The following is a 71,732-nucleotide window of genomic DNA, read 5'->3' as shown; positions in this document are numbered from 1 at the left end:
ATGTAGTCTCTGATTCATGTGGCCCTTTCTGTCTCTTGTAATCACCTTGTGTCCTTGGTGTTCTTCATTCTCCTTTGATCCAGGTGGGTTGAGACCAATTGATGCATTTTAGATGGCTGCTTGCTAGCGTTTAAGACCCCAGAAGCCACTCTTCAAAGTAGGATGCAGAATGTTTTCTTAATAGATTTTATTATGCCAATTGACTTAGATGTCCCCTGAAACTATGGTCCCCAGACCCCTGCCCTGCTATGCTAGCCTTCGAAGCATTCAGTTTATTCAGGAAACTGCTTTTGGTTTAGTCCAATTGTGCTGACCTCCCCTGTATTGTGTGCTGTCTTTCCCTTCACCTAAAGTAGTTCTTATCTACTATCTAATTAGTGAGTACCCCTCTCCCACCCTCCCTCCCTCCCCCCTCTCGTAACCACCAAAGAATGTTTTCTTCTCTGTTTAAACTATTTCTCAATTTCTTATACTAGTGGTCTTATACAATATTTGTCCTTTTGCAACTGACTAATTTCATTCAGCATAATGCCTTCCAGGTTCCTCCATGTTATGAAATGTTTCACAGATTCGTCACTGTTCTTTATCGATGCATAGTATTCCATTGTGTGAATATACCACAATTTATTCATCCATTCATCCGTTGATAGGCACCTTGGTTGCTTCCATCTTTTTGCTATCGTAAACAGTGCTGCAGTAAACATGGGTGTGCATATATCTGTTTGTCTAAAGGCTCTTATTTCTCTAGGATATATTCCAAGGAGTGGGATTGCTGGATCATATGGTGGTTCTATTTCTAGCTTTTTAAGGAAGCACCAAATTGATTTCCAAAGTGGTTGTACCATTTGACATTCCCACCAGCAGTGTATAAGTGTTCCAATCTCTCCACAGCCTCTCCAACATTTATTGTTTTGTGTTTTTTTGGATTAATGCCAGCCTTGTAGGAGGGAGACGAAATCTCAATGTAGTTTTGATCTGCATTTCTCTAATGGCTAATGATCGTGAACATTTCCTCATATATCTGTTAGCTGCCTGAATATCTTCTTTTGTGAAGTGTCCATTCATATCTTCTGCCCATTTTTTAATTGGATTATTTGTCTTTTTGCAGTTGAGTTTTTGTAGTATCATGTAGATTTTAGAGATCAGGCGTTGATAGGAAATGTCATAGGTAAAAACTTTTTCCCAGTCTGTAGGTAGTCTTTTTACTCTTTTGGTGAAGTCTTTGGATGAGCATAGGTGTTTGATTTTTAGGAGCCCCCAGTTATCTAGTTTTTCTTCTACATTCTTTATAATGTTTTGTATACTGTTTATGCCAAGCGTTAGGGCTCCTAACGTTGTCCCTATTTTTTCTTCCATGATCTTTATCGCTTTAGATTTTATATTTAGGTCTTTGATCCATTTTAAGTTAGTTTTTGTGTATGGCATGAGGTATGGGTCTTGTTTCATTTTTTTGCAGATGGATATCTAGTTATGCCAGCACCATTTGTTAAAAAGGCTGTCTTTTCCCCATTTAACTGTTTTGGGGCCTTTGCCTAATATCAACTGCTCATATGTGGTTGGATTTATGCCTGGATTCTCAATTCTGTTCCATTGGTCCATGTATCTGTTGTTGTACCAGTACCAGGCTGTTTTAACTACTGTGGCAGCATAATAGGTTCTAAAATCAGGTAAAGTAAGGCCTCCCACTTTGTTCTTTTTCAGTAATGCCTTATTTATCCTGGGCCTCTTTCCCTTCCATATGAAATTGGTGATTTGTTTCTCCATCTCATTAAAGAATGTCCTTGGGATTTGGATCAGAATTGCATTAAATGTATAGATCACTTTTGGTAGAATAGACATTTTTATAATGTTAAGTCTTCCTATCCATGAGCAAGGTATGTTCTTTCACTTACGTAAGTCTCTTTTGTTTTTTTGCAAAAGTGTACTGTAGTTTTCTTTGTATAAGTCTTTTACATCTCTGGTAAGGTTTATTCCTAAGTATTTTTATCTTCTTGGGGGTTAATGTAAATGGCATTGATTTGGTGATTTCCTCTTCGGTGTTCTTTTTGTTGATGTAGAGGAATCCAAGTGATTTTTGTATGTTTATCTTATATCCTGAAACTCTGCTGAACTCTTCTATTAGTTTCAGTAGTTTTCTGGAGGATTCCTTAGGGTTTTCTGTGTATAAGATCATGTCATCTGCAAATAGAGATATTTTTACTTCTTCTTTGCCAATCTGGATGCCCTTTATTTCTTTATCTAGCCTAATTGCTCTGGCTAGGACTTCCAGCACAGTGTTGAATAAGAGTGGTGATTAAGGGCATCTTTGTCTGCTTCCTGGTCTCAGTGGGAATGTTTTCAGGCTCTCTCCATTTAGGGTGATGTTGGCTGTTGGCTTTGTATAAATGCCTTTTATTATATTGAGGAATTTTCCTTCTATTCCTATTTTGCTGAGAGTTTTTATCGAGAATGAGTGTTGGACTTTGTCAAATGCCTTTTCTGCATCAATTGATAAAATCATGTGATTCTTGTCTTTTGTTTTATTTATGTGGTGGATTACATTAATTGTTTTTCTAATGTTGAACCATCCCTGCATACCTGATATGAACCCCAGCTGGTCATGGTGAATTATTTTTTTGATATGTTGTTGAATTCTATTGGCTAGAATTTTATTGAGGATTTTTGCATCTACGTTCATGAGGGATACAGGTCTATAATTTTCTTATGGTGTCTTTACCTGGTTTTGGTATCAGGGATATGGTGGCTTCATAGAATGAGTTTGGTAGTATTCCGTCCTTTTCTATGCTCTGAAATCCCTTCAGTAGTAGTGGTGTTAACTCTTCTCTGAAAGTTTGGTAGAATTCTGCAGTGAAGCCATCCAGACCAGGGCTTTTTTTTTTTTGTTGAGGGTTTTTTTGATTACCTTTTCAACCTCTTCTCTTGTTATGGGTCTATTTAGTTGTTCTACCTCTGTTTGTGTTAGTTTAGGTAGGTAGTGTGTTTCTAAGAATTCATCCATTTCTTCTAGGTTTTCAAATTTGTTTGAGTATAGTTTTTCATGGTAATCTGATATGATTCTTTTAATTTCCGTTGGGTCTGTTGTAATATCGCCCCTCTCATTTCTTATTCGGGTTATTTGCTTCCTCTCCTATTTTTCTTTTCTCATTTTGGCCAGTGGTTTATCAATTTTGTTGATTTTTTCAAAAAACCAGCTTTTGGTCTTGTTAATTCTTTCAATTGTTTTTCTATTTCATTTAGTTCAGCTCTAATTTTTATTATTTGTTCTCTTCTGGTACCTGTGGGTTTCTTTTGTTGGTCTCTTTCTATTTGTTCAAGTTATAGGGATAATTCTTTGATTTTGGCCCTTTCTTCTTTTTGGATGTGTGCATTTATTGATATAAATTGGCCTCTGAGCACCGCTTTTGCTGTGTCCCAAAGGTTCTGATAGGAAGTGTTTTCATCCTCATTGGATTCTCTGAATTTCTTTATTCCATCCTTAATGTCTTCTATAATCCAGTCTTTTTTGAGCAGGGTATTGTTCAGTTCCCAAGTGTTTGATTTCTTTTCCCTGCTTTTCCTGTTACTGATTTCCACCTTCATGGTCTTATGTTCAGAGAAGATGCTTTGTAATATTTCAGTGTTTTGGATTCTGCTAAGGCTTGCTTTATGACCTAATATGTGGTCTATTCTACAGAATGTTCCATGTGCACTAGAAAAGGAAGTATACTTGGTTGCTGTTGGGTGGAGTGTTCTGCATATGTCTACAAGGTCAAGTTGGTTGATTGTGGCATTTAGATCTTCCTTGTCTTTATTGAGCTTCTTTCTGGATGTCCTGTCCTTCACCGAAAGTGGTGTGTTGAAGTCTCCTGCTATTATTGTGGAGCTATTTATCTCACTTTTCAATGCTGTTAGAGTTTGTTTTATGTCTCTTGCAGCCCTGTCATTGGGTGTATAAATCTATAATATCTTCTTGGTGTATTGTGCCTTTAATCATTATATAGTGTCCTTCCTTATCCTTTCTGATAGATTTAACTTTAAAGTCTATTTTGTCAGAAATCAATATTGCCACTCCTGCTCTGTTTTGATTGTTGTTTGCTTGATATATGTTTTTCCATCCTTTGAGTTTTAGTTTGTTTGTGTCTCTAAGTCTAAGGTGTGTCTCTTGTAGGCAGCATATAGATGGATCTTGTTTTTTAATCCATTCTGCCACTCTGTCTCTTTATTGGTGCATTTAGTCCATTTACATTCAGGGTAATTATGGATAGGTATGAATTTAGTGTTATCATTTTGATGTCTTTTTTTGTGTGTTGTTCACAGTTTATTTTTCCCACTTGATTTTATGTGCTGAGTAGATTTTCTTTATATTTTGTCCTTTCCTCGTATTTGTTGTTGTTGATTTTGTTTCTGCTGGGTCTTTATTTTTCCCTTGTATTTTATTTTGATGAGTAGGATAGTTTGTCTCCTTTGTGGTTACCTTATTATTTACCCAGATTTTTCTAAATTTAAAGCTTTTATTTCTTTGTATCGCCGTATCTTCCTCTCCATATGGAAGGTGTATGATTACATTTCTAAGTCTCTGTTATTTTAATGTTGTCTTCTTTTATATAATAACATCACTGTTACCCTGTTTTGGGCTTTTTTTAAAATTTTGCTTTTTTTTTTTTTTTGTATTTCTCTGTCTGGGTTGACTTCTGGTTACTCTGCCCAGTGTTCTAGTCTTGGATTGATACCCAATACTATTGATTTTCTAACCAAAGAACTCTTGTTAGTATTTCTTGTCGTTTTGGTTTTTACGATTTCCCTATACTTCTTTTTTATCTGGAAATGTCTTAATTTCACCTTCATATTTAAGAGACAGTTTTGCTGGATATATGATTCTTGGCAGGCAATTTTTTTCCTTCAGTTTTTTAAATATGTCATCCCATTGCCTTCTTGCCTGCGTGGTTTCTGCTGAGTAGTCCGAGTTTATTCTTATTGGCTCTCCTTTGTAGGAGACTTTTCGTTTATCCCTTGCTGCTCTTATAATTCTCTCTTTATCTTTGGTTTTGGCAAGTTTGATTACAATATGTCTTGGTGACTTTATTTTAAGATCTACCTTATGTGGAGTTCCATGAACATCTTGGATAGATATCTTCTCATCTTTCACGATATCAGGGAAGTTTTTTGCCAACAAATCGTCAACAATTTTCTCTGTATTTTCTGTTATCCCTCCCTGTTCTGGTACTCCAATCACTCGTAGGTTATTTCCCTTGATAGAGTCCCACATGATTCTTAAAGTTTCTTCATGTTTTTAAATTCTTTTATCTGATTTTTCTTCAGATATATTAGTGCCAAGTGATTTACCTTCGATTTCAGAAATTCTAGATTCTGCTCTCTCAATTCTGCTTCTCTGACTTTCTATTGAGCTGTCTACTTCTGTAATTTTATTGTCAATCTTCTGAATTTCTGATTGCTGTCTGTCTATGGATTTTTCCAGCTTATTAAACTTTTCATTATGTTCCTGAATAATCTTTCTAATTTCTTCAGTTGCTTTATCTGTGTTTTCCTTGGCTTGTTCTGCATATTGCTTCATTTCCTTCCTGATGTCTCGAAGGGTTCTGTATATTAAACTTTTGTATTCTGCATCTGGTAATTCCAGGAATGCACTTTCATCTAGAAGATCCCTGGATTCTTTGTTTTGAGATCCTGTTGAGGTGATCGAGGTCTGTTTCTTTATGTGACTTGATATTGACTGCTGTCTCCAAGACATCTATAATTTATCGTATTACTTTATGCTTGCTTACTGTGTCGTAGCTGCTTGCTTTGTTTGGTTTTGGTATTCCCCTATGGGTTGGTCGAGTGAGCTAGCTTGATTATTTTCACCTTTGGAGCTCTGGTGTCCTGTCCCCAGCTGGCTAGAGCTGTTATCAGGTATATCAGTCTAAGAGTCCATTTAGTTTTCTTGTATGACTTCAGCTCAGGTTTCCAGGTAGCTGATCATGAAGTGTGTGGTACAGGCTCTGTCCTACAGTCTTAGAGGGGCAGGGGTGATTGGCATATATACCAGTATCTGATTGCAGCAGGGGGTCATGCTCTGAACAAGGCAGGGGGCTGAGAACTGATCCCCAAGTGTCTCTGAGGAAAACGCGTCCCTGTTCCATACAGCATGCTGGCGGGTGGGCTCTGCAGAGGGACCATGGGCACCCAAAGTTTTTGGTTGTAAGGACTGGGAGGTACCAGTTATCTTCGGACCCCTGTCGCGGGTGGCTGGGTGATCTGAATGGAGCTACCAGTCTTTAGGTCCCTGATGTGGGTAGGTAAGGACCTTGTTTCATAGGCAAAGCAATGTCAAATGTCAAACACCCACCTCTCCACCACACAGCTGAAATGGTTGGAGTTTGCCAACAAGGGCCTATTCTCCTGAAATAGGCCCACACAGGTCCATGCAGAAGGGAAAGGTGCTCAAGGCCCATGGGCGGTTTATGCCTGGACAGGAACCGCTTCTGTCCTGAGCTACCCCGGTTAATGGAGTTAGCAAATTATCTTTTCCCCCCAATTGCAAATTTTTTCCTTCCCCAAGGCTGGGAGGATGGCTCTAGGTGCTCACCAGGGTCTATCTCAGGCCCAGGGATTTAGCCGCTAAAACCGGCTTGCACGCGGGGGTGGGGTGGGGGGGTGGTGCAGTAAAATATACGCGAGTACTTAGCTTTTGCCAAGAGCGCTGTTCTCCTCAGGTTCTGGAGCTGTGAGTAGGCTGTGTGGCTGGCTGTTTCTCCCTGAGGAAACTGCAGCTGAAGGCTAGTACCAGCCAACCGTAGCGGCCACTCCAGGAATGGTGCCTGAGGGCTCCCCGCAGTTCAGGTCTGGTATCTCCTCTCCACTTCTGAACTGTCTCTTCCTCCCCCTGCCCCTCAGTTCGTTGTCTAAGCTTGCCTTTGATGGTCAGGGCTCCCAGCTTGTCACAAATACACTTGTTTCACTTGTTTTTTCGGGTCTTTGTTGTAAAGAGCGCTAGCTAGAAGCATCTGTCTATTCCACTATCTTGGCTCCGCCTCCTGTCATTCAGTTTAGAGAGAGGTAAATTGAATCAAGGCTACATAATTGAGTCAAAAAGACCTAGGGCCTTGGAAGCTCAGACTGGTGGACCAGAGAGGGGCAGTGGGATCTGGATTGAGGTCAGATCAGAGTGTGCTACTAAATTTTGATGTGCAGTGGCATGGAAGTATCCTTGGTGTAGCTAAAGGTATATAATCCTGTATTAGGGAGTGATATTAATGAAACCTCGGATGCTCTTAGAACTTAGTATAGTGATTAAACGTTGCCCATTGAAAACCCTGGTGGTGAAGTGGTTAAGTGCTATGGTTGGCTAATCAAACGGTCAGCAGTTCAAATCTACCAGGCACTCCTTGGAAACCATATGGGGAGTTCTACTTTGTCCTATAGGGTCACTATGAATTGGGATCGACTCGGCACCAGATTTGGTTTGTTTTTTTTTAATTCTTTAAATCAAACACGTTTTTCCAGAGACCTCAGAGAAGCATGACTATCCTAGAAGGGAAGACTTGCTTCCAACTGATAACAAAACAATTTTGCTCTGGAACTTGAGTAAGAAGGATTGAGGCTTGATATCATTCTCAAATACCCCTTTCTCTTGTTCCCCTCCCCTCAAAGCTTCAGGAAATAAGAGCGATTGCTCTTTCTCATACCAGGATGGTACTGTCCTCTCTAGGTGATAACTTCTGGCCTATAATCATAAACCAAACCAAGCATGTTGCTGTTGAGTTGCTTCAACTCATAGCGACCGTATAGGACAGAGTAGAACTGCCCCATAGAGTTTCCAAGGCTCTAATATTTACTGAAGCAGACTGCCACATCTTTCTCCTGCAGAGCAGCTGGTGTGTTCGAATCATCAACCTCTTGGTTAGCAGTGGAGTGCTAATAATCATACCGAGTACCAATAGGAGAGCTGGGGTTGGTGTCTACCAATTAGGGGTGTGGTATTAGTTTGTATTGACTCTTTTCCTAATGAATATCTTTTCTGAAGTTTGAGAAAACTGTTTCCTTTTGGCGTACCAGAAGAAGAGGCCTGGCAAGTGTACTTTTTCCAAAGGGGAAGGAAAGAACTCTAATTAGTAAGTGTGTTCAGTGTATTGCTTAATGTGACTCTTCCAGCCACAGTCTTTGTAACTCCCACCAAATGACTGGCTGGGACTATGCAAACGAGATGCTTGTGGCCCAACAAGGGGATTGGATAGCTTGCTAATAATGTAAATAACGTAGATGGGGCCATGCAAATTAAGTATATGGAACCCTAAAGAGGGGATTTTTTGTCATGCTGCTAGGCTTAAAATGAGCCATACCAGAGGTGGGAAGGAGAGGATCTCACCACCAAAAAAGAAGAGCCAGGAATGGAACACATCCTTTGGACCTGGAATTCCTGCACTGAGAAGCACCTGGAACCAGGAGACTAAGACATAGAAAGAGAGAGGGAGAGACAGCTGTAATACCAAAGACGGTGAGAAGCGGCAGCAATGAAATGGTGGCACTAGAGGCAGGAGACCGGAAGGACATGGCGCGGTGGGTTTTCCAGCCCATGGAGCAAAAAAGCTGAATGCCTTCAGATAGGAGGCTTGCTGGTAGAGTAGGGTGCCTCTGGGCACTTGCTAGAGCTAGGTTTGCTGACCTAGGTTTGCTGACAGAACGGGGTTCCTTTGGGCACTTAACAGCAGAGCTAAAAGAGCTTTGTAACACTTGCCAGAGCAGGGCAGAGGCCAGGCCGAGGGGCCGGGGGCCAGAGAGAGGTGTATTGCGGGCACAGCTGAAAAGAGGCTGTCATGATCGAGGAACTGTATCCCAAGCATTTCCGAACCTGAATTGTAACCTGTTGCTTCCCTAGTAACCCCCATAATCACAAGTATTATCAATGAGTTTAGTGCGGCCATTGCAATGAGTTATCAAATCCAGCAGAGAACTAGAGTGCTGTGGGAGGGATGGTTGGTGTCGGAATTGGTAAAAACATGGGAGGGTGGAGGCATGTCTGACCTCTGCCTCATAGCAATCAGCCTTGGGTTGTTGATCTTGATTCTCCTTCCTCCTTGTGAAGTTACAGGAGGTCAGATGCCATTGCTCCCCATGCCATTTTTACAGTAAGTGCTGGTTATGGAAAAATGCCTTCCAGCTGGCCTTCTTCTCTGAGCTAGCTGAGCAACAGTGGGACATTTTTTTCTACCTCTCATTTTTCTTTATTCTTCTATCACTTATAGCCTATTTACATAGAAATATATACAAAAATGATGGTTTATGTATAAATGGAAATGTTTGCCTTTTTGCTGTAGCTTTTTAATATATTTTTTTGTATATTTCTTTTCCTTTGATTTCAGCCTCTCCCAAAGATTTGTAATTAGCCTCTGTTCTGATCATAGGGGTATCAATAAACATGATTGTTTGTTTGATTTGGTTCTTGTCTTTCTTTCATGATTATGCCGTTGTGAACAGCCAGCCTTTTTTTAAAACCTGGAGTCGGCTGACTTCAAATGTCAGACTTCATTTATTTTCCTCTTATTCTCAAAGCAAGCAACTCCTTAGCTCCTTTCTCTGATGGCTACCCCATCCTGTGGACACTGGCCTATGCAAACAGGAAGCATAGCCAGACCAAGAGAAAAAACACACAGGAGAAATCCTGCTCCATGTGGTTCTACCTCACTACCTGGCAATGCTTCCGTAGTGCAATGTCCCATGGAGATGCTGCAGGTCATGGTACTGTACCCTAATTTAAAGATTAAGAGAAGGTACAGCGAGATACTCTTGAATCTCAGCTGTGATTATGGAGATTAACTGCCCCCTGCTCTATAGAGGAGATATACAATGTGGTCAATCTTGGGGAAAAAGAAAACCTAAGAGCTCGGGCCTTAAAATTAAATAAACTTAGCTTTGAATACCAACTCTATTTCTTATTGCTTACTACTGTGCTCACTCCTCACTACTTCTTTTACTCTCCTGAAATCATATTTGTCCTTCAAAACTTGGCCCTAACCTACGTTTCCAGTTGTATCTCCTGTCACTCCATTTCTTATTATCTACTGCCCTTCCCTTGTATCTGTGTTTTAACCAGACAGAACTACCTGGTTAAGGAGCTACTGAATTAGAATCTGCACTTTCTGAAGATCCTCAGCTGATCCATATGCACATTAAAGTCTACAAGGAGCTGGTCTAAAAGGCTTCCTGGAACCTTGATCCTTGGAGGAAACTATGTCACAGTCCAGCCTGTGACTTCTTAGTATATGTGAATGTCCTCTGGAAAAGTGTAATATGCGTTGTATTTGAAGAATTCTTTGTGTTATTCTCAACTAAAAGTTACTCCAAGATGAAGAGTTACTAGAGCAGCTAGTCCTTACTTGGCTCCCCTTTATTTCCAACCTTTTGAAGTTCACTTTGCTCCTTTTCCTTGGTCTGGGAGTTTCCTTCTGAATCCACAGTGATTCCTCACAAAGGAAGCCGTTAAGGAGAATCAATCAAATACTGCTATGTATAATGAAGGATAGTGTTAGGTGCTGAATGGGACACAGAAGTTCAAAGACTATCTGGCTCTCATGGACCTATTTATTTAGTTGAAATGACAAGGTATAAACATTCAAAGTTTATCCCACGGACACCAACTGTCCCTCCCATGGCACTCTCTGCTTCTCTGCTGAGTTCAATAATTCATTGCAATGGCCACACAGAACTCAGAGACAATACTCATGATTATGGGGTTTATTAGAGAATAAATAGGTCACAATCAGGTTCAGGAATGTTCAGGACACAGGTCTTCGATCGTGACAGCCTCTTTTCAGCTGTGTCCACAGGCACTCCTCTCTCTGGCCCTCAGCCAGAAAAAAAAATGTATATGTATGCATATTTTCCCCGTACATTTGGATAGTCTTTGCTCATCTGCAAAGAGCCACCACTTCCTCTGAACCTTTGCAGTAATTCTCTGATATTGGTAAAAAAAAAAAAAAAGGATTATTAGCCTATTTTTTTTTTTTAGATGAAGTCAGATAATAAAGAATTTATTGATGTCATGTGCCTATTAATGAGCTAGGATATGTATCTGTGTCTTCCAGATCCAAGGCCAGTTTTTTTTTTTTTGTCTAGGACTTATCTGGTTGGGCAAAGGGAGCAGGCAATCCAAGAAGAGGGAATAGCAAAGGTAAAGGGATGGGCAGAAAAGAAAAACCTATGTTCCAAAAATAATGATTAGACCAGCATTCTTAGGCTATTTGGAATCTGGATTGTTCCAATCCAGCTGAATGATGCATCTAAACTTTCTAGGTACAGGAATTATTGTTTAGGATAGAGGGACCACAGCAGTTTCTGTTCTTTGTCTCATGTTCCTGCATAAAATCCAACATGGGAGAGTCAGGGAGACATGTCTGCAGATAACTAACTGATGAGACCTAACCTAAACTTGACAGTTTCTGGGCCGAGTTATGTCTTATAGACAAGCACATTTACTTTTTATAGGCATTGCCTTGCTTGTTTTACTATAGTTGGGAGTAGGGTCGCTATGAGTTGGGATCGACTGGAGGGCAACGGGTTTTGGTTTGTGGTTTCTCTCACCTTAGGGAATCGTGGGTAAGGCGGTATGCAAGGCCACAGAAAAACCGCAGACTTCACGAGGTCCAGGTCAGGATCAATAAGAATTTGTTGTTAGTTGCTGTGGCGTCTATTCCGATATACGGCAGTTTAAAACCCCAAACAAACCCATTGCTGTCAAGTCGATTCTGACTAATAGCAACCCTATAGGGCAGCGAAGATTTGCCCAATACGGCTTCCAAGGAGCATCTGGTGGATTTGAACTGCCGACCCTTTGGTCAGCAACCGTAGCACTTAACTACTACGCCACCAGGGTTTCCTATGGCAATTTGGTAGGGCTCAAAACCCTGGGGATTAAAAATGGCTGTGATTGTTAGGGACGCACAGGCGCTGAAAATCTCGATTGGTTTCGACCAAGAAGGAAGTGGCGTCTGATTGGTTATTAAAAATGAAAATGGCCCTTACCCGGGTGGGACCCGACAGCCCTTGTATTAAATCTTAGGACCTGAATATCTCGGCTGGGCCAGCCTTTGTGACGTAGCCCAGCCAGCCTTAGCCCAGATCATGCCTTGGCGGGCGAGGCCCAAAGTCAGCGGCCCCGCGGAGGCCGGAGCGGGGCCATGGCTGCGGCGGCCGAGCCCAGTGGCGAATCCCTTGGCGCTCAAGTTAAAACCCAGCCACCCGTGGAAAAAATGCTCGCGAGGCCGCCGAGGCGGGGCCAGCGCTCCGTGCTCAAAGTGTCCCAGCTGCTGCTCCGGGCCATCACCTCACACAAAGGGCTGACTCTGGCCGCTCTCAAGAAGGAGCTCGGCAGTGCTGGCTACGAAGTGCGCAGGAAGAGTGGCCGCCACTCGGGCGAAACGCCCAGGCCTGAGGTTAAGGGCACGAACCTCCGAGTCAGCGGCAGCGACGCCGCGGGCTACTTCAGGGTTTGGAAGGTTCCGAAGCCGAAGAAGAAGACCGTACGCCCGAGGTTGGAAGAGGGCTCCCGCTCTCCGAGGAGGGCCCCACCGGGGCCCCGGAGCCCACGGAGGCGCCGCACGCGTCGCAAGGCGGCCAAGAAGGCCAGGGAAGTATGGAGGCGGAGCAGGAAGGTCGACTTGAGGATGAGGAGACAGAGGCCAAGAGCCAAGGACCTGGTGCGTCCTAGGGCCAAGGAGGAAGCGAGACCCAAAGAGATGGAAGAGGGGAGACCAGGGACTACTAAGGAGCTGAGGCCAACAGTGCGAGAGGACAAGAGGCCAAGCTCAAAGCAAAGGGAAGCGAAGAAGCAGGACTCCGAGAAGTCGGTAAAACGGACCGTCCAGAAGCCAACCCCGGTTAAAACCGATCGGACTTCTAGTGGGCAGGCTAAGACTCAGGACGTAAAGGCGGCTCGCACCAAGACTTCTAAATCTGAAAGTCCTCAGACTGCAACTGGGAATCCCTAGTGTTGGGGCGGCTTCCCTCCCTCCAGGCATAGAGGCTCTTCCCCTGAGGCTCAAACAATAGCAGCTGTCACACTCATTGAAATGGACAAAAACTATTTACACGACCATTCCACCACATTGTGTCTGTTTCCTCTTTGATGCTCCTGGAAGAGAAAGCGTGGGTGTTAGGGTCAGACTTGTAGCAAGGGTATTTGGGGTGAACAGAGGAATGGGGCTGAGATTTTGTTCCTGGTGCAGGATCCAGGAAAGTGCTTTTCAGAAGAAAAGAAGAAAATCAGCAATTTAACCAGGTCAGAAAGAGTGTTGAATTAATGCTAGACAAAAAAAAAAAAAGACAATAGCTAATCTAAATTGAGTCTTGGGGAGGAGGGCATAAAAGGGAAAGGGGCATATAAGGGAAGGCATCATTGGGACAAACAAGTACAGTGGTCCCACTTTTTAAAAGTGTTCTCACCGAAAATTCCTTTTAGGAAACCCCTTCTTCCAAAGTTGATTCTAATGAGTTTTCAGTTTTCCCCTGAATTGATAATTTATTTTAACTTAAATGGGATAGTTTGTGAAGGCATCTAGCACAGGGCCTGGCACAGGTGCTCATCCGTGTGTGTTAAATACATGTATAAGGAACTTGTGATGGGGTGGTAATGTGGTATAGCAGAAAACTATACTAGATCAGTACTTGGGGAACCAGGATTCTAGTCAGAGCTCTGCCACTCTGACCATAACTGACTTATTATTTAACCTTTTATGGCCTTGGTTTCCTTCTCTGTGAAAAGTTGAGAACCAGCTAGGATCATTTTAGGTGATTTTAAGTGTCAGTAAAATGATAAGGGGTGGGGAACTTAAGCATTGTGACATATATATTTTGCTTGACAGAATTCAACAATAGGGGAAATATCAATTGGGAAAGTACTAACGCCTGAGAAAGGGAAGTATGAAAATTTACAGAGTGCATATCAGAAATATATAAGGGGATATAGAAAGCTAGATAATATCTAGGTGTTTTGCTTAAAAAAAAAAAGTATTGTATATACGGAGCATGGAGCAAATGTGTGATTTCTTTCAGTTCTTAGTGCAGAGGTTAGGGACAGTGTGGGAGCAAGTCCCATGCCATAGACTATGACAGGACACAGAGATGATTCCAAGGGAATCAGTGTATCAATTCGTAGAAACCACTAATTGTTTTCCAGCAGAAGCTAAAGGAGCAGGGAAAGGGAAAGTACCTGGGAAGTGCTTTTCATTCTGGAAAAGAGGTGAGAGTAAAGGCGGGAGGTGGGAAGGTGTTAGAATCACTCAGGGACTCTTTCCAGTGATATCTGACCAAGCTTTTCTCCCAGGAGAATCTGATGTCTTCTGAAAGGAACAGGTATGTATATTAAAAAAAAAAAAATTAAGTGATGCTAATATTTGCCCTCCCACACACTTAATTGAGAATCATTGCTTTAAGCCCACAAACAGCAAAATGCTTGCAGTGTATCTCATTTATACCTGAACTTTGAAATTTCCCCATGATGGAATTAAGTTTAGCTGTGCATTTGAATTGTCTGAGTGGTAGAGTGCAGCAAACAGAATCCTTCAGAATAGGGAGCCACCTGAAAAGAGGCAGTGAGAAAATCAAACATTGTCTATTGAACACAATTAGTACAAAATTAATCAAATGCCCTTATTATAGCCAGATATATTGCCCCTTTATAGTTTGGAAATGCTTTTACCTAAAGAACCAGGTGATCTAGAATTGAAAGCTCCTTTCCCCTAAAGTAGGAGGCGAAGGACACTGGCAGAGTCTTGCCAACTTGTCCTCTAAATTTCCTGGAGATCATCTTCCTTCTGCTGCATTCTGATGATTTCTTCATTGAAGCAAACTTCCATTCATTCCTTTGGCAGACCTAACAAGCTTATTGCATGCCTAGGGTGTACAGGACCAGTGGCAACACAGACCCAACCATATTCATTTCAGATTAATTTTCATTGATGAGCTTTATGGTGGCTGTACCCTAATGAAATAACAATAAATTACCATGACTCGTTGGCAAGCTATCTGGATTATCCAGATCATAATACTAGCTGGGTGGTTCTGGAAGGGAATTCCCAAGCACAGGTAATATCATCCCTAGTGCTCATTAACGATGAAGTGCCTGCAAGATTCTGGACCCTGTGCTGGGGATACCAAGATGTAAAATACAATCTTCACTTTCCAGCATTTACATTCTAGTGGAGTATTTGGTTATTTAACTTTAATCAGAGCAACTGGAGCATCTCTGACCTCAGTTCTTTGCTTTTTTACCTTTTGCCTCAACTGTTGATGAGATAATTGGACTTCAGAGTTGTAGTGAACCTTACATAACCCTCTAGCCACTGATCCACCATCAAATATTTGATGATTGTTTAAAAAACAGTTAACACAAATGGCCTTTGTTGTTGTTATTGTTAGGTGACTTATAGTCAGTTCTGACTCATAGGAACCTTATACTGCAACAGAAACACTGCCCAGCCATGCGCCGTCTTCACAATTGTTGCTATGTTTGAGCCCATTGTTGCAGTCACTTGTGTCAGTCCATCTCTTTGAGGGCCCTCTTCTTTTTCACTGACCCTCTACCTTACCAAGCATGATGTCCCTCTCCAGGGACTGGTCCCACCTGGTTACATGTCCAAAGGACATGAGACGAAGTCCCACCATCGTTGTTTCCAAGGAGCACTCTGGCTGTACTTCTTCCAAGACAGACTTATTCTTCTGGCAGTCCATGGTATATTCAGTATTCCTCGCCAACAGCACAATTCAAATTTATCAGTTCTTCTTTGGTCATTCTTATTTATAGTCCAGCTTTCCCATGTATGTGAGGGGATTGAGAATATGGCCTGGGTCAGGCGTACCTTAGTCCTCAAAGTGACATCTTTGCTTTTCATCACTTTAAAGAGATTTTTCTTTTCTTTTTTTTATTGTGCTTTAAGTGAAAGTTTACAAATCAAGTAGGTCTCATGCAAAAATCTGTATACACCGTGCTGGGTACTTCTAGTTGCTCTCACCCTAATGAGACAGCACACTTCTCTCCACCCTGCATTCCCGTGTCCATTCAGCCAGCTTCTGTCCCCCTCTGCCTTCTCATCTCACCTCCAGAAAGGAGCTGCCCACATAGTCTCATCTATCCACTTCAACCAAGAAGCTCGCTCCTCAGCAGTATTATTTTCTATTCCATAGCCTAGTCCAATATCTGTCTGAAGAGTTGGCTTTGGGAATGGTTCCAGTCTTGGGCCAACAGAAGGTCTGGGAACCATGACCTCTGGGGTCCCTCTAGTCTCAGTCAGACCATTAAGTCTGGTGTTTTTATGAGAATTTGAGGTCTGCATCCCACTGCTCTCCTGCTCCATCAGGGATTGTCTGTCGTGTTCCCTGTCAGTGCAGTCTTCAGTTGTACCTGGGCACCATGTAGTTCTTCTGGCCTCAGGCTAATGGAGTCTTTGATTTATGTGGCCCTTTCTGTCTCTTGGGCTCATAATTACCTGGTGTCTTTGGTGTTCTTCATTCTCCTTTGCTCCAGGTGGGTTGAGACCAATTGATGCCTCTTAGATGGCCACTTGCTAGCGTTTAAGACCCCAGATGCCACTCTCCCAAGTGGAATGCAGAATGTTTTCTTAATAGATTTTATTATGCCAATTGATCTAGCTGTTCCCTGAAACCATGGTTCCCAGACTTCCACTCCTGCTACTCTGGCCTTCAAAGTGTTTGGTTTATTCAGGAAACTGCTTTTGGTTTAGTCCAGTTGTGCTGACCTCTCCTGTATTGTGTGTTGTCTTTCCTTCACCTAAAATAGTTCTCGTCTATGACGTTATTAGCGAATACCCCTTTCCCTCCCTCCTTCCCTACCCTTGTAACCATCGAAGAATATTTTCTTCTTTGTTTAAACTCTTTCCTGAGTTCTTATAATAGTGGTTTCATACAATATTTGTCCTTTTGCAACTGACTGTTTTCACTCAGCATAATGCCTTCCAGATTCATCCATGTTATGAAATGTTTCATGGATTCATCATTGTTCTTTATTGACGCGTAGTGTTCCATTCTGTGAATATACCATAATTTATTCATTCATCCGTTCATGGGCACCTCATTGCTTCCATCATTTTGCTATCATAAACAGTGCTGCAATGAACATAGGTTTGCATATATCTGTTCGTGTAAAGGCTCTTATTTCTCTAGGATATGTTCCAAGGAGTGGGATTGCTGGATTGTATGGTAGTTCTATTTCCAGTGTTTTAAGGAAGCGCCAATCGATTTCCAAAGTGGTTGTACCATTTTACATTCCTACCAGTGTTCCAGTCTGTCCACAACCTCTCCAACATTTATTATTTTGTGTTTTTTGGATTAATGCTAGCCTTGTTGGAGTGGGATGTTTTATCACTGTAGTTTTGGTTTGCATTTCTTAAAGAGGTTTTTTGCAGCAGATTTGCCCAATGCAGTGCCTCCTTTGATTTCTTGACTGCTGCTTGCATGAGCATTGATTGTGGATCAAGTAAAATGAAATCCTTGACAACTTGAACATTTTCTCCATTTATCATGATGTTGCTTATTGGTCCAATTGTAAGGATTTTTTTTTTAATGTTGAAGTGTAATCCATGCTGAAGGCTATATAGTCTTTGATCTTCATCAGTAAGAACGTCAAGTCCTCTTTACTTTCAGCAAGCAAGGTTGTGTCATCTGCATTTTGCAGGTTGTAAGTCAGTCTTCCATCAATCCTGATGCTACGTTCTTCTTCATATAGTTCAACTTCTCAGATTATTTGCTCAATATACAGACTGAATAAGTATACAACTTATATGGTGAAAGGATACAACCATACCACACACCTTTCCTTATTTTAAACCACACGGTATCCCCTTTTCTGTTTGAATGACTGCCTCTTGGTCTATGTACAGGTTCCTCATGAGCACAATTAAGTGTTTTGGAATTCCCGTTCTTAGCAATGTTATCCATAATTTGTTATGATCCACACAGTCAAATGCCTTTGCATAGTCAATAAAACACAGGTAAACATCTTTCTGGTATTCTCTGCTCTCAGCCAAGATCCATCTGACGTAAACAATGATATCCTTCATTCCACGTCCTCTTCTGAATCCAGCTTGAATTTCTGGCAGTTCCCTGTTGATGTACTGCTTTAACTGGTTTTGAGTGATCTTCAGCAAAATTTTACTTGTGTGTGATATTAATGATTTTTTTTGATAATTTCCACATTTTGTTGGATCACCTTTCTTTGGAATGGGCAAAGAGATGGAAGCAAGAAGGTGCTCATCTCTTCCAGTCGGCTGGCCAGGTAGCAAATTTGTCTTCCAAATTTGCTGGCATAGATGAGTGAGCACATCCAGCGCTGCATCCATTTCTTTAAACATCTCAGTTGGTATTCTGTCAATTCTTGAAGCCTTGTTTTTTTGTCAGTGCCTTTGGTGCAGCTTGGACTTCTTTCTTCAGTACCATTGGTTCTTGAGTATATGCTACCTCCTGAAATGATTAATGTTGATCAATTCTTTTTGGTACAGTGATTCTGTGTATTCCCTCCATCTTGTTTTGATGCTTCCTGCATCATTCAATATTTTGTCCATAAAATTCTTCAATATTGCAACTTGAAGCTTGAATTTTTTCTTCAGTTCTTTCAGCTTGAGAAATGCTGAGCAAGTTCTTCCCTTTTGGTTTTCTATCTCAAGGTCTTTGCACATATCATTATAATACTTTGTCTTCTAGAACTGCTCTTTGAAATCTTCTGGCCTTTACAAATATGAAAAGGTACAATTTTACTCAGAGAAATGCACATTAAAAAAATAAAACAGCATTTTATCTTGTTAGGTGTCTTCAAATCGATTTTCAACTCATAGTGACCCCAGGTGACAGAGTAGAACTGCCTCACAGAGTTTTCTTGGTTGTAATCTTCAAGCAGATTGCCAGGTCTTTCTCCGGTGGAGCAGGGCTGAGTGGGTTCAAACCAACCTTTCAGTTAGCAACCAAGAGCTTAACTGTTGTGCTAATAGGGCACCTTTTAGATGGTCAAAAATCTAAATCTTGAGAATCTACTCTGTTGGAGAAACAGGCACTCACATACAATGCTACCGGGAGTGTAAATTGCTACAACCCCTAATGAAGGGAATCTGGCTATCAAAATTACAAATGCAAATACCCTGTGATCCAGCAGGATCACTTTTAGAGTTTATTCTTTAGATATTGATACCACGTGTGAAATGACTTATGTCCAAGGTATGTAATGTGCAGAGTTGCATTAACAACAACAAGAATAAAAATGGGAATAACCCAAATATCGCTGGATCGGTTAAACTGTGAAACTTCCATACAGTGAAATAGCATACAGCTGTGAAAAGGGGGAAGATTCCCTACGTATTGTTATGAAAGCCTCCCCAAGATACATAAAGTGAAAAACAAAGGTTCAAGACAGTATACTATTACGTAAAAAAGAGGGAAAATATGAATATCTGTTTGTAATTGCATGAAAAAATTTTGTAAGGATACACAACAAATCTATTATGAGAAGAAAGTAATGGGAACTGAAGGGGATAGGTAGAAATGACTCTTCACCCTATTGTATTTGTTTTCTGAATCATATAAATTGTAACTTGTTGAAAAGTAAGATAAAAATTTCCACTTAATTGGCAATTACGGCTCTTTCAATTAAAAGGTGGTTTGTACTCTTCCATGCGTTATTTCGTCTTACTGTCACTTCAGTCTCTAAGATAGATCTTAGGTGAAAAAAGCCAATGTTTAGAAAATACACATGACTTTTTCCTGCAAATCCATTGCTCTCTCCACTTCACTACAGTCATAGATGTTGACTAGGGCCTCCCAATCTATTCATGACTCCACAAGACATCTTTTTTATGTAGGCAAAGATTTCAATGCAAACATCACAATTTGTTAGTGGTCTGAAAGTGACAGATCTGTCCTGTTCCTACCCCTCTTCTAGGGAGTTCTAATAGGGCAAGACTATGGTTGAGCTGGCGATTACTCCAGTCGAAACCTGGGTGCCTAGGAGGGACAGGAAGATAGTTTTTTTTTTTTTTTTTTGGAAGTTAATATAGGGCACCATGGCAGGAAAGGGCTTTTCAAAAGCCAAAGAATTTGGAAGAGAGGAGCAGAACTGAAGACTGAGGGGGTGTCAACACTGAGGATTTAGATGAGGCTGGAAAAGGCATTGAAGGATACAGGGATTTCAATAGTACACTCTCGAGCTGGCTGAGTGAAGTGGTCCCCCAATGAGCAATCACAGCTGTCTTTCTCCATCTTTCCTTAACCCCCTCCCCGCTTTTTGGTTAAATATCAGACTTGTCAAAAGTGTATTACTCCAAGTGGCTGGGAGGAAGTAAGAGTGAATGCAAGAAAATAAACACAGGAAGTCTAGAGGCAACAAAACAGGTTGGCCGTGTAAGGAAAGCTGCACCAGCACCTGTGGATATTCCTCTAAGTAGTAAGTTGGTAGCTCTTTGAGGCAACGCCAAACCAGGAAGATGAGGTATTGGTGATTCAGTGGTAGAAGTTTTCCCCTCCATTTCAGAGTCCCAGTTCAATTCTGCCGATGCACCTAATGGGAAGCCACAACCCTCCTGTCAGTGGAGTCTTGCTTGTTGCTATGATGATGAACAGGTTCCAGCCAAGCTTCTAGACTAAGATGGACAACGGACTAGGAAGAAAGACTTCAAAAACCAGCCAATCAATGGTCATGGAACCTGGCAGCGTTCTGTTCTGTATGGGGTTGCCAAGAGCCTGGGTGACTGAATCTAAGCTAACGATAACATCCAAGAAAAGCCAAGCCTTTGGGATGCACTCAATGCCTGCAAGGTGGTTTCCTTTCCCAGCCACAGAGAAGCCCTGGGATCTGGAGGCCTTGTCAGTGGGTCAACGGCTCACTGTTTTTTTTCCCACAGCCATTTCCTGCACTATCCTGTCTATACTCTCCGTCAGACACCCATCCTCTTCACCCTCAGCGATGAATGGGTCTGGTGGACCAGGTGCCTGCCCAACTTCGTCTGGGCGATAGTGCGTGCCTTACATGGCTCAGAATCTCCAATTATTGTGAACCTGCCTGGGGGGCAGTTCTTAGTCACTGCACCACCCTGAAACCCAGACTTGGACTCAGCACTCTGAGGGGCTCACCAGAGCAGTGTTCATCCTGAGACTGAGTGCCTCCTTAAAGTTTGCGCCCTAGGCACCTCGCTCGCCTTAGCACTCTCCCACCACTGCACTCAGTGGGAACAGACAACCAGTGGCATCAGGCAGAGTCTTCAGGTTGGGTGTCCTACCTGGCTGAGGCTGGCAGGGGAGAGATGTCTGGCAGACAGCTCCTCTGACTCGGAGCCAACCCCAGGAGGGAGGGGTGTGGTTCAACCAGTGGTGTCACCAGGCAGGTATTTCGCCAGAGGCCGAGGCGTGGAGGAAGCTCACCCTTGGCCCTGTGACAGCCCCGGGAGCTGCTCGGCACCCACCACTCTGCTGCAGCCTTTTTGTTAGGGGAGAGGAGTGTGGAATGGAGGGAAACATGGAGGAGAGAATGGAGAGGGGAAGTCAGTGATACAGCCAGCACGTCTTTTATTCAACTGACAGAGACATAAGGAGCTTAGTATAGATTCCTAAGTAAGGTTCCTTGTTGGATAACCCATAGGAAGTTCACAGTAATTCGGAGGGAACGAGGTCAGACAATAGCTAGAAGTTCTGCAGGCACAGAGCAGTAACACGTTGGGCTGAATAGCAAGTGGGCACCACAGCTCAAAACCTCCTGGAGGAGGGCGCCTTGGCGCTCAGTGGCAAGAGACAAATGTAAGGAAAAGTGGTGGGTGGTGGGTGGTGGGAGGGCTTGGCTAAGGAACCCTCTGGAGCAGGGATCATATTCACACTGGATCCCCCCAGGCCTGGAATAGCCGACATTTGGCACGTAGTAGGCGTAGTGGTTAAGTGCTACGGCTGCTAACCAAGAGGTCGGCAGTTCGAATCCACCAGGCGCTCCTTGGAAACTCTATGGGGCAGTTCTACTCTGTCCTATAGGGTCGCTATGAGTTGGAATCGACTCGACGGCAGTGGGTAGGCACACAAAAGATTGCTTATAGAATTTTAGGCACACAAAAGATTGCTTATAGAATTGAGACATTCTCAGGAGCTACAAGAACCAGGAAGGGACAGAGTAAATAAAAACTGTGAAAAGTGGAAAGAGACTTTAGAAATTACATCAAGGGAAGAAGATCTGTAGTAATGAAGTAAAGGGCAGGGATTGGGCAGTACCATTCATAATATCGGCAACCTTCGCCAAGCCTGGATGTGGGGTGTGTATGTGAGAGGCAGGAAGATGCAGAGGGGGTGAGACAGCTGCTGCGCTGCTACAGCCACGCCAAGAATCACGGGGAAAAGAGTGGAAAGGTGAGAAATTGACCCCTGTTTAGCGGGCTTAGAGCTGATAGAAAAGAAACTGGACAGTAGGCAGAAGGGACAGGTGGTAGGCTCATGATGAATGGAACTAACCAGAAGCTTGAAGAGAGAGACTATGATGGGAGAAGAATGGGACTTGAGAAGAACAAATACACCCGGGAAGGGTGGCATTCCCGACGAAACAAAACAAAAACAAAACACCAAAGCCAACTGGCGTAGGAGCTAAGAGTGGAGGAAGAGTGCCGCTTATTGGGTAAATAGGGCAGTGACAGGAAAGAGTGAGAGCCTGAGGCTCTGCAACCAGCTTCTCATACACAGCCTGGGAGGGAAGGGGTTGATCATCCCCCACAAAGACACTTAAATCTGCCCTAACCTTTTGACCTTGGATAGCCTAAAATGGGTGTCAGGTTTTCAACTGTCAATTCAGCTCTGTCCCTACAGGGGCACCTGGGAGAGGAGCTGGAGGAGCAGAGTTCTTTTTTTTTTTTTGGCAGTCCATGGACGGCACTGGGTTTTTTTTTTTTTTTTATGGTATATTCAGTATTCTTTGCCAACACCACAATTCAAAGGTGTCAATTCTTTTGTCTTCCTTATTCATTGTCCAGCTTTCACATGCATATGAGGTGATTGAAAACACCATGGCTTGGGTCAGGCACACCTTAGTCCTCAAGGTGACATTTTTGCTTTTCAACACTTTAAAGAGGTCTTTTGCAGCAGATTTGCCCAATGCAATGTGTCTTTTGATTTCTTGACTGCTGCTTCCATGGGTGTCGATCGTGGATCAAGTAAAATGAAATCCTTGACAACTTCAGTGTCTTCTCCATTTATCATGATGTTGCTAATTGGTCCAATTGTGAGGATTCTGGTTTTCGTTATCTTGAGGTGTAATTCATACTGAAGGCTGTGGTCTTTGATCTTCATCAGTAAGTGCTTCCAGTCCTCTTCACTTTCAGCAAGCAAGGTTGTGTCATCTGCATAATGCAGGTTGTTAATGAGTCTTCCTTCAATCCTGATGCCCTGTTCTTCTTCATATAGTCCAGCTTCTCTGATTATTTGCTCGGCATACAGATTGAATTAACCAAAAAACCAAAGCCATTACTGTTGCTTCAATTCCAACTCATAGCGACCCTACAGGACAGAGTAGAACTGCTCTACAGATTGAATAGGTATGGCGAAAGGATGCAACCCTGATGCACACCTTTCCTGACTTTAAATCATGCAGTATCCCCTTGTTCTGTTCGAATGCTGCCTCTTGATCCACGTACAGATTCCTCATGAGCACAATGAAATGTTCCAGAATTCTCATTCTCTACAATGTTATTCATAATTTATGATCCACACAGTTGAATGCCTTTGCATAGTCAATAAAACACAGGTAAACATCTTTCTGGTATTCTCTCCTTTCAGCCAGGATCCATCTGGTATCAGCAATAATATCCCTGGTTCCACGTCCTCTTCTAAATCCAGCTTGAATTTCTGGCAGTTCCCTGTCAATATATTGCTGCAGCCGCTTTTGAATGATCTTCAGCAAAATTTTGTTTGCATGTGATATTAATGATATTGTTCAATAATTTCCACATTCAGTTGGCTCACTTTTCCTGGGAATTGGCATAAATATGGATCTCTTCCAGTCAGTTGGCCAGGCAGCTGTTTTCCAAATTTCTTGGCATGGGTGAGTAAGCACTTCCCAGCGCTGCATCTGTTTGTTAAAAAAACAAAACAAAACCCGTTGCCATCGAGTCGATTCCGACTCATAGTGACCCTATAGTTGAAACATCTCAATTGATATTCTGTCAATTCCTGGAGCCTTGTTTTTTGCCAATGTCTTCACTGCAGCTTGGACTTCTTCCTTCCGTACCATCGGTTCCTGATCATATCTTACCTTCTGAAATGGTTGAATGTCAACCAATTCTTTTTGGTAGAGTGACTCTATGTATTCCTTCCATCTTCTTTTGATGCTTCCTGTGTCGTTTAATATTTTCCCTGTAGAATACTTCAGTATTGCAACTTGAGGCTTGAATTTTTTTCTTTAGTTCTTTCACTTTGAGAAATGCTGAGCATGTTCTTCCGTTTTCTCCAGCTCTTTGCACATGTCATCATAATAGTTTACTCTGTCTTCTCGAGCTGCCCTGTAAATCTTCTGCTCACCTCTTTGACTTCATCATTTGTTCCTTTTGCTTTAGCTACTCGATGCTCAAGAGCAAGTTTCAGAGTCTCCTCTGACATCAATTTTGGTCTTTTCAATGACCTCTTGTTTTCTTCATGTATGATGTCTGTTATGTCATTCCACAACTTGTCTGGTCTTCGGTCATTAGTGTTCAATGTATCACATGTATTCTTGAGATAGTCTCTAAATTCAGGTGGGATATACTCAAGGTTGTACTTTGGCTCCTGTGGACTTATTCTAATTTTCTTGTTTCAACTTGATCTTGCATATGAGTAATTGATGGTCTGATCCACAAGATAGGCCAAATCATGGTTAGAAATCCCCTGCATGCTCTCATATTAGTCTCTAATCCAATTGTGAGGTTGGAAAACCTGGCCACAGCTAGCCTTTCTGCCTCTGTGCAGGGCACCTTATTAGAAGGCCCGGCAGAGGACTAGATAACTAGCAAAGAGGACCACTTCCTCAGATGCCAGCTTAACATTGCATTTCCCTTCTTTGGGGGCTCTGCTCCTTTCCGTCCTTTCAGATTTCTGGATCCAAGCATCCTCAGTACCCATTTTGGAAAACTCCAGCCCCAACCAACCAAGGAACTTGGTAGTTGACCCACCACAGTTTCTGAAATTGGTGACTGACCCGAGTCCTTTGACTGAAAAGTTGGGGAAGATCTTGAGGCTGGAAGGGGAACAGAACCGAGGAGTAACACGCCTAGCGTGGCTGCAGAAAATAAACCTGACAACAGGGATGTGAAGATTCCCTCCCCCTACTCATTTGAAGAGGGTGAGGGACACCACTTTTAATGGAATTTGAATTCCCTAGCCAGTCGTCCTCGAATTTTAGCATCCATCACATATCCTGGGGGTAACTGCTTGGCTCCACTCCCATAGTTTCTAATTCAGTAGGTCCGTGGTAGGGCCTGAGAATTTTCATTTCTAACACATTTCTAAGTGATGCTACTGGTGCTGGTCCCACTTTGAGAAAAGAAACACTGTTGCCTAACATAGCTTTCTGGGAAGTAGAGGGAAATTTTACCAGCTGAGGCTTTTTTAAGAGATCAAGGGGAATAGATTTCATTTTTGGTGTTATTTTCTCAGCCCTACCCCCATCCACTGCACCCATCTGGATAGAGATGGAAAGAACCTGCCTTCTGGACCCTCTGGAGCTGAGTCAGGACTGGCCGTACCCTTGATGGAAATAGACAACAGTGGTTTGACTGAAGGAGTGCTAGAAAGGAAGGGATATTATCCCAGGTTATCAGCCCTTTAGCTCTTTGAAAGGATCCCTGGTGGTGCAGTGGTTAAAGTGATCGATTGCTAAATGAAAGATCGGTGGTTTGAACCCACCCTTGGTTCTGCAGCAGAAAGATGTGGCAGAGTGCTTCCATAGAGATTCACAGCCTTCAAAACCCTATGGGGTTGTTATGAGTCGGAGTTCAGTTGATGACAGTGGGTTGGGTTGGTTGGGTTAGCTCTCTGAAGGCATGTTGTTTCTGTTAACTGCCCTCTAGTCACCTCTGACTCATGGTGACTCCATGCACAATGGGATCAGACCATTGTGATCCATAAGGTTCTCAATGGCTGTTTTTTTTCTGAAGTAGATTGCCAGGTCTTTCTTCCTAGTCCTTCTTAGTCTGGAAGCTCCAATGTATACCTGTTGAGCATTACAGCAACACACAAGCCTCCACTGACAGAAAGGTGGTGGCTGTGCATGAGGTGCCTGGCTAGGTCTCCAGCATGGAAGGTAAGAATTCTACCACTGAATCATTACTGCCCGCCCCCTTTGAGGGCACAGATTTGCTTTAATAAGGGGCAAGCTTTTTTTCCCCACAATTAGAGGTAAGGCTTAAAACGTAAATAGCCCTGGGAAAAGTCAACACTTTGGGCTATGTTCCCCTATACCAAGGATTTTTTGCAGCATACTTTGATGGGATGGAAAGGGGAGGATACTTGGGCCCTGAAGAGAGCAGAGGTACCAAGAGGGAAAAAGGAGACAGGTGTCTGAAGATGAACTTCTCTGTTATACATTTTTCCCAGAGTGAACACATTTAAAGGGGGTAGAGAGGATGCGTGGCAGAGGGAGTTGGGATGAAGATGAGAGTTTGAGGCTGATTCCGAGTGGGAAAAATCATTCAAATCTGTTCACCCATCTGATGTCTGTTGCTTTATTTTTTGTCCAAGGGGAGGTGGTGTTGGACTGAGGTAGAGAAGAGAATGGTACACGAGAAATGACCCAAAGGGTTGCCCCTTCTGCTGCAGGACCTTAGACTTCATGAGACCTTTCTGTTGGGTGTCATGACTGCACCTGTGCTTTGGGGGCTTCACTTTTTATCCTTATGATCACTAAAACAGATAAAAGGTGGAGGCTAACAAGTGGTGACTAAGAGGTAAGATGTCATGCCTCTGGTCCAGAAGAACCCAATATAGTGCTCTTCTGATAGTAAGGAATGTCATCTTCCACAAGTCCTTAAAACATGACTGGTGAAGAGCTGTATTTCTCTGCACATTAGATATTTTTAAAACATACAGTAGAATGTAAGCAATACCCTTCTAGTCATTGAAGACCAAACCCTATCCTCACCTTCTGGTATCTTAGTCCTTATAATATTTAGTGATCCTTCTCCTGTAATTCTTAACACAAATATGAAATGACCATATTCCTTCAGGGTAACTCCCCTTCTTTGGCCCCAGTTCAGCAATTCCATGGACAGGCTCTGGTTTTTATCAGATTTTTAAAAGGGTCTGTGATCCAAAACAGGTCTGAACCATTGCTTATATACAGCTGGTATGTATTAAAGACTGAGGCAAAGTGGGAGGGTAAAGGAAATGGCATAGTCTACTTTCACCACTGGAACCCAATACCTTATACTTCCTGGGGCATCCTAGTACTGATCCTAAAAATATTCCTGTCTCTGAGGACCTAGGGCAAGGCCTGCCATCTTGCTGGTCATTTTGCTCTGTTCCTAAGAACATAAGTAAAGAAGAGCATTCCAGGCAAAGAAGGGAGGATGCTCTGAGCAACATATGGGAGGTGGAGGCAGGGCTGCCCAAGTCACATCCATTCTAATAGGCCTAGTCAGCAAAATGACCCTATTTTCAGCTCCATTTGAGTTCAGGACTCTAAGGAATTGTGATTTACCCAGGTTTTTCTATGCAAATGGAACTGTCATTGAACAAGATGGTTGCAACTCACCTCCTCTTATCTCTCTGGTTAATTCCACCAATTGTGATTGAGAAGTGTCAGGGAAAAACCAGAATCTAAGCATCAAAGAGAAACCACCCCATTTTCATCCTCTTTGTTCCTCTCCCTCCCTAACCCCAAACTGCTCTACATACAAGATAAGTTATTTTTAAGATTGGTATTAACACAATCATCAATAGAGAAACAATGACCAACTCGTCAACTGACAGATGCTAGAATACTTATGTGAATCCTGGAGTTAAGAGTCTTGGTGTGAACACCTTTCTAGAACTGGGAGAAAAAGCAACCGGAGAGCTTATTACTCTGTATCAACTGAAAAGCTAAGCCACAGCCATTACCCCTAAAGTCTTGTTTCTGGGAGAATAAGATCCTCAAGAATGATTCTGCCCCTTTGACTAGGCAATCCAAGTCCAACAAGAGTCATGACAACTTGCAAGTACCATAATCCCTGCCCTGACTGCCCAACACTTACATAAAACAGCCCACTCAGCACAGAGCTTACTGGAAATCAACAGGAAACAACTCACTTCACTGAAGGTCTTTCTCTCTCCTCCCCTCCCAAAACAATCTGTGGTCCAGAGATTCAGACCCAGGCATATGTATCCACAGTTATGTCTTGATCTCAGTGATGGTGGGTAAAGGTTTATACTTCAATTCCCACAACTTAACCCATCACTTAGTCCTTTCCACTAGGGCTCCCATAGTCACTCGGATTATTTCCTATCTCAAACAGAAAAACCCCATACAGCCCCACTACACTCATCCCCACAACACAGCCCTCAGGAAACCTAGCTTGTACAATTTGTACGTAGCATGCTCTCTTCAAAGACCCTGCACACAGGTACACATAGACACATAAAAAGTCAAGAGGACGGGCGGGGGCGGGGTGGTCTGTTCAAGGGGATAAAGTTTTTTTTTTCTGTGTGGGCCTGGGTTACTTGGGGGTGTATAAGGTTCATCTCTAAGCATGTAGTGTGATTTTTCAGCTGGATATATGTATGAGCAGGATGAAGTGGGTAGGTATAAGGGGGTGGAAAGGCTATTCTATTTTTCAGCAGGGGGTAGTATGAGTGTGGAGGTCTGTATGGATGATGGGGTAAAGGTGACTGACCCACACTGCCATGACGTCTGGCCCCCTGCCTTTCATCTGGATAAATAAAGGGGGCTCTGGGCATCTGATCACTATCTCTTTCTTCTCCTGTTTCCTCATTACTCTCTAACCCACAGTGTTCACCACGGTGTGCTTCATAGAGTTACCAGTTCTGTGGGATGTGAAACAGAAAGGGTTCTGAGGTCAAATCAATTTAGGAAACACCACATTGAGAGGCTTAACAGATTGCTCTACTGCAGAAGTTTTCAGAGCCTTAATATGCTAATGCACGTACCACACTAATACGTGTGTGTGAAAGAGAGAGAGAAAATATACTATAGTATACAAGAGTGATACTCAAAAGTATTTAACAACTGGTATGGCATGGGCTCCAACCAATCAAAATGGACCTCAACCACAAAATGCTGGTACCACCGTACACTTGAAAATGGGCTCAGGCTAAATATCAGCCCATGAAGTATGTACTGTTTCCCAAAAATTTTTGTCCAAAGAGCCCTGTTTTTGTGTGGTGTCTCACAGAACTGGTGAGAAATGCTCTGCCCAATGCTGGAACCTCATTTTTCTAGAGATGCTGGCCATTGGGGTGCAGGAGAGGGGCAGCCCTGCTAGAGACTCCTGGTAGCACCGGCTGATGGGTTTGACCACAGCTGCAGAGAAACAAATTTCAAAAGACAGATGTCCCTCTGTCCCAGCTACTCCGGGGACTTTGTCCCTGGTGGGTCAGCAAGTGCCTGTCCAGGTGATGTTTGCGGCCAAAACTCTTCTCACAGCGAGGGCACTGGAAGGGCTTCTCCCCAGTGTGGGTCAGCCAGTGTCTCACCAGGTGGTGCCTTCGGCCAAAGCTCTTCCCACACTCGGTGCACACATGGCACTTTGGCACTGGTGGGGTGCGCTGCCGTTTCCTAGCACCAGTGCTCTCCCCAGCCTCTGGAGGCTTGCAGGATCTGCCTTCTGCATGCACTCTCTGGTGGCTGGCCAGATGAGAGTTGCACCGGAAATTCTTGCCACACTCAGAGCACCTGCTGGGCTTGTCATGTAGGTGGGTTTTCTGGTGCCGAATCAGGTGATGTCTTCGCCCAAAGCTCTTCTCACACTTGAGGCAGCTGTAGGGCCTCTCCCCAGTGTGGGTTTGCTGGTGCCTGGCAAGGTGGGAGCCCCACACAAACTGTTTCCCACACTGAGGGCATGTGTGGGGTCTCAAAAGGGAATCCATCTCTGTGTTACACAGAAGGTTGGAGAAACTATCTTCCTGAAGAAAAGGTGGGCCCAGGAGCATTCCTCTGGAGCTCCTGGGCATGGAATCCCAGCTTTCATCCTGTTCTGGATTCCAGAGAACAGTATCTTCAGACACACTGGATAACATTCTGGGAGGTTCTGCTTCTAGTTCAGGGGTGTCCCCCTCGTGCTCACTTCCATCTCCTGTGGAGAAGGGAAAATATCAACCCCAAGAGGGAAGTCACAAGACAGCACTCCAGGACCCAAATCACAGATGAGCCTATATGATGCCTGCCAAGGCCAAGCCACACCTAGAAGGGCTGAGACAACAGATTCGAATGTACAAGACAGTGCAACTGGTATAGAGGTTAAAAGCCTCAGCTTAGGAGGCAGACACCCAAGTGTGAATCTCAGCTTTCCTGCTTCTTTAAGCCTCCATTTCTTCTTTTGTAAAATGGGAAAAATAATAGTTCTCTTTCAAGGTTTTTATTAGGTAGCATAGATAGATAGCTTGCTGCCTAGTATCCACTTGGTGAATGGTATATGCTATTGTTATTTATTTATTACTATTAATCACCTGCCTGAGCCATGAAAAAGGTTAAGGAATGTGCTGTGATCATCATAGGCTGGGTGACCACCTGTCAACAATATGAGAGACATTGTAGAAGGAAATCCCACGCTGTGTGGGTGGCTGAACAACAATCACCACCACTAACATTTACTGAGAGCTTATTTTGTGCCTGGCACGGTGCTAGTGTTCTAATATGCTAACGTACTTAATTTGCACAATAATTTACATATGAAGAAATAAAGATGGTCAACATAAATGGCAACTATACACATGGACCTCCCACGTGAAGAAAGCAAGAGGTCATTAAAAAGACAGGAAAGAAAGAAAAGCCCAAAATGGATGTCAGAAGAGACTCTGAAACTAGATCTTGAACGTTGAATAGCTAAAGCAAAAGGAAGAAATGATGAAGTAAAAGAGCTGAACAGAAGGTTTCAAAGAGTGGCTTGAGAAGACAAAGTAAAGTATTATAATGACGTGCAAAGAACTGGAGATAGAAAATCAAAAGGGAAGAACACGCTCAGCATTTCTCAAGCTGAAAGAACTGAAGGAAAAATTCAAGCCTCGAATTGCAATAGTGAAGGATTCTACGGGGAAAATGTTAAATGATGCAGGAAGCATCAAAAGAAGATAAAAGGAATACACAGGGTCACTCTACCAAAAAGAAGTGGTCGACATTCAACCATTTCAAGAGGTAGCATATGAGCAGGAACTGCTAGTACTGAAGGGAGAAGTCCAAGCTACACTGAAGGCACTGGTGAAAGACAAGGCTCCAGGAATTGACGGGTATCAACTGAGACATTTCAACAAACAGATGCAGCGCTGGAAGTGCTCACTCATCTATACCAAGAACTTTGGAAGACAGTTACCTGGCCAGCCGACTGGAAGAGATCCATATTTATGCCTATTCCCAAGAAAGGTGATCCACCCAAACGTGGAAATTATCGAACATTAATATCACAAGCAAGTAAAATTTTGCTGAGGATCATCCAAAAGCGGCTGCAGCAGTATATCAACAGGGAACTGCCCGAAATTCAAGCCAGATTCAGAAGAGGGCATGGAACCAGGGATATCATTGCTGATGGATCCTGGCTGAAAGCAGAGAATACCAGAAGGATGTTTACCTGCGTTTTATTGACTTTGCAAAGGCATCTGACTGTGTGGATCATAACAAATTATGGACAACATTGCGAAGAATGGGAATTCCAGAGCACTTAATTGTGCTCATGAGGAACCTGTACACAGATCAAGAGGCAGTCATTTGAACAGAACAAGAGGATACTGCATGGCTCCAAGTCAGGAAAGGTGTGAGTCAGGGCTGTATCCTTTCACCATAGCTATTCAATCTGTATGCTTAGCAAATAATCCAAGAAGCTGGACTCTATGAAAAAGAATGGGGCATCAAGACTGGAGGAAGACTCATTAACAACCTGTATTATAGAGATGACACAATGTTGATTGCTGAAAGTGAAGAAGACTTGAAGCACTTACTGATGAAGATCAAAGACCACAGCCTTCAGTATGGATTGCACCTCAACATAAAGAAAACAAAAATCCTCACAACTGGACCAATGAGCAACATCACGATAAATGGAGAAAAGATGGAAGTTGTCAAGGATTTCATTTTACTTGGATCCACAATCAACAGCCATGGAAGCAGCAGTCAAGAAATCAAAAGACACATTGTGTTGGGCAAATTGGCTGCAAAAGACTTCTCTAAAGTGTTGAAAAAGCAAAGATGTCACCTTGAAGACTTAGGTGTGCCTGACCCAAGCCATGGTGTTTTCAATTGCCTCATATGCATGTGACAGCTGGACAAGGAATAAGGAAGACTGAAGAACTGATGCCTTTGAATTGTGGTGTTGGTGAAGAATACTGAACATACCATGGACTGCCAAAAGAATGAACAAATCTCTCTTGGAAGAAGTACAACCAGAATGCTCTTCAGAAGCAAGGATGGCAAGACTATGTCTCACATACTTTGGACAGGTTATCAAGTGGGATCAGTCCCTGGAGAAGGACATCATGCTTGGTAAAGTAGAGGGTCAGCAAAAAAGAGGAAGACCCTCAACAAGATAGACTGACACAGTGGCTGCAATGATGGGCTCCTGCATAACGATGATTGTGAGGATGGCACAGGACTGGGCAGTGTTTCCTCCTGTTGTACATAGGGTTACTATGAGTTGGAACTGACTCGATGGCACCTAACGACAACAACTGCTATGGTTCAGAATTCAAATCCAGAAAGTCTGGCACTAGACCCTGCCCTCTAAACCATTCTGCTACCCTGCCTTGTTTTTGAGGAAAAAATTCTCTAAACTTTTCAACTTTATAACTCTCTGAGGTTGCAGAGGGATTAGAGGGACACATATTGATGGCATCCTGAGAGGAGTGAGGGCAGTGGCTGGAAATTTATTCTAAGTCCTCACCTGTATATGTAACCCTTAGGATGTCCCTGTCCTCCAAGTCTTGGGGATCAGGGACCCACTGTTCTTCCCCGCCTTCTAGTTGAGAAAGCATGTCCAGTTTGGGAATTGGAAATCCTGTCCATAGAAAAGAAAAATACAGATGTCAATTAGTTCAACAGTAATTTTATATTTCTGAAAAATAGCTGTCTCCTAGATTATTCCTTGGAATTTTAGATAAAAGAGGATCAGATACAGGCTTTTTTTTTTTTTCCCCTCCCCTCTTCTCCACTGTCTCATTTCAGTTAAGTCCCTCTTTTTCTCCTACCCTAGAAATTCACATTTTCCTCCCCACTGAGTCTGACCTCAGATGTCCCTTTCCCTGCTTTGTAAGAACCTCCCAATTCCCAACCAAGAATAACCTAAAGTTCTTTCTCTACGATTCAGAATTATTTTGCTTTTTTTTTTTTTTTTTAAAGACACTTCACTTCCACTCTTTTTGGATTAGCTCCAATATTCTTTCTCTGATGGGAGCCTAGATATCCTGCCAAGGAAAAAACCCTAGACAGACACTATCCAACAGCCCTGGGGCAGATGACTCCATCCTCCCAGAGTACAATCTTTTAGTGGCTGGGGAAGGTCATGCTTACTCAGAGAGACCACTATCCCACAGTTTTCCTGCATGACATATTCTCCATAAAAGTCTGTCTGAGAGGGGTCCAGGCTCCGCCACTCCTCCTGAGAGAAGCACAGCGACACATCCTTAATGGTTACCAGGCCCTGAAACAAAATGTGGCATCTTCTGTCAGCAGCTGTTCCCTAAGGAAAATGTGACCTCAGGATAAAAGGCTGAGGTGGTAGAGGAGAGGGGGCAGGAGAGGACCTAGGAAAGGAACTAATCATCCAGAGGTCCCTGGGTAGGGCACATTGTTTGGGTAAAGGGGAAATGAAGAGGGGATGAGGTAGATCATCAGGGAATGAGTGAAGGTAATGTCTCTAGGGGAGTTTCCTGTGTGGAACCATGAGCAGTCAGAGGCACTGCTAACTCACAGCTGCCTCAATTTACCTATTATAGGTGTCTGCCCAGTCTCTTCTCACCTGCCTTATTCTTTTCACTGCAGAAATTCTGTACCGTCTCCTCCCTCCTCTACGTGACCTTTCCCTTTCTATCAGCACGAAATGATATAGATAAAATATTCTTTCTTGCATCACCTGCCATGCCGTATCCTTATCTTTTGAAACAGCATCCTCATCTTTCGAGGCAGCATAGTATAGTGTGTAGGAACCCAGATTCTGGAGCCAAATGACTCCTAGATCTGCCACTTACTAGGAGTATGACCTTACAAAAGTACCTTAATCTCTCCCTGCCCCAATGTTCTCATTTGTAAAATGGGGATAATCAGGTTGCTCTCAGGATTAAATAAATTTGTATATGTAAAAGTATTCAGAGAACAGCACACATGGTAAATACTCTGGGAGTGTCGCTATTATTATCATCTTCCCATGGCTCTCTTATTGCCTTCTGAATCTAAAGCCATTTTCCCTCTCTAGCTCTGCCCCTCTTCACCTCTGCTCCATCATCCACCCAATCCTGTCCACTCAATGTTCTTCCAAGCCTTTCTCAGGTCCTCTTTTCCTATTCTTTCTAGATTCATTTCTTAAAGGAATTAATTGTTCTGAAAATCCCCCTGAGGCTAGCACAGCCATCCATTAACAACCCCTTATCTCCAAGGAATTCCCCTCTTCTTGCTATGCCTCCATTCTTCTTTGCAAACGTATGTTGCCCAAGGCAGGGATAGAATCTGCTCAGTTTTTAGATGAGCACACCATTAGTGATCATGTGACATAAACAAATGGGGCGATTATAAAGGTATAGAAAGGCAGCAGTGATGAGGCCCTAGGAGAGGCCCAGGGAAGCACAGCCCACCTGTGATCCAGCTGCCAGCAGTGCAGCTGCCATCTCCCAGTCTCCAGTGCTTCCCTCCTGGGGAATGGCAGGAACCCAAGGAGCTGACTGAGCTGATGAGGGAGACAGGAACCATTAGAGAACCAGCACTCTTTCCCAGTGAGATCTGGGGGCCCGTTTTAGAGGAGTTTAAAGGTCCCATCTTCTCCTGTATCTTCGTCTGTAGTTAACATTGAAACATATAAATGTGGATGAAGAGGCCTTCACTCAAAACGTTCTGTAAGGGTATTGGGTGGCTTTTAGTAGTTTTTATGTCATCCATCTCTACTAGCCCAGTTATGATTTGAATTTATATTATTTGAATGTGATTTTCATCTAGTAAAGTACATCTTACTGGGTGAGTACCTCCAACCAGTGTTGCTGTCACTTCCTCATCTTCCACATTCACTACCCACTAACCTGAGTGCTTGGCTTATATGGAGGGAGGGATTGTGCTAGGAGCAGAGAAAAGTCCAGTCACATGGTTTACAGAATCCTGAAGCTCCTTCTGTTCCTGAGACCAGGAAGACCTGCTTGGTCCTGGTATTGCTTATATTGTTTGGTCCTTGGCAATTTGGAGATTCTTAACTCTACCTTTTGAACAGAGATTAAGGGATGACTCTGTACTGTGCTTCCCATAATACCCATGGGCTCTCACCCTTCTCCTGAAGAGACTGCTGCTCCTCTTCAAGGTCACAGCACAGGTGTTCCAGTGGCCCTGGAGATGTTCTCCATGGCCCCTCTTCCTGGCGTCTCCTTTCCACCTGGGGCTCTGCTCCATCTAGCTGGACATTCATGGACTCCCATCCGGCCCCCAGGGCTGCTGTCTGTTCTGAAAGCATTTTGGCTGCAAACCCAAATTGTGACCTGGAACAAAGTCATATCAGCTGTGGCCATGAAAATGGAATGGGATGATATTCCTAAGGCAGTTACGGAGAACAGCCCCAGAAATAAAAGATGAAACTGGATAGAAGGAGCCTGATGGAAGATGAACTTTAAAAGCTTGATGTGTCCTAATCAATTGAGCCTGACACCAGACTTCTTGGAGGAACTAAGAAATTGGCCAGGTGCTACATAGCGAAGTCACTAACTGTTATTTTGGGGACCTTGTGGTAGAAACTGAGTATTCCTTAAGGTTGGAAGAAGTTCATTAAAAAAAAAAAAAAAAGAACAATTCTGGAAATTAAAAAAGTTATCCATTTAATTTCTACTACTGAAAAAACAGGAATGCATACAGATCTGTACTAAACAAAGATGGATATAACTGCATATAAAATTCTCTGTCACAAATCACATTCTCATCAATTAGAATGAAATTATTACTCTAAGCAGAAGTCCCTGGCAAAGGGTTACATATGTAATGAGCATGCATCTCTTCGATGAGTCTGAATCCAGTGTGCCTCACGTAGGACAAGCCTTCACAGACACATCACCTGTTTCTGATGAGAACTGACAGTAAATATGGTAGAAAGACCAGTGTCTTCGAAGTGGGTATAATGCTCCGAAGCAACTCTAATAGATAAAAGAAATTACTGGTCAGTGAGGAGCTAATGTTCAGTAGGAAAAAGCAAAAATGAACAAAACGGTTTGGACCAGAGGTGGAAAAAGAGGAAGCAGTGGGGCTAACATGATCCCGGGGTGAATTAATGGCCCTGTGATCTGAGACTCAGGAATGAACCTGTTTGGCAGGCATGAGTCAGGGCTCAGTAGAAAACTATATTGGATTTTAAAGAAGGGTGTGGAGAAGCCAGAGTGTGTTTGGAGGAAGAAACAAAAGTGAAGAGAGAGGGATGGGAAACAGGGCCGTTGGGAAAAAGTTAAAAACGATGACAATTTTCTCTTGCCTAAAGAAGGCTGATGAATGACGCTATAAAAAGAGAGGTGTTTTCTATCTTTATGTGGATCAAACGGAAGAAACGGACTTGGATTGCAAGAGAAGAGATTTAGATCAGATTGAAAAACAATGTTTAACAATAATCCTGCAGTGGTCAGGACCAGGTTGTGAGCTCTTCCTTTCCCTGTCCTGTGAGAGCAGGACAGGTACCACTTGTGTTGTGATAGGGCCTCCCTGCCTTGTGGCAGAGAAATAGTCTATGGGACTGCACAGAATCCTTTCTTGCTTAGCAACATCGTATTTCTGTGATTCTCATTCAATACCCAAGCAGTCAGAGCCACTGAAAAGCTTCCAAGAACAGGTCAGAACCTTGGTAACTATTCTGGCCCACTCCTGAAAAGACATCTATCGAATAACGTTTTTAAGAACCCTGAAGGCCAGGGTAGGTAACAACAAATATCACAATCATTTATTTTCTTCCATATCTGTCCATGACAAAGGAAGGGGAAGAGAAGTGGGACCCCTAAGCCCATGCACAGGAAGAACAAATTCCCCTTTCATCTCAGAAGTCCAGAAACACATCGGGGCCTCATGGGAGCATCCTGGACTGACTCCCAGTTTAGGAGAAGTCTCCTTTTCAGACACTTCTCATGAGAAAATAAAAATTCTGATAAACCAAAAGAGAAATTTCCATTTTAGCTCTTTTTTAGCTCCTCTGGAAATCCTGGTGGCGTAGTGGTTAAGTGCTGCAGCTGCTAACCAAGAGGTCAGCAGTTCAAATCCGCCAGGCACTCCTTGGAAACTCTATGGGGCAGTTCTCTCTATCCCATAGGGTCGCTATGAGTTGGAATCGACGCGACGGCAGTGGGTTTTTTTTTTTTTTTTGGTTTAGCTCCTCTACAAGGGCTTTACTGAACTCCATCCCCTGTATTCTCTTCACTTTTACCACATAAGACAGTGATTTCCCCTCTTCCTCCAAGGTCTTCGTTGTTTCCTAGCTCCCTTGGCAAATCCTCTTCCAGGGCTTTACTTCTTGCTAAATTCTAGACACCAGTCTCAAACCCACTTCTCCATGTCCCCCAACAGCAAAGTCTCTTGATGAGATGCCTCTTAGAGCCCACTGGGCCAGCTGTGAGCCTTTGTTGACTGCTGACAGACAACCTGTAGATGTGATGGCAAAACCTCAGCAAAGCATGGGGAGGGTTCCTATCCTTGGACTGCATTTTTTAAGGTGTTCACTGTGTCAGAGCCAGCACCTGGGCAGCAAGCCCTAACCTGGTTTCTCCTGGTGCCATGATGATCTTATGCCTACTGGGGCTTGGGTTCTAGGACTTCCATCTCCCCCTTTTCCTCACATATCTGGGTGGCAAGGCACCTGCAGAAGGAAGCTTTTGCAGCGAGTGCTGCTGGACGGAGAAAGGGCCATGTCATCGAAGTGTGCAGCCCAAGGGCATGGGGACGTGTAGGGCTCAGGGATCTCTGGCCCCTGCCCAGGGTTGGGCGTGGGCAGGGCAGGAGCCAGCTCCAGGATAATGTTGCCTCTTCCCCCTTCTTGTCACAGTGCCCCTGGAGAGGATCAGATTTCAAGAATCCGAGTGCGTTAAACTGGAACAGGGGAAGTGAGGTCAGAAAACAGGTTTCCAGTGAACTGGGGCAATAACAAGTGGGGTAACCTGTGTGGGAATGACAGCAGGGGAACCCGCGGGCCTGACAGTGCTGATGGGGACCGGGTAGACAGGGCGAGGGTCGGGGATAGAATGTCATTGGGGCCGACCCCTGGAGAAAGACAGCGACCCGGAGGCCGCATCGATCCCCACCCCCCCACCCATAGGTGACCGGCCCCCACCCGCCGCCCTAGGAAGCCACGCGTCCCTCCCTCCAGCCGCGGCTCCCTGGGCCCGGCCCCACTCACCCCCGGTCGGCTTGGCCCGCGGCCCGGTGCCTCCCTCCCGGGTGCCGCCTGCCCCTCCCCTCCGCCCTTCGCTCGCGTTTCGGAGCCGACAGCCCGAGGAGCCAGCGACGGGCGGAGACAGCGGCGGGCCGGCGGGCGGGCGGGCGCGGGCGGGGCGGGCACAGGAAATCCCCGCCCGCTTCCGGGGCTCAGCGGCGGTGGCGGCGGCTGCGGCGGCGGCGGCGGGGGCGGCGGGGGTGGGAGGGGGAGGGGAGGGGAGGAGAGAGGGGGCCGCGGGGTCGAGTCCTGGGTCCGGCACCCCGGAGAGAGCCGAGCGCAGCCCGGGCCGGCCGAGCCCCGGGTCCCTGGCGTCTGCCGCCCCGGGGACCCTGCAGGCCGAAGCGTGCGGCGCGCTCTGCCACACGTGCCGAGGCGGATCGCGGCCTGGCGCCGCCGCTCTCCGGCTCCCCACCCGCCGCTCCACCTCCCGCCGCTGTTCATTAATTACTTCGACATGTAATAACCGCCGGCTTTATAGGTCGGACGGTAGCTGTGAGACGGATTTCACAAAACAGTCTGGAATTCCTCAAGGCGCTTACCTTCTAGTATGGAGATGAAACACTACAAACCATAATGCAAGGCTTCCAGATACCGAGGAAAGGGGCTTGAGATTGAGAAAATTCGTTAATTCTGAATGAGGTTGATTTCGCTGAAGCACCAATATCTGAAATAGACCTTGAAGCTGCCTTGTCCAATACGGGAGCCACTAGCCGTATATGGCTCCTGAGCTCTCGAAATGTAGCTAGACCGAATTGTGATTTGCTTTAAGTGTAAAATGCACACCAGATTTAGAAGATTTGATTTAAAAAATGTAAAATACCTCATTAGCAGTATTTTGGTTATATTAAGTAAAATGCATTATTGGAATTAATTTCACCCCTTTAATGTGGCTACTAAAATTTTTTAAATTACGTATGTGGCTTGTGTTTCTATTGGACAGAGCTACCTTGAAGCATTAAGATGAATTTGACTGGAAAAGATGAGTAAGGCCAGCCAAGCAAAGAATATACACATCACATCAAAATCTGTTTTTAATCTATAAATCTTTTTCACATTTATTATTTCATCAACACAACGTTTCTGTAAAATTTTATTTTATTGAGGAAACTAAGAGGATAACAAAAAAGTGACTCACTTAAAGTCAGTCATAGGTGACAATCATTCCTTTAATACATATTTATTGAGTTTCTTCTATGTGCCAGACACTGTACTGTTGTTAGGTGCCATCGAGTTGCTTCCAATTCATGTTGACTTTATGTATAACTATAAGGGAACAAAAGTTTGCTGGGTCCTGCTCCATCATCAAAATTGTTGCTATGCTTGAACCCATTGTTGCAACCATGTGTCAATCCATTTCATCCAGGGTATTCTTTTTTGCTGACCCTCTACCAAAGTAACATGCAAAGTAAGCCAGGCAAAGCCTCTCCATGCTCCCTTGGAAGGAGTACTCTGGCTGTACTCCTTCCAAGACAGACTTGTTCGTTCTTCTGGCAGTTCATGGTCTATTCAATATTTTTTGCCAACACTACAATTCAAATGCATCATTTTTTTGGTCTTCCTTTTTCATTGTCCAGCTTTTCAATGTATAAGAGGCAACTGAAAATACCATTGCTTGGGTAAGGTGCACCTTAATCACCAAAGTGACATCTTTGCTGTTTAACACTTTAAAGAGGTCTTTTACAGCAGATTTGCCAACATCAACAAACATTTGGAATAAAGTGTGATAAGATACTAAATTAGAGAGATACTCTCTGCACTGAAAGCAAAGAGAAGTTACCACGGTATGGGAGCGAGGTCAAAGAAAGCCTCACAGAAGCCTTGAGGTAGCTGGCAGATGTTACAGACAGCTCAGACTCTGCTACTGTTTGGGAAACCAATGTGAGATCGTCACCTAAAAAAAGAAAAAAGGAGGCAAAATAGGGTTTGGCCTAATGGCATGACAGTAGGTCATTAATATTTAATAAACCTCTACTTTATGCCAGAACATTGCTTTGAACACCACAGGGAAAAAAATGTAAAATACTTTTATATTATGTTTTGATATGCCATCTCTTCAGCTATCAATCAACAAACTCTGTGAGGTGTAGCTATTATCTTAGCATGTATCTTAGTTTCCTATGCTGGTATAACAAAAACACTATAAGTGGGTGGCTTTAAAGAACAGGAATTTATTGTCTCATACTTTTGGAGGTTAGGAGTCTAAACTCTGGATGTTGGCAGGGCTGGGCTCTCTGGGAAAATTCTCGTCTCTTTCAGCATCTGTAGCTCAGGGATTTTTTGGTGTTCTTAATGATTCTTACATGGTGTCTTAACCGCTGTGTGTTTGTCTCTTTGTGTCTGTACTCCCCTTATAAGACACCAGTCAGAAAGGATTAGGTTTATAGATGCCTGTCAATAGATGAATGGATAAACAAGCTGTGATACATACACACAATGGAGTATTACACAACAATAAAGAACAACGATGAATCTGTGAAGCATCTTAATATGGATGAATCTGGAGGGCATTATGCTGAGTGAAATAAGTCAATCACAAAAGGACAAATATTGTATGAGACCACTACTGTAAAAACTTATGAAAAGGTTTACACACAAAAAGAAACAATCTTTGATGGTTACGAGGGAGGGGAGCGGTAGGGATGGAAAAACACTAAATAGACAATATAAGTGAAAACTTTGGTGAAGGGTAAGATAGTACACAGGGAATCCTGGCGGTGTAGTGGTTAAGTGCTACAGCTGCTAACCAAAGGGTCGGCAGTTTGAATCTGCCAGGCACTCCTTGGAAACACTATGGGGCAGTTCTACTCTGTCCTATAGGGTCGCTATGAGTTGAAATTGACTCATCGGCACTGGGTTTGGTTTTTTTTTTGAAGACAGTACACAGTACTGGGGAAGCCAGCACAACATGTACAAGACAAGGTCATGGAAGCTCCATAGACACATCCAATCTCCCTGAGGAACTGAACTGCTGGGCTGAGGGCTGTGGGAACCATCGTCTCAGGGAACATCTAGCTCAACAAGCATAACATAGTTTATAAAGAAAATATTTTACATTCTACTTTGGTGAGTAGTGCCTGGGGTCTTAAAAGCTTGTGGGTGGCCATCTAAGATACTCTACTGGTCTCAACTCTTTGGGAGCAACGGAGAATGAAGAAAACTGAAGATACAAGGGAAAAATTAGTCCAAAGGACTAATAGACCACATCTACCATGGCCTCCAGCAGACTGGGTCCAGTACAACTAGATGGTGCCTGGCTACCACCACTGACTGCTCTGACAGGGATCACAATAGATGGTCCTGGACAGAGCTGGAGAAAAATGTAGACAAAATTCTAACTCACAAAAAAAGACCAGACTTACTGGCCTGACAGAGACTGGAGAAATCCTGAGAGTATGGCCCTCAGACACCCTTTTAACTCAGTAACAAAGTCATTCCCGAGGTTCACCCTTCAGCCAAAGATTAGACAGGCCTATAAAACAAAATAGACTAAAGGGGCACACCCGCCCAGGGGCAAGGACTAGAAGGCAGGAGGAGACAGGTAAGCTGGCAATAGCGAACCAAAATTTCAGAAGGGGGAGTGTTGACATGTTGTGGGGTTGTTAATTAATGTCATAAAACAAACGTGAGAAGCTAGTTTGTTCTGTAAGCCTTCATTTAGAATACAAAAAACAAAAAAAGCCAGACTCACTGATCTGACAGAGACTGGAGAAACCCTGACAGTACAGCCCCTGGATGCCTTTATAGCTAAGTAACGAAGCCACTCAGTAATGAAGCCACTCCTGAGGTTCACCCTTCAGCCAAAGATTAGACAGGCCCATAAAACAAACTGAGACTAAATGGGCACACCAGCTCAGGGGCAAAAAGGAGAAGACAGGAGGGGACAGGAAAGTTGGTAATGGGGAACCTAAGGTCCAGAAGGGAAGAGTGTTGACATGTCGTGGGGTTGGCAACCAAAGTCACAAAACAATATGTATATTAAATGTTTAATGAGAAACAAGTTTGCTCTGTAAACCTTTATCTAAAGTACAATTAAAACAATCAAATGAAAAAAACAAAGGCATCCTTTAAAACAAAAATGAGAATGTAAGGAGGCAGGGAAACTAGATCAATGGAACGGAATAACCAGAGCAAAAACAATGAGAATGTCACCCATTGTGAAGAATGTAACCAATGTCGCTGAACAAATTGTGCAGAAATTGTTGAATGGGAACCTAAACTGCTGTCTAAACCTTCACCAAAAGCACCATAAAATCTTATTTTTTTAAAAAAAAAGATAGAAAAAGAGGAAAAAGAGAACAAAGAACAGATGGGACAAACTGAAAAAGCAAGATGATAGATTTAAACCCAGCCATATCTATAATTATTTTAAATGTATATGGTCTAAATGTGTCAATTAAAATGCATATATTGCCAGAATGGGTAAAAATGAGAGACACAACTAGATGCTATCTGTAAGAAATCCACTTTAAATATAAAAACAAAGGTTAAAAATAAAAGGATGGAAAATAAAGCTTGCAATATACTATAAGAAAGTAGGGGTGCCTATATAAACATTAGGTAAAGTAGATTTCAGATCAAGCCATGGTAGTAGGGATAAAGAGGGACATTTCATAATAATAATTGGATCAATTTTCTAACAGTATGTAACAGAGCTTCAAAATACATGAAGTAAAAGGTGACAGAATTGAAAGAAGAAATAAATTCACAATTATACTTGGAATTTCAAGACTCCTTTCTCAGAATTGACAAAAAAGTAGACATGAAATCAGTAAGGACACAGAAGCCTTGAATATCACTATCAGCAAATTTTATCTAATAAACATTTATAGAACCCTCCACCCAACAACAGCTGAATATACATTCTTTCCAAGTCTGGATGGAATACTCTCAAGCTATACCCATGCTGGGCCTTTAAACAAATGGATCACAATGGAAATAAATTATAAATAATTGAAAAAAAAATTGAAGATATTATTTATTATTAATCCTAAAATAAACATCAAACAATACACTTTTAAATAGAAATTTAAATTTCAAAGACAAAATTATGAAGGAAGGAGGAAAAATTTTAAGCTGGATGAAAATCAAAACATCAACATTTGAGAGATACAGATAAATGAACGTGTAAACAGAAATTAAAGTCTTATATTAGGAACGAAGAATGGTCTAAAATCAATGGTCTGAGTTTCTACCTTAAAAATCTAAAAAGAGAAAATAGACTCAAAATAAGTAGAAAGAAGGCAATAATAAAAAGCAGGAGTTAATGAAATAGCAAACAGCATGCAACAGAGAAAACAAATTAAACCCAAAACTGGTTCAGTGAAAAAAATCAATAGAATCAATAACCTTCCCTGGACTGAGGAACAGAAAAAGTAAGAAGACACAAATTATTAGGATCAAGAATAAAAGGATGATGAAAAATTTTGAAAACAAGTAGTGGTGATGGTTGTACAACATGATACATGTAATTAATGTCACAGAATTGTACATGTAAAAAATGTTGAAAAGGCAAACTTTTTTGTATATACACTTGCCATAATTAAAAAAAAAAGAATAAAAGGGGACATCACTACAAATCCTTCACAAACTAAAAGGCTAATAGAATCTGATGAACAATTTTATATCAATGAATTTGATAATTTAGAGAAGGTAGACAAATTCTTTGAAAGACACCTGTTACCTAATTTTAAGAAAATGTAGAAAACCTGAATAGCATTGCATCAACTAAAGAAATTCAGTTTGTAATTCTAAACCTTCCCTCAAAGGAAATTCCATATGCCGTTTAGATTTACTTATTGTGCTTTAAGTGAAAGTTTACAAATCAAGCCAGTCTCTCATACAAAAACTTACACACGTTGCTATGTACTCCTAGCTGCTCTCCCCTTAGTGGGACAGCTCACTCTTCCTCTCCACCCTGAATTCCCCGTATCCATTCAGCCAGCTCCCGTCCTACTCTGCCTTCTCATCTCACCTCCAAACGGGAGATGCCCACATAGTCTCATGTGTCTACTTGAGCCAAGAAGCTCACTCCTCACCAGTATCATTTTCTGTTTTATTTAGAGTTTCCCAGGAGTGCCTGGCGGATTCGAACTGCTGACCCTTTGGTAAGCAGCCATAGCAATTTAACCACTATGCCACCAGGGTTTCCTTCTGTTTTATAGTCTCCTCCAATCCCTGTCTGAAGAGTTGCCTTTGGGAATGGTACAAGTCTTGGGCTAACAGAAGGTCTGAGGACCATGACCTCCGGGGCCCTTCTAGTCTCAGTCAGACCATTAAGTCTGGTGTTTACGAGAATTTGATGTCTGCTCCATCAGTGATTCTCTGTTGTGTTCCCTGTCAGGGCAGTCTTTGGTTGTAGCCAGGCACCATATGGCTCTTCTGGTCTCAGGCTGATGTAGTCTCTGGTTTATGTGGCCCTTTCTGTCTCTTGGGCTCATAGTTACTTGTGTCTTTGGTGTCCTTCATTCTCCTTTGCTCCAGGTGGGTTGAGACCAATTGATATATCTTAGATGGCCACTTACTATAGTTTAAGACCCCAGACACCACTTGTCAAAGTGTTTGCAGAATATTTTCTTAATACATTTTGTTATGCCAATTGACCTAGATGTCCCCTGAAGCCATGGTCCCCAGACACCTGCCCCTGCTACTCTGGCCTTCTAAGCATTCGGCTGTATTCAGGAAATTTCTTTGCTTTTGGTTTAGTCCAGCTGTGCCGACCTTTCCTGTATTGTGTGTTGTCTTCCTCTTCGCCTAAAATAATTCTTGTCTACTTTCTAGTGAATACCCCTCTTCCTCCCTCCCCGCCCTAGTAACCATCAAAGAATATTTTCTTCAGTGTTTAAGCTTTTTCTTGAGTTCTTAGAATAGTGATCTCATACAATATTTGTCCTTTTGCAACTGACTAATTTCACTGAGCATAATGTCATCCAGATTCCTCCATGTTACAAGATGTTTCACGGATTCATCGTTGTTCTTAAACGTTGTGTAGCACTCCATTGTGTGAATATACCATAATTTATTTATCCATTCATCCGTTCTCAGGCACCTTGTTTCCTTCCATCTTTTTGCTGTCGTAAACAGTGCTGCAATGAACAGGGGCGTGCATGTATCTGTTCGTGTGAAGGCTCTTATTTCTCTAGGATGTATTCCAAGGAGTGGGATTGCTGGATGGTATGGTAGTTCTATTTCTAGCTTTTTAAGAAAGCACCAAATCGATTTCCAAAGTGGTTGTACCATTTTACATTCCTACCAGCAGTGTGTGAGTGTTCCAGTCTCTCCACAACCTCTCCAACATTTATTATTTTGTGTTTTTTGGATTAATGCCAGCCTTGTTGGGGTGAGATGGTAGTTTTCTCATTGTAGTTTTGATTTGCATTTCCTCATGTATCTGTTAGCTGCCTGAATGTCTTCTTTGGTGAAGTGCTTGTTCATATCTTTTGCTCATTTTTTAATTTGGTTATTCATCTTTTTGTTGTTGAGTCTTTGCAGTATCATGTAGATTTTAGAGATCAGACACTGATCAGAATTGACGTAGCCAAAAACTGTTTCCCAGTCTGTAGGTAATCTTTTTACTCTTTTGGTGAAGTCTTTGGATGAGCATTGTTGTTGTTGCTAGGTGCTGTTGAGTTGGTTCCGACTCATAGCGACCCTATGCACAACAGAACGAAACACTGCCTGGTCCTGCACCATCCTTACAATTGTTGTTATGCTTGAGCTCATTGTTGCAGCCACTGTGTCAATCCACCTTGTTGAGGGTCTTCCTCTTTTTTGCTAACCCTGTACTTTGCCAAGCATGATGTGCTTCTCCAAGGACTGATCCCTCCTGACAACATGCCCAAAGTATATGAGACACAGTCTCGCCATCCTTGCTTCTAAGGAGCATTCTGGTTGCACTTCTTCCAAGACAGATTTGTTTGTTCTTTTGGCAGTCCATGGTATATTCAATATTCTTCACCAATACCACAATTCAAAGCCGTCAATTCTTTTTTAGACTTCTTTATTCATTGTCCAGCTTTCACATGCATATGATGAGATTGAGAATACCATGGCTTGGGTCAGGCGCACCTTAATCTTCAAGATGACATCTTTACTTTTCAACACTTTAAAGAGGTCCTTTGCAGCAGATTTACCCAATGCAATGCATCATTTGATTTCTTGATTGCTGCTTCCATAGCTGTTGATTATGGATCCATGTAAAATGAAATCCTTGACAACTTCAATCTTTTCTCCATCTATCATGATGTTGCTTATTGGTCCAGTTGTGATGATTTTTGTTTTCTTTATATTGAGGTGCAATCCATACTGAAGGCTGTGGTCTTTGATCTTCATCAGTAAGTGTTTCAAGCCCTCCTCACTTTCAGCAAGCAAGGTTGTGTCATCTGCACAATGCAGGTTGTTAATGAGTCTTCCTCCAACTCTGATGTCCTGTTCTTCTTCATGTAATCCAGGTTCTTGGAGTATTTGCTCAGCATACAGATTGAATAGGCATGGTGAAATGATACAACCCTGAATCAAACCTTTACTGACTTTAAACCAATCAGTATCCCCTCGTTCTGCCCGAACAACTGCCTCTTGATCTATGTAAAGATTCCTCATAAGCACGATTAAGTGTTCTGGGATTCCCACTCTTTGCAATGTTATCCATAATTTGTTATGATCCACACAGTCGAATGGCTTTGCATAGTCAATAAAACACAGGTAAACATCCGCTGGTAGTCTCTGCTTTCAGCAAGAGCATAGGTATTTGATTTTTAGGAGCTCCCAGTTATCTAGTTTCTCTTCTAGTGTTTGTGCATTGTTAGTAATGTTTTGTATACTGTTTATGCCATGTATTAGGGCTCCTAGCATTGTCTCTATTTTTTTTTTTCATGATCTTTATTGTTTTAGATTTTATATTTAGGTCTTTGATCCATTTTGAGATAGTTTCGTGCATCGTATGAGGTATGGGTCTTGTTTCATTTTTTTGCAGTTGGATATCCAGTTACGCCAGCACCATTTGTTCAAGAGTACATTTTCCCATTTAATAGACTTTGGGCTTCTATCAAATATCAGCTGCTTATATGTAGATGGATTTATGTCTGGATTCTCAATTCTGTTCCATTGGTCTATGTATCTGTTGTTGTACAGTACCAGGCCATTTTGACTACTGTAGTGATATAATATGTTCTACAATCAGGTAGTGTGAGGCCTTCCACTTTGTTTTGCTTTTTCAGTAGTGCCTTACTTATCTGAGGTCTCTTTCCCTTCCATATGAAGTTGGTGATTTGCTTCTCCGTCTCATTAAAAAATGTCATTGGTGTTTGGATCAGGATTGCATTGTACCTATAGATCGCTTTTAGTAGAATAGACATTTTTACAATGTTGAGTCTTCCTATCCATGAGCAAGGTATGTTTTTCCACTTATGTAGGTCTCTTTTGATTTCTTGCAGTAGTGTCTAGTTTTCTTTGTATGTCTCTGGTTAGGTTTATTCCTAAGTATTTTATCCTCTTGCGGGCTATTGTAAATGGTGTTGATTTGATGATTTCCTCTTCGATGTTTTCTTTGTTGGTGTATAGGAATCCAACTGATTTTTGTTTGTGTATCTTGTGTCTTGATACTCTGCTGAACTCTTCTCTTAGTTTCAGTAGTTTTCTTGAGGATTCTTTAGGGTTTTCTGTGTATAAGATCATGTCATTTGGAAATAGAGATACTTGTACTTCTTCTTTGCCAATTTGGATACGCTTTATTTCTTTATCTAGCCTAATTGCTCCGGCTAGGACTTCCAGCACAATGTTGAATAAGAGTGGTGATAAAGGACATCCTTGTCTGGTTCCCATTCTCAAGGGGAATGCTTTCAGACTGTTTCCATTTAGGATGATGTTGGCTGTTGGCTTTGTATAAGTGCCCTTTATTATTTATTCTTATTTCGCTGAGAGTTTTTATCATGAATGGTTGTTGGACTTTGTCAAATGCCTTTTCTGCATCAAATGATAAGATCATGTGGTTCTTGTGTTTTGTTTTATTTATGAGATGGTTTACATTGGTTGTTTTCCTAATGTTGAACCAGCCCTGCATACCTGGTATGAATCCCACTTGGTCATGGTGAACTATTTTTTTTGATATGTCATTGAATTCTATTGGCTAGAATTTTGTTGAGGATTTATTTTTACGTCTAATTTCATGAGGGATATTGGTCTGTGATTTTCTTTTTTTCTTGTGTCCTTACCTGATTTTGGTAAAGCTGACTTGATAAAATGAGTTTGGGAGTAGTCTCTCTTTTTCTATGCTCTGAAATGCCTTTAGTAGTAGTGGTGTTAATTCTTCTCTGGAAGTTTGGTAGAATTCTCCAGTGAAGCCATCAGGACCAGGGCTTTTTTTTTTGTTGTTGGGAGTTTTTAAATTACCTTTTCAATCTCTTCTTTTGCTATGGGTTTATTTAGTTGTTTTACCTCTGTTTGTGTTAGTTTAGGTAGGTAATGTGTTTCTAGAAATTCATCCATTCCTTCTAGGCTTTCAAATTTGTTAGAGTGCAATTTTTCATAGTAATCCAATGTGATTCTTTTAATTTCAGTTGGTTCTGTTGTGATATTGCCCATCTCATTTCTTATTTGGGATATTTGCTTCCTCTCCTGGTTTTCTTTTGTCAGTTTGGCCAATGGTTTATTGATTTTGTTAATCTTTTCAAAGAACCAGCTTTTAGTCTTATTAACTCTTTCAATTGTTTTTTTGTTTCATATATTTTGCTTTAATTTTTATTTTTTGCTTTCTTCTGGTTCCTGGAGGTTTCTTTTGTTGCTTTCTATTTGTTCAAGTTGTAGCGATAATTCTTTGATTTTGGCCTTTTCTTCTTTTTGTATATGTGCATTTATTGATATAAATTGACCTCTGAGCACTGCTTTTGCTGTGTCCCAAAGGTTCTGATAGGAAGTGTTTTCATTCTCATTGGATTCTATGAATTTCTTTATTCTGTCCTTAATTTCTTCTATAATCCAGTCTTTTTTGAGCAAGGTGTTGTTCAGTTTCTGTATGTTTGATTTCTTTTCCCTGCTTTTTCTGTTATTGATTTCTACTTTTATGGCTTTGTGGTAGAGAATATGCTTTGTAATATTTTGATGTTTTGGGTTCTGTTAAGGCTTGCTTCATGACCTAATATGTGGTCTAGTCTAGAGAATGTTCCATGTGCATTGGAAAAGAAATTATGCTTGCCTGCTGTTGGGTGGAGTGTTCTGTATATGTCTATGAGGTCAAGTTGTTTGATTGTGGCATTTAGATCTTATGTGTCTTTATTGAACTTCTTTCTGGATGTTTTGTCCTTTACCAAAAGTGGTGTATTGAAGTCTCCTACTATTATTGTGGAGCTATCTCCTTTTTCAATGCTGTTAGGGTTTGTTTTATGTATCTTGAAGCCCTGTCATTGGGTGCAAAAATATTTAATACGGTAGTATCCCCCTGGTATATTGTCCCTTTAATCATTATATAGTGTCCTTATCCTTTGTGGTGGATTTAACTTTAAAGTCTTTTTTGTTAGAAATTAGTATTTTCACTCCTGCTATTTTTTGATTGCTGTTTGGTTGATATATGTTTTTCCATACTTTGAGTTTTAGTTAGTTTGTGTCCTTAAGTCTAAGATGTGTCTCTTGTAGACAGCATACAGATGGGTCTTGTTTTTTAATCCATTCTGCTACTCTCTGTCTCCTTATTGGTGCATTTAGTCCATTTACATTCAGGCTAATTATGGATAGGTATGAATTTAGTGCTGTCATTTTGATGTTTTTTTGTGTGTGTTGTTGACAGTTTCTTTTTTCCACTTAATTTTTGTGCTGAGTAGTTTTTCATTATAAATTTTCTTTCCTTCTTTTTCATTGTTGTTAATTTTGTTTTTGCTGAGTATGTTTTTCTTCTATTTTATTTTTATATGTAGGGTTGTTAGTCTCTTTTGTGGTTACTTTAATATTTACCCCTATTTTGCTAAGTTTACACCAAACTTTTATCCCTTTGTTTCATCTTGACTTCTTCTCCATATGAAAAATTAATGACTACATTTTTCAGTCCCTCTTTATTGTTTTAATTTTGTCATCTTTTACATAATGACATCTCTGTTTCCCAGTTTTGGGTGTCTTTTAATCTTGATTTATTTTTGTAATTTGCCTATCTGGGTTGATATCTGGTTTCGCTGTCCTGTGTTCTAGCCTTGGTTCTGTTATCTGATGTTATTGATTTTCTGACCAGAGGACTCCCGTTAGTATTTCTTGTAGTTTTGGTTTGGTTTTTGCAAATTCCCTAAACTTCTGTCTATCTGGAAATGTCCTAATTTCACCTTCATATTTGAGAGACAGTTTTGCTAGATATGTGATTCTTAGCTGGCAATTTTTTTTCCTTCAAGGCTTTATCCATGTCATCCCATTGCCTTCTTGCCTGCATGGTTTCTGCTGAGTAGTCTGAGCTTATTCTTATTGACTCTCCTTTGTAAGTGATTTTCTTTTATCTCTTGCTGCTCTTAAAATTCTCTTTTATCTTTGGTTTTGGCAAGTTTGATTATAATATGTCTTGGTGACTTTTTTGGGGGATCTACCTTGTGTGGTGTTTGATGAGCATCTTGGACAGATATCATCTCATCTTTCACAATATCAGGGAAATTTTATGCCAATAAATCTTCTACAGTTCTCTCTGTATTTTCTGTTATCTCTCCCTGTTCTGGTATTCTAATCACTAGTAGGTTATTCCTCTTGATAGAGCTCCACATAATTTCTTAGGGTCTCTTCATTTTTTAAAATTCTTTCATCTGGATTTTCCTCAAATATGTTGGTGCCAAGTGCTTTATCTTCAGTTTCACTAATTCTGACTTCCATTGTCTCAATTCTGCTCCTCTAACTTTCTACTGAGTTGTCTAATTCTGAAATTTTATTATTAATCTTCTGAATTTCCAATTGCTGTCTCTCTATGGATTCTTGCAGCCTATTAAATTTCTCTTTATGTTCTTGAATAACCTTCTTAATTTCCTTGACTGCTTTTTCTGTGAGTTCCTTGGCTTTTTCTGCATTTTGCCTGATCTCTTTCCTGATCTCTTGGAGTTCTGTATATTGATCTTTTGTATTCTACCTCTGGTAATTCCAGGAAAACATCTTCATCCAGAAGATTCCTTGATTCTTTGTTTTGGGAGCTTGTTGAAATGATCATGGTTGGCTTCTTTATGTGATTTGATATAGACTGTTGTCTCTGAGCCATCTACAAGTTATTGTATTAATTTGTTTTATATTTGCTTACTGTGTCCTAGCTTCCTGCTTTGTTTTGTTTTGATATACCCAAATAGGCTGCTCGAGTGAGGTAGCTTGATTATTTTAGCCTTTGAAGCTCTAATGTCCTGTCACCAGATGGCTAGACCTGTTACCAGGCATATGAGCCTAGAAGTCTATTTGCTTTTCTTGTATGGATTCAGCTCAGGTGTCCAGGTACAAGTACATGGTGCAGGCTCTCACCAATGGTCTTAGAGGAGCCATGGTAATTGGTATATGCACAGGTTTCTGGTTGCAGCAGGGGGTCACACTCTGAGCAAGGCAGGGGGCTGACAACTGTCCCCTGTCTGTGAGGAAGGCGCATACTTCTCTAGAGTGCACAGGTGGATGTGCTCTGCAGCTGTACCATAGGCACCCAATGCTTTTAACTGTAAGGACTAGGAGGCACTACTTATCCTTGGACCCCTGTTGTGGGTGGCTAGGTGGCCTGGGTGGAGCCACAAGTCCTCAGGCCTCTGATGTGGGCAGGTGAAGCCCCTGCTTAATAGGTAGAGTGGTGTCAAACATAAAAAACCCATCTCTCCACCACAAAGCTGAAACAGTTGAAGTCAGACCTCAGGCACATACACCCTTGCACTGCAACAACAAGGGCCTAGGTGCTGAAATGGGACCACATGTGTCCATGCAGGAGTGAAAGGGATTTGAAGTCCATGGATCACTTGTGCCTGGACAGGAGCTGCTTCTGCCCTATGTTCCCAGCTTTGGGAGCCAGCAGGTTATTTTTTCTCCATTTGTTAATTTGTTCCTTCTCCAAGGCCGGGATAATAGCTCAGTGTGTGCGGCAAGACATATCTCAGGTCCAGGGAAAATGACTGTCACTAAAGCTGGCTCAGGGCCTAGGGCAGAGGGATCAGATAAATGGGAGGGAGCTCTTCTGAAAGGGGAGCTATTTGATCTGTGCTGTAAATTAGATGCAATCATTTATGCTGAGAGTGCTGTTCTTCTCTGGTTCTGGAGGTGTGAATAGACTCTGTGCTGCTAGCTCTCTGTGGCTAGGGAAACTGTGTCCTTAACGCTACCACCAGTTTGGCTGCAGTCATGCCAGGGGACTGGGCCAGAGGGGCACTGGTTCTCACCGAGTCAGGTCTGGCAACTCCTTGCTGCTTCTGAACCGTCTCTCCTTCCTCTGGCTGCTCGGTCCAATTTCTTAACTTTGCCTTTGATGTTCAGGGCTCCTAACTTGTCATATATATAACTAATTCGCTTGTTTTTTGGGGTCTTTGTTGTAAGACAGATCACCAGGAGCGTCTGACTATTCCACCATCTGGCCCTGCCTCCCCATATGCCATTTAATTTAACACATAAAGGATTTATTATTATTTTTAAATGAATTGATAAATATTTTTTAAATTTCTCGAGTTTAATTTCTAATAGAGTAAATATCAATAGATATAACCCATATTAAAAACAACAACAACAAACCTCTTTGAGGTCCCCAAGAATTCTTAAAAATATATAAGAGGTCTTGATACCAAATGTTTGAGAAATGCTACTGTAGAACATTACCTCACTCCCACAAAGTGTTGTCACTCAGCTGCCATGATAACAGATTTCAAAAGGCCATTCCAATGTTCTATTAGGGCAGCTGCTTCAGGGTGATGGGGAACATAGTAAGACCAGTAAATTGCATCATCCTGAGCCCATTGCTCACAAATTTTTGTTGTAAAATGAACTTCCTGGTTAGAAACAATCCTGTGTAGAATACCATGGTGGGAATGCAGCAATCCTGAAGACCATAGGTGATAGTTTTGGGATCTCTCCTTGCCTGGGGACCTTCCTCAGACCCAGATGAGACTTACTGTTTGTGTCACTATGGCTTCATTCTTTCACATTTTATAAAACTGATAATTTTATTACTGAGAACACTTTCTATTTTTCCTCATCCTTGAATAATCCCTACTTAAATTTGCTTTACTAGGCATTTCTTAATAGTATAATAAAAGAAAAAATGGGTTTTCATCAAGGTGCATTGGCAATATGAAAAAACACATTAATCAGAACAGACTGTAGCACACGCGTTTGATTATAAACTCATTTGGCATACTACACAGGAGAGAAAAAAGGGAGATAGATGGCAAGATATTTGAGGGAATGACTGTGTTTTATTCAGTCTTTTGTCCTCAGAACCTAGCACTATTAAATACTCACTACATCTTTTTTTTTTTTTTGACAGACCCACTGAATGTTGAATGAGGTTTCTTGAAAGTAAAAATCTTCCTGAGACATGTATAAATCATGCTGTTCCTTATTCCCTGTTCCTGATTTAACACAGTAGACGCTGGAAGTTTGCTAGACACCTGTAATTAGAATGAGAAACAAGCATAAAATCTGAATTTGAAATAGATTCTACTGTATCATTAATTAATGACTGAATTATACAATATTCATTTTCTTTAAATAAATATATGGTAAATATAACAGTTATTCTTTTGGGGGGTAGTTCATCTTTTTATTTTTGTTTTCAGCTACCCCCAAATTCTATTTATTACAATTCATCATAACAATATGAACAGGAATTTTTAAAATAAAAAGATTGTCTAGAATTCCACCTTCTAACTAATAAGTATTTTGGAATGATCAGGGCTTTGGATAGTTAACGTAGATGAAAATGTGATAAAATAAGGAAAAAACACAGGTATTGAGATCAAAATACAAGAATTTGGACACAGTCCTTGTTCTACTATACAGGAATAAGCTATTACATAATCTGTCTAGCTATCCAGGCTAGCTCAAGTCTTTCTTTGCTGGCTCCTTCTAACCCTTCCAGGGTTCCAAGTGTTCTTAAGGTCTCAGGCTTCCGGATCTCATTACCTCTGTTTAGCGAAAGCTTGTGATACAATCACCCAAGGTTGGTTTTCCATGTTTGCTTCATCTAAAAATGGTATTTACATTTCTAGCAAAATACAAAAGAACTTCAGCTTGTAACAAGTAAAGGGATACACAAGCATCCTAAGTTGAATGCATGGCTTGGAGCTGTAGGGTCTTGGAGAAGAAGAAAGGACTAGAGGTTAAGTAAATGAATCACAGTTTGGGTTGTTGTAGGTGCCATTACATTCGGTCGCATACAGGACTAGGAGGACTAATTCTGTATTGTCATTTGATGTCCTGCATAGGCACACGAGTTTCAGGACAGGGAAGGAGTCTCATTGTCTCTGAGCAAGAAGAAGGCTGTAGAGTCCAGCTCACTGACTGCCTTGGGAAAAGGGGAGTTAAAAGGGAGCTGAGCCCTTGGAAGTAGGGCTCTCACTGGCACAACAAATGCACCAGGAGGAAGTAAAGAATGTGGCCTGCTAAGAAACTCTGATCTTGGCGAGTGGGGGGAAGGCCAAGGGCATCTTCAAAAGGGCTCAGAGCTGGAAGTCAGGATGAAGAGAAAAGTTAAGAAGACCTGTCCTAGTCACTTAAGGAGGCTTCTAGGAGGACCACTAAAGGAAATAGTGGCTTACTAGGCAGGCTGAGAAAAACAGAAGTTCAAAATGATCACTGAGAAAAATCAGAGAAAAATGTCACAGAAATTAGCCTTGAAGCTGAGAAAAGCTAATTAAAGGCCACAAGGCTGTCCTTTAATAATTTATGGATATGATTGTCTGATTTCGAGACTGACATGCCAAACGACTCACACACTAAAAGAGCAGTGCTGTTTTCTTTTGTGTGGTCACTGAGTTTTAGGTCCTTTTTCAAGGACAGGTTAATAAGTTGGGTTAAATGGGAAAAATGATGTTGCAGAGAAAATTTAAATGTCCTTTCCCAGGCTAAAGGTGACCCAAGCTAATTCAGTTGGGCCCTTTCACCCAGGAATTTGAATCAACAAAGGCTGTGGTTGTCCAACAGAGGTGATTTAAAGAGATTATTCATTAGTTTCCATGACATAGATTTCCACAGCCTCTCTAGTTCCTACTTTCACAAAACCTGCATCTTCAGATTTCTCTTTGATTTGTCAGACTCTCAATGTCTTTCAAGTTGATTTTATTATTATTATTATTTTAATTTATTTTTTGCTTAGGATGGCTATGTGGTATGTCTCTCCATTTATTCAGATCTTGTTTTTATGTCATTCAATACAGTTTTCTTCATGTAAGTTCTGTATCTATGTTTGTTAATTTTATTTTATGGTTTTTGCTGCTGTGAATGGAATTTTTTTTTCATTTCCTTTTCAAACCTGGTTATTGATAGGATAGTGAAATGTTATTTTTGTGTGTTTATTTTGTATCTTGCCCACTTAACAAACTCTCCTTAATTATGATAGCTTTTCCCGTATAGAATCTCTTGAGTTTTCTAGAATATAATCATACTGTCACATAAAAAATAAAGAATTTGGTCTTTTCTAGTTCTTCTAAGTATTTCATTTTTATGCCTTATTACCTTAGTTAGACTCTGCAAAATAATGTTAGAAAATAGTGTTGGAGGCAGACATCTCTGCCCAACTTCTGCTTTTAGTAGAAGCTGCTTCAGTGTTTCATCATTTAGTTTAACGTTCAGTTTTTTTAAAAATAAAATATGACATATACACTGAAAAGTATATATAACATGTATGTATTATTTAACAAATAATTATAAAGCAAAGTTTTACTTGATCAGTATATACAATTTTTTTTTTTTTTACAAAGATTAAGTAATAGTATATTATCAGCACCAGGAAAGTCTCAGTGCACCCCTCTGCTATCAGAACTCTATCCCTTCCCCCTTAATGATAACCCAGGCAGCCTAACATTCTTATTGTAATTTCCTTGCATTATTGATGGTTTTAGCACCTATGCATGCATCCCTAAACAATACAGTCATGTTTACCTTTTTTGAACTTTAGTGAATGGAATAATGGTATATGTCCATTTTTATATCTGAGATTCACCCACGGTATTTCATGTGATTGTAGTTTGTTTGTTTTCATTGGTGTATATAATCCACTGGGCGAAGTTATCACAACTTTTTTTTTGGTTCCTACTGTAGATGAACATTTGAACTGCCTAGGGTTTTGGCTATTATATATAGTGCTACCATGACTATTCTTGCACTTTTTTTTGGGTACAATGTGTATGAATTTTTCTAGGATAAATACCTAGTAGTGGAATTCTGGGATGAAAATATGCGTATCTTTAACTTTACAACATAATGCCAAAACTGTTTCCAAAATGAGAGTACCCATTACTCTGCACTCTTGTCAATACTTTGTTTTATTGAACTTCTTAATTTTTGCCAATCTGATGTATGTTTAATGATATTTTTCATTGTGATTTTAATCTGCATAATTTCTGTTGAGACTGAGAACCTTAGACATTGGAGTTCCTCTTTTGTGAAATTCCTATTCTTTTCTTTTGCCCATTTTCCTATCAAGTTGATTTTTTTTTTCTTTTTGATAATGTAGAATACTAGGCTTTGCTGTTTATATGTGTGGCAAATACCTTTTCACACTCCATAGTTTGTCTTTTCATTCTCTTTTAAGGTCTTTCATTGAATCAAAGCTCTTAATTTTAATGCAATTTTACTTATCAATTTTTTTTTTTTTTTCATAGCTAGTGCTTTTTGTGTCTTGATTTCAAAAATTCTTCCTGGTGAGGCTTCATCTTGCTTACTTTGGACACATCATCTAGAAAGACCAATCATTAGAGAAGGACATCATGTTTGTTAGAGAGTCAGCAAAAAGGAGGGAAACACTCAATGAGATGGATTGATACAATAGCTGCAACAATGGGCTCAAATATATCCAAGATCATGAAGATGGCACAGGACTGGGTAATGTTTTGTTCTGTTATACCTAAGGTCGCCATGGCAACAAACAACCACCACCACCACCTCAATACATTGTCTTACACTATTTTTAAAAGATTTATAGTTTTGCCTTTCACATTTAATACTTCAATCCAATCAGAATTGATTTTTGCATATGACGGGTGTTGATAGTATTTTGTTTATTTTCTATACGGAGGGCTAATTTTTCCAGCACCATTTATTTAAAAGTCCACCCTGATCTAATTGATTTGCTTTGCCACTTAGTCATATATCAAGGGTCCACTTATGTATTTGGGGTTCATTTCTAGGTTCTCTTTCCTTTTCCATTGGCAAATTTGTCTTTGTGTCAATAACAAATAGTATTAATTAGTTTTAAATTATAATATGTGTTGATATTATTACAGTCTTCTACCTTGTTTTTCTTTTTAAGAGTAGCTTGACATTTATTTTTATATAAATTTTATAATCAACTTTTCAAATTCAGAAGAAATAACCTGGAATTTTGATTGATGTTCTACCAAATATACAAATAAATTTGAGAACAATTGACATCTTTACAATAGTCTGTCAATTCATGAAAATGATATTGCTTTACATTTATTTAGATCTTTTTTTTTATGTTTCTCAGTAGGTTATTACATATTTTTGTTTATTAATTGAGTAAATACCATATTGATCTTTTAATTCACTTCTGTGATTTTCATGTTACCTCCCCTTGCCACATACATATTCCGTATACTGGTATAAAGTATATACCTAGAACAAATGCAAATACTATATTTTTTAATGGAAGGGCCCAGGTAAGAGAGCTTTGAAAAAAAATACAATAGGTGTGATATAGTGATTTCCAAAATGATAATCTACTAATTTTTTAAAACTTTTCCTGCCTATGTATATAGGCCATTTGATACCAGTTGGTATCACCAGGTCAGGTGAATGGAGGCTCTGACTGTATTCATTATGGAATATTATTAGTATCTGGCTCCCCCTTTGTCATAGGTTTCTTTCTTTATTGTGCACCTTTGTGGAAACCCTAAGAAAAGATTAGCAATTTGGCCAACCTACTTCACCTCTCTCAGCCCTGATGGAGCCAAGATCCTTCAGATGGAGCCAGAATCCTCATCTCGGATTACTTTACAAAGTACAGCTGGGTAGGAGTCCCTTCATCAAACTCCTGCCCTCCGGCCTCAGCTTTTGTGGAAGTTTATTTACTTTGAAGAAAAAAGACAGATACTTGAATTTAATTGAAATGCAATATCCCCAAGTTCTCTCTGCCTGTAAAAATCTTTCCCCTTTACAGATGATTTCTCTATTTCCTGAGCAGAATCACACAGCTTTTTCTTACCTGGAGGAAAACATTTGCTGCCTGAGCATCCTTTGCAGTGCTACCTTTACCTCCTTGTTCTTGAGGCTGTAGTTGATGAGGTTCAGCAAGGATGTGATCACACTGTACTGAATGGAGACCACTTGCTCCAACATGAAGCCCAAAGTGGGGCTTAGGTACTAGAAAAGTGTTGTCCCATAGAATAAGAACACCACAGTGAGGTGCAAGGAGCAGGTGGAGAAGGCTTTGCCTTGACCCTTACGAGAGTGAATGCTCAGTATAGCAGAGATGATTCTGGAGTAAGAGAAGAGGATCAGGGGAAGTGTCAGCAGCCCCATGAATGCACATAACATAGCTAGAAGAATCTCATTGGCAGTAGGATCAGTGCAGGACAGCAGGAAGAGTGGAGGCAGCTCATAACTGAAGTGAGGGATAATGTTGGGCCCACAAAAAATGTAAGTTGTGGATGAAGAGACTGTTTATAAAGGAGATCAGAAACCCCACTGCCCAAATTGTGCTCACAATTACACTGCAGAAAGGCCTGTTCATGACCATAGTGTAGACCAGAGGGTAGCAGATGGCAGCATAGTAGTCATAGGCCATGGCAGACAGCAGACAGGCTTCGGTTCCCCCAGAGAGAGTGAAAAAGAAACTCTGGGTAATGCAGCCCCACACTGAGATGTTTTTCTTCTGAGACAAGAAGTTCTGCAGCATCTTGGGCACGGTGACTGAGGAGAAGCTGAGATCCAGGAAGGACAAATGTCCAAGGAAGGAGTACATTGGGGTGTGGAGGTGAGAATCAACCCTGATCACAAGGATCATTACCACGTTCCCCAACAAGGTCAGGAGGTAAATCACCAGGAACATCATGAAGAGGAGAGTCTGCACCTGGGAGTCACTGGACAATCCCAGGAGGACAAACTCAGTAATAGTGCTGACATTTTTCATTGTTGCTTAAAGATTCAGTACGTCAAGAGAAATGCATAGTTCTCCACTTGGTGGGATTTGATCTGAGTCAGTTTCAGTGAACAGGAGTTCTATACTCACGGACAGTACGTATACTTCCTTACCTATAGACTAAAATGGGAAACTCTGGATAAGAAAGTGTCTTCTCAGCTACAATCTCTTCACTTGCCCTTTTCTACCTTCTGGCACTGTTCTGTCATGATCTCTATCCTTCATCCTATTTCATGACCCTTTAGTAATTGTACTCAATGCATACAAATCAGGTAGGCCCTGGAGTCAAAAGAAGGGGAATCACCCCAGTAGCAAAGCCTGGAAAACCCTCAATGGGTAAGGGCTGGGAGGTCATGGGAAAGCCCATGGGAAAGTGATAGTAATGTTATTGTGAGGATATTCTCATAATGGACTTCCACCCCTTCATTTTACAAATGAAGAGAATGCATCACCTAAGGTCTCATAGCTGAGTGGGGCCAAGGGTGGGACTACAACCAGACTTTCTAACTAATCAGATATGTTTTGAATTGATTGTTAGGGCTAAGTCTTGTATAATTTGGCAGTCATCTGCGACTTCACTAGTAGGGAGCTCACTCCAATTATACCCAAATATCTCTTGGCTCTGAAACTTAGAGAGTGGTCTCTGTGGTTCTGTGTTAGCTGCTCTTGAAGAATAAAGAGTACAGGTCTTACAGTCAGAACCTTAGTTTCCATTCTGGCCCACATATTCTAGCTGTATCGTCCAGGAGGAGCTACTTACTTTCTTTAAGCCTGACCTCATTCATTTGTAAAATCAGGCAGATGAAATGGACAGCTTTGTCAACCATATAAGCCATGACATGTTCTGCAAAAATCAAATTTATGTATGTATAAACAAAGATTGACATAGACTATTAAACAATGGAAATGACTTCTCCCTGGGTAGTAGGTTTATGGACTTTTTTCCCCCTTTTAAACAGTTTCTATAGTGTAAGATTATTTTTCTGTTGCATACTTTTTTGGGCAGGTAAAGAAAAAGACTTCTCCATTGTGTACTTCTTTTTTTTTTTTTTTGTAAAGAAAAGACTTGGTGACCTGCGGGAAATTCTCAGCTTAGCTTTGTTTTCTTCAGAGAGAAAAGGCAAAAGAGAAACTGGATTGAAGTGAGAGGAAAGCCCCAGGGAGAGATAAACTGAACCCATAAAGAGCAAATTGCAGTGGTATCTTCCCCATCACCGTCAGGAATCTCAGTAGTTTGATACCACTTGGCTACATGGGACTGGATTATACCCTATGGAAGTCTGTTAGACCTAGGATCCCAGAACACTATGAGGGTAATGTCTTCAAAGTGTGTTGAGGGGAACCCTACATATGGTGTATCATAGTGCTCTAGATGCCGCCGTAAGTGATGAGGGAGTGAAGAGTTAGGGGAAGTCTCTGGGTTCTCACATTCACCTCAATTGTCTCTCTTCTCCTTTTACCTATTGAATCCTATGTAATTTTGCATTTCATTGAAACAAGGGCTCTATTACTAAAAACTTTTGAAACTCAGTGAACTAGAGATTCCATGGCCAGAAGAAATAAAAAGATTTCTCTCCCTATTCTCCACCCTTTTTACTTCTAATCTGTCAGGAAATCTCTTTCTTACTCTCCATCTGGAGGCCTGGTCGTGCAGTGGTTAAGGGCTCAGCTGCTAACAAAAATGTTCGTGGATATGGAGAGAGATACAAGGCGATACAGGACAATACAAGTTAGGTTTTTACTTAGAAAAATAGGGGTAAATATTAAGGTAACCACAAAGAGGTATAACAACTCCATAACTCAAAATAAAAACCAAGAAAAACATTACGACTCAGCAAACATAAAGTCAAACACTATGAAAATGAGGAACACGCAATTTACAAAGAAAAACATCTCAGCACAAAAAAGTATGTGGGCAAATGAAATTGTCAACAACACACATAAAAAGGCATCAAAATGACAGCACTAAACACATACTTATCTATAATTACGCTGAATGTAAATGGACTAAACGCACCAATAAAGAGACAGAGAGTCTCAGACTGGATAAAGAAACACAATCCGTCTGTATGATGCCTACAAGAGACACACCTTAGACTTAGAGACACAAACAAACTGAAACTCAAAGGACGGAAAAAAATATATCAAGCAAACAATAAGCAAAAAAGAGCAGGAGTAGCAATATTAATTTCTGACAAAATAGACTTTAAAGCTAAGTCCACCACAAAGGATAAAGAAGGACACTACATAATGATTAAAGGGACAATTGACCAGGAAGATATAACCGTATTAAATATTTATGCACCCAATGACAGGGCTGCAAGATACATAAATCAAATTTTAACAGAACTGAAAAGTGAGATAGACACCTCCACAATTATAGTAGGAGACTTCAACACACCACTTTCGGAGAAGGACAGGACATCCAGTAAGAAGCTCAATAGAGACATGGAAAACCTAATTACTACAATCAACCAACTTGACCTCATTGACTTATACAGAACACTCCACCCAACAGCTGCAAAGTATACTTTTTTTTCTAGCGCACATGGAATGTTCTCTAGAATAGACCACATATTAGGTCATAAAACAAACCTTTGCAGAATCCAAAACATCGAAATATTACAAAGCATCTTCTCAGATCAAAAGGCCATAAAAGTGGAAATCAATAACAGAAAAATTAGGGAAAAGAAATCAAATACTTGGAAACTGAACAATACCCTGCTCAAAAAAGACTGGGTTATAGAAGACATTAAGGAGGGAATAAAGACATTCATAGAATGCAACGAGAATGAAAATACTTCCTATCAAAACCTCTGGGACACAGCAAAAGCAGTGCTCAGAGGTCAATTTAGATCGATAAATGCACACACACAAAAAGAAGAAAGAGCCAAAATCAGAGAACTGTCCTTACAACTTGAACAAATAGAAAGTGAGCAACAAAAGAATCCATCAGGCACCAGAAGAAAACAAATAATAAAAATTAGAGCTGAATGAATTAGAGAACAAAAAAACAATTGAAAGAATTAACAAAGCCAAAAGCTGGTTCTTTGAAAAAATTAATAAAATTGATAAACCATTGGCCAGACTGACTAAAGAAATACAGGAAAGGAAACAAATAACCCGAATAAGAAACGAGAAGGACCACATCACAACAGAGCCAAATGAAATTAAAAGAATCATTTCAGATTACTACAAAAAATTGTACTCTAACAAATTTGCAAACCTAGAAGAAATGGATGAATTCCTGGAAAAACACTACCTACCTAAACTAACACATTCAGAAGTAGAACAACTAAATAGACCCATAACAAAAAAAGAGATTGAAACGGTAATCAAAATACTCCCAACAAAAAAAAGCCCTGGCCCGGACGGCTTTACTGCAGAGTTCTACCAAACTTTCAGAGAAGAGTTAACACCACTACTACTAAAGGTATTTCAAAGCATAGAAGATGATGGAATACTACCTAACTCATTCTATGAAGCCACCATATCCCGGATACCAAAACCAGGCAAAGACATCACAAAAAAAGAAAATTACAGACCTATATCCCTCATGAACATAGATGCAAAAATCCTCAACAAAATCCTAGCCAATAGAATTCAACAACATATCAGAAAAATAATCCACCACGACCAAGTGGGATTTATACCAGATATGCAAGGCTGGTTTAATATTAGAAAAGCCATTAATGTAATCCACCATATAAATAAAACAAAAGACAAAAACCACATGATCTTATCAATAGATGCAGAAAAGGCATTTGACAAAGTCCAACACCCATTCATGATAAAAACTCTCAGCAAAATAGGAATTGAAGGAAAATTCCTCAGCATAATAAAGGGCATCTATACAAAGCCAACAGCCACCATCATTCTAAATGGAGAGAGCCTGAAAGCATTTCCCTTGAGAATGGGAACCAGACAAGGATGCCCTTTATCACCGCTCTTATTCAACATTGTGCTAGAGGTCCTAGCCAGAGCAATTAGGCTAGACAAAGAAATAAAGGGCATCCGGATTGGCAAGGAGGAAGTAAAATTATCTCTATTTGCAGATGACATGATCTTATACAAAGAAAACCCTAAGGAATCCTCCAGAAAACTACTGAAACTAATAGAAGAGTTTGGCAGAGTCTCAGATTATAAGATAAACATCCAAAAATCACTTGGATTCCTCTACATCAACAAAAAGAACATCGAAGAGGAAATCACAAAATCAATACCATTCACAGTAGCCCCCAAGAAGATAAAATAAAAAGGAATAAATCTTACCAAAGATGTAAAAGACCTATACAAAGAAAACTACAAAGTACTACTGCAAGAAACTAAAAAGGACCTACTTAAGTGGAAAAACATACCTTGCTCATGGATAGGAAGACTTAACATAGTAAAAATGTCTATCCTACCAAAAGCCATCTATGCATACAATGCACTTCCGATCCAAATTCCCATGACACTTTTTAATGTGATGGAGAAACAAATCACCAACTTCATATGGAAGGGAAAGAAGCCTCGGATAAGTAAAGCATTACTGAAAAAGAAGAAGAAAGTGGGAGGCCTCAGTCTACCTGATTTTAGAGCCTATTATTATACAGTCACAGTAGTCAAAACAGCCTGGGACTGGTACAACAACAGGCACATAGACCAATGGAACAGAATTGAGAACCCAGACATAAATCCATCCACGTATGAGCAGCTGATATTTGACAAAGGCCCAGTGTCAGTTAAATGGGGAAAAGGTAGTCTTTTTAACAAATGGTGCTGGCATAACGGGATATCCATTTGCAAAAAAATGAAACAGGACCCATACCTCACACCATGAACAAAAACTAACTCCAAGTGGATCAAAGACCTGAAGATAAAGACTAAAACAATAAAGATCATGGAAGAAAAAATAGGGACAACGTTAGGAGCCCTAATACAAGGCATAAACAGAATACAAAACATTACCAAAAATGATGAAGAGAAACCAGATAACTGGAAGCTCCTAAAAATCAAACACCTATGCTCACCTAAAGACTTCACCAAAAGAGTGGAAAGACCACCTACAGACTGGGAAAGAATTTTCATCTATGACATCTCCGACCAGTGCCTGATCTCTAAAATCTACATGATTCTGTTAAAACTCAACCACAAAAAGACAACCCAATCAAGAAGTGGGCAAGGGATATGAACACACACTTCACTAAAGAAGATATTCAAGCAGCTAACAGATACATGAGAAAATGCTCTCGATCATTAGCCATTAGAGAAATGCAAATTAAAACCACGATGAGATTCCATCTCACTCCAACAAGGCTGGCATTAATCCAAAAAACACAAAATGATAAATGTTGGAGAGGCTGCGGAGAGATTGGAACTCTTATACACTGCTGGTGGGAATGTAAAATGGTACAACCACTTTGGAAATCTATCTGGCGTTTTCTTAAAAACTTAGAAATAGAACTACCATACAACCCAGAAATCCCACTCCTCAGAATATACCCTAGAGAAATAAGAGCCTTCACACAAACAGATATATGCACACCCATGTTTATTGCAGCTCTGTTTACAATAGCAAAAAGCTGGAAGCAACCAAGGTGTCCATCAACGGATGAATGGGTAAATAAATTGTGGTATATTCACACAATGGAATACTACGCATCGATAAAGAACAGTGAGGAATCTGTGAAACATTTCATAACATGGAGGAACCTGGAAGGCATTATGCTGAGTGAAATGAGTCAGAGGCAAAAGGACAAATATTGTATAAGACCACTATTATAAGATCTTGAGAAATAGTATAAACTGAGAAGAACACACACTTTTGTGGTTACGAGGGGGGGAGGGAGGGAGGGTGGGAGAGGGTTATTTACTGATTAGTTAGTAGATAAGAACTACTTTAGGTGAAGGGAAGATCAATACTCAATACAGGAAAGGTCAGCTCAACTGTACTGGACCAAAAGCAAAGAAGTTTCCGGGATAAACTGGATGCTTCAAAGGTCAGCGGAGCAAGGACGGGGGTTTGGGGATTATGGCTTAAGGGGACTTCTAAGTCAATTGGCAAAATAATTCTATTATGAAAACACTCTGCATCCCACTTTGAAATGTGGCGTCTGGGGTCTTAAATGCTAACAAGCGGCCATCTAAGATGCATCAATTTGTCTCAACCCACCTGGATCAAAGGAGAATGAAGAACACCAAGGTCACAGGATAACTATGAGCCCAAGAGACAGAAAGGGCCACATGAATCAGAGATTTACATCATCCTGAGACCAGAAGAACTAGATGGTGCCCGGCCACAAACGATGACTGCCCTGACAGGGAGCACGACAGAGAACCCCTGAGGGAGCAGGAGAATAGTGGGATGCAGACCCCAAATTCTCATGAAAAGACCAGACTTAATGATCTGACTGAGACTAGAGGAATCCTGGCGGTCATGGTCCCCAAACCTTCTGTTGGCCCAGGACAGGAACCATTCCCAAAGACAACTCATCAGACATGGAAGGGACTGGACAATGGGTTGGAGAGAGACGCTGAGGAAGAGTGAGCTACTTGTATCAGGTGGACACTTGAGACTGTGTTGGCATCTCTTGTCTGGAGGGGAGATAGGAGGGTAGAGAGGGTTAGAAACTGGCAAAATTGTCACAAAAGGATAGACTGGAAGGGCTGACTCATTAGGGTGAGAGTAAGTGGGAGTATGGAGTAAGGTGTATATAAGCTTATATGTGACAGACTGACTTAATTTGTAAACGTTCACTTAAAGCTCAATAAAAATTATTAAAAAAAAATGTTGGCGGTTCGAATCTACCACCTCCTATTTCCCTTTAACGTAAAAGCCTAACTTTTTTTTTTCTTTTTCTGGTCCAAAACCTGACGCATAGAGAAATAGAACAGGAAGACTCCAGAATAGCAAGGGCCGAAGGCTCAACCTCCTAGCTCAGCCAGTACTTAACTAGAGGTAACAGATTCTGACTTTAAGAAAGACACCCCCTAACCTTGGTCTGGGAACTGGTTAATCTGGATTGATTGTAAAATGAGAGGCTTGGACCAGATGCCTATACAAATTCCTCCCAGTTACATACATCTACGTGCCTCTCACCAACCTTATTTAGCAGAGTTGCTGTGGGTCTGACGTGTCTTCTGGACTTTGAGCCAGGTTGCCTGCCACAGGGCACTCTTGCTGGAAGCAGACTTGGCTCCAATAGCTGGAGATGAGAGGCTTCTAGCCAAAAAAAAAAAAAAAAAAAAAAACCAGGTTCCAGGAAACGTGGATTTAGTGACCAGTGATAGGTACAGACAGGTGGTGGTGTTTTGGTATCCACTGGGCTCTAGTGTCGGTCCTTTTGAAGCTGAATTTCTTAAGACTTAGGTTTTTTTTTTTTTTAAATTAATTTTTATTAAGCTTCAAGTGAACATTTACCATTCCAAACAGTCTGTCACATGTAAGCTTACATACATCTTACTCCCTTCTCCCACTTGCTCTCCCCCTATTGAGTCAGCCCTTTCAGTCTCTCGTTTCGTGCCAATTTTGCCGTCTTCCCTCTCTCCCTATCTTCCCATCCCCCCTCCAGTCAAGAGTTGCCAACACACTCTCCAGTGTCCACCTGATTTAATTAGCTCACTCTTCATCAGCATCTCTCTACCCCCCGCTGACCAGTCCTTTTCACGCCTGATGAGTTGTCTTCGGGGATGGTTCCTGTCCTGTGCCATCAGAAGTTCTGGGGAGCGTTGCCTCTGGGATTCCTCTAGTCTCAGTCAGACCATTAAGTATGGTCTTTTTATGAGAATTTGGGGTCTGTATCCCATTGGTCTCCTGCTCCCTCAGGAGTTGTCTGTTGTGCTCCCTGACAGGGCAGACATCGATTGTGGCTGGGCACCAACTAGTTCTTCTGGTCTCAGGATAATGTAGGTCTCTGGTTCATGTGGCCCTTTCCGTCTCTTGGGTGCTTAGTTGTCGTGTGACCTTGGTGTTCTTCCTTTGCCTTTGCTCCCGGTGGGTTGAGACCAATTGATGTATCTTAGATGGCCGCTTGTTGGCATTTAAGGCCCCAGACGCCACATTTCAAAGTGGGATGCAGAATGTTTTCATAATAGAATTGTTTTGCCCATTGACTTAGAAGTCTCCTCAAACCATGCTCCGCTGACCTTTGAAGCTTTCATTTTATCCCGGAAACCTCTTTGCTTTTAGTCCAGTCCAATTAGACTGACCTTCCTTGTATTGAGTGCTGTCTTTCCCTTCACCCAAAGCAGTTCTTATCTACTGATTGATCAATAAAAAACCCTCTCCCTCCCTCCCTCCCTCCCCGCTTTGTAACCACAAAAGTATGTGTTCTTCTCCGTTTTTTCTATTTCTCAAGATCTTATAATAGTGGTCTTATACAATATTTGTCCTTTTGCCTCTGACTCATTTCGCTCAGCATAATGCCTTCCAGATTCCTCCATGTTATGAAATGTTTCAGAGATTCCTCACTGTTCTTTATCGATGCGTAGTATTCCATTGTGTGAATATACCACAATTTATTTACCCATTCATCCGTTGATGGACACCTTGGTTGCCTCCAGCTTTTTGCTATTGTAAACAGAGCTGCAATAAACATGGGTGTGCATATATCTGTTTGTGTGAAGGCTCTTGTATCTCTAGGGTATATTCCGAGGAGTGGGATTTCTGGGTTGTATGGTAGTTCTATTTCTAACTGTTTAAGAAAACGCCAGATAGATTTCCAAAGTGGTTGTACCATTTTACATTCCCACCAGCAGTGTATGAGAGTTCCAATCTCTCCGCAGCCTCTCCAACATTTATTATTTTGTGTTTTTTGGATTAATGCCAGTCTAGTTGGTGTGAGATGGAATCTCATCGTAGTTTTAACTTGCATTTCTCTAATGGCTAATGATCGAGAGCATTTTCTCATGTGTCTGTTGGCTGCCTGAATATCTTCTTTAGTGAAATGTGTGTTCATATCCTTTGCCCACTTCTTGATTGGGTTGTTTGTCTTTTTGTGGTTGAATTTTGACAGAATCATGTAGATTTTAGAGATCAGGCGCTGGTCTGAGATGTCATAGCTGAATATTCTTTCCCAGTCTGTAGGTGGTCTTTTTACTCTTTTGGTGAAGTCTTTAGATGAGCATAGGTGTTTGATTTTTAGGAGCTCCCAGTTATCTGGTTTCTCTTCATCATTTTTGGTAATGTTTTGTATTCTGTTTATGCCTTGTATTAGGGCTTCTAGGGTTGTCCCTATTTTTTCTTCCATGATCTTTATCGTTTTAGTCTTTATCTTCAGGTCTTTGATCCACTTGGAGTTAGTTTTTGTTCATGGTGTGAGGTATAGGTCCTGTTTCATTCTTTTGCAAATGGATATCCAGTTATGCCAGCACCATTTGTTAAAAAGACTATCATTTCCCCAACTGACTGACACTGGTCCCTAGTCAAATATCAGCTGCTCATACATGGATGGATTTATATCTGGGTTCTCAATTCTGTTCCATTGGTCTATGTGCCTGTTGTTGTACCAGTACCAGGCTGTTTTGACTACTGTGGCTGTATAATAGGTTCTGAAATCAGGTAGAGTGAGGCCTCCCACTTTCTTCTTCTTTTTCAGTAATGCTTTGCTTATCCGGGGGTTCTTTCCCTTCCATATGAAATTAGTGATTTGTTTCTCTATCCCCTTAAAATATTACATTGGTATTTGGATTGGAAGTGCGTTATATGTATAGATGGCTTTTGGTAGAATAGACATTTTTACTATGTTAAGTCTTCCTATCCATGAGCAGGGTATGTTTTTCCACTTAAGTATGTCCTTTTGAATTTCTTGTAGCAGAGTTTTATAGTTTTCTTTTTATAGGTCTTTTACATCTTTGGTAAGATTTATTCCTAAGTATTTTATCTTCTTGGGGGCTACTGTGAATGGTATTGATTTGGTTATTTCCTCTTCAGTGTTCTTTTTGTTGATGTAGAGGAATCCAAGTGATTTTTGTATGTTTATTTTATAACATGAGACTCTTCCAAACTCTTCTATCAGTTTCAGTAGTTTTCTGGAGGATTCCTTAGGGTTTTCCATGTATACGATCATGTCATCTGCAAATAGTGATAGCTTTACTTCCTCCTTGCCAATCCGGATACCCTTTATTTCTTTGTCTAGCCTAATTGCCCTGGCTAGGACTTCAAGTACGATGTTGAATAAGAGCGGTGATAAAGGGCATCCGTGTCTGGTTCCCGTTCTCAAGGGATATGCTTTCAGGTTCTCTCCATTTAGAGTGATATTGGCTGTTGGCTTTGCACAGATGCCCTTTATTATGTTGAGGAATTTTCCTTCAATTCCTATTTTGCTAAGAGTTTTTGTCATAAATGGGTGTTGAACTTTGTCAAATGCCTTTTCTGCATCTATTGATAAGATCATGTGGTTTTTATCTTTTGTTTTATTTATGTGATGGATTACATTAATGGTTTTTCTAATATTAAACCAGCCTTGCATACCTGGTATAAATCCCACTTGATCAGGGTGAATTATTTTTTTGATGTGTTGTTGGATTCTATTGGCTAGAATTTTGTTGAGGATTTTTGCATCTATGTTCATGAGGGATATAGGTCTATAATTTTCTTTTTTTGTAATGTCTTTACCTGGTTTTGGTATCACGGAGATGCTAGCTTCATAGAATGAGTTGGGTAGTATTCCGTCATTTTCCATGCTTTGAAATACCTTCAGTAGTAGTGGTATTAAGTCTTCTCTGAAGGTTTGGTAGAACTCTGCAGTGAAGCCATCCGGGCCAGGACTTTTTTTTTGTTGGAAGTTTTTTGATTGCCGTTTCAATCTCTTTTTTTGTTATGGGTCTATTTAGTTGTTCTACTTCTGAATGTGTTACTTTAGGTAGGTAGTATTTTTCCAAGAATTTATCCATTTCTTCTAGCTTTTCAAATTTGTTAGAGTACAATTTTTTGTAGTAATCTGAAATGATTCTTTTAATTTCATTTGGCTCTGTTGTGATGTGGTCCTTCTCGTTTCTTATTTGGGTTATTTGTTTCCTTTCCTGTTTTTCTTTAGTCAGTCTAGCCAATGGTTTATCAATTTTATTAATTTTTTCAAAGAACCAGCTTTTGGCTTTGTTAATTCTTTCGATTGTTTTTCTGTTCTCTAATTCATTTAGTTCAGCTCTAATTTTTATTATTTGTTTTCTTCTGGTGCCTGATGGGTTCTTTTGTTGCTCACTTTCTATTTGTTCAAGTTGTCGGGACAGTTCTCTGATTTTGGCTCTTCTTTTTGTATGTGTGCATTTATCGATATAAATTGGCCTCTGAGCACTGCTTTTGCTGTGTCCCAGAGGTTTTGATAGGAAGTATTTTCATTCTCGTTGCATTCTATGGATTTCCTTATTCCCTCCTTGATGTCTTCAATAACCCAGTCTTTTTTCAGGAGGGTATTGTTCATTTTCCAAGTATTTGATTTCTTTTCCCTAGTTTTTCTGTTATCGATTTCTAGTTTTATTGCCTTGTGGTCTGAGAAGATGCTTTGTAATATTTTGATGTTTTGGACTCTGCAAGGGTTTGTTTTATGACCTAATATGTGGTCTATTCTAGAGAATGTTCCATGTGCGCTAGAAAAAAAAGTATACTTTGCAGCAGTTGGGTGGAGAGTTCTGTATAAGTCAATGAGGTCAAGTTGGTTGATTGTTGTAAGTAGGTCTTCCCTGTCTCTATTGAGCTTCTTCCTGGATGTCCTGTC

At 41.2% G+C, this 71,732-nt stretch overlaps 3 protein-coding genes across 4 annotated transcripts; 1 reads left to right on the top strand and 2 right to left on the bottom strand.

The window, feature by feature from the left end:
• Positions 1-11,581: 11,581 nt before the first annotated feature.
• Positions 11,582-13,318, top strand: LOC100657216 (testis-specific H1 histone). The gene is made up of 2 exons (XM_010600434.3): positions 11,582-11,622; positions 12,074-13,318. Exons 1-2 carry the CDS (start codon positions 11,582-11,584, stop codon positions 12,960-12,962), a joined length of 930 nt encoding a protein of 309 aa, XP_010598736.3. The 3' UTR covers positions 12,963-13,318.
• Positions 13,319-26,666: 13,348 nt separating this feature from the next.
• On the bottom strand, positions 26,667-38,816 carry ZNF641 (zinc finger protein 641). Of its 2 annotated transcripts, XM_010596178.3 has the most exons (6): positions 38,718-38,816; positions 35,630-35,838; positions 34,954-35,045; positions 33,677-33,806; positions 33,051-33,164; positions 26,667-30,257 (listed from the first exon to the last, which is right to left on the bottom strand). In XM_010596178.3, exons 2-6 carry the CDS (start codon positions 35,811-35,813, stop codon positions 29,503-29,505), a joined length of 1,275 nt encoding a protein of 424 aa, XP_010594480.1. In that variant the 5' UTR covers positions 35,814-35,838; positions 38,718-38,816; the 3' UTR covers positions 26,667-29,502. The 2 variants fall into 2 exon arrangements, with proteins under 2 accessions (XP_010594480.1, XP_023411531.1); XM_023555763.2 differs by lacking the exons at positions 33,677-33,806; positions 34,954-35,045.
• On the bottom strand, positions 38,566-60,027 carry LOC100657503 (olfactory receptor 8S1-like). The gene is given in 3 exon segments (XM_064285164.1): positions 38,566-39,226; positions 59,101-59,531; positions 59,533-60,027. Coding segments are annotated over 3 exon segments (1,587 nt in total).
• Between the last annotated feature and the right edge of the window lie 11,705 nt (positions 60,028-71,732).

Source organism: Loxodonta africana, chromosome 4, assembly GCF_030014295.1.
Source record: "Loxodonta africana isolate mLoxAfr1 chromosome 4, mLoxAfr1.hap2, whole genome shotgun sequence".
Classification (NCBI taxonomy): domain Eukaryota; kingdom Metazoa; phylum Chordata; class Mammalia; order Proboscidea; family Elephantidae; genus Loxodonta; species Loxodonta africana.
The sequence above is the reverse complement of the archived record's forward strand: the minus strand, read 5'-3'. Positions and strand labels throughout refer to the sequence as shown.

Excerpts from the sequence above, each read along its gene's own strand:
- LOC100657216 (XM_010600434.3), top strand. The coding sequence starts at position 11,582 with ATGCAAGGCCACAGAAAAACCGCAGACTTCACGAGGTCCAG. Across the intron at positions 11,623-12,073 it reads GCAGACTTCACGAGGTCCAG|CCCAGCCAGCCTTAGCCCAG; the intron begins GTCAGGATCAAT and ends TTTGTGACGTAG.
- ZNF641 (XM_010596178.3), bottom strand. The coding sequence starts at position 35,813 with ATGCTTTCAGAACAGACAGCAGCCCTGGGGGCCGGATGGGAGTCCATG. Across the intron at positions 35,046-35,629 it reads GCAGTCTCTTCAGGAGAAGG|CTCAGTCAGCTCCTTGGGTT; the intron begins GTGAGAGCCCAT and ends CTCCCTCATCAG. Across the intron at positions 33,165-33,676 it reads TGGGATAGTGGTCTCTCTGA|GATTTCCAATTCCCAAACTG; the intron begins GTAAGCATGACC and ends TTCTATGGACAG.